This window comes from Anolis sagrei, chromosome 6, assembly GCF_037176765.1.
Source record: "Anolis sagrei isolate rAnoSag1 chromosome 6, rAnoSag1.mat, whole genome shotgun sequence".
In the NCBI taxonomy this organism is placed as follows: domain Eukaryota; kingdom Metazoa; phylum Chordata; class Lepidosauria; order Squamata; family Dactyloidae; genus Anolis; species Anolis sagrei.
The window spans coordinates 41,054,140-41,126,061 of NC_090026.1; the positions used below are offsets into that span (position 1 = coordinate 41,054,140).

At 44.8% G+C, this 71,922-nt stretch overlaps 1 protein-coding gene and 1 long non-coding RNA gene across 2 annotated transcripts; one reads left to right on the forward strand and one right to left on the reverse strand.

The window, feature by feature from the left end:
* Positions 1–5,516: 5,516 nt before the first annotated feature.
* LOC132778270 (gasdermin-A3) lies at positions 5,517–37,689 on the reverse strand. The gene is made up of 12 exons (XM_060781056.2): positions 37,562–37,689; positions 34,409–34,645; positions 30,955–31,138; positions 28,866–29,031; positions 28,664–28,757; positions 27,695–27,772; positions 24,927–24,977; positions 16,129–16,161; positions 13,834–13,988; positions 10,736–10,886; positions 8,362–8,435; positions 5,517–6,305 (listed from the first exon to the last, which is right to left on the reverse strand). Exons 2-12 carry the CDS (start codon positions 34,623–34,625, stop codon positions 6,084–6,086), a joined length of 1,425 nt encoding a protein of 474 aa, XP_060637039.2. The 5' UTR covers positions 34,626–34,645; positions 37,562–37,689; the 3' UTR covers positions 5,517–6,083.
* A 15,595-nt stretch (positions 37,690–53,284) lies between these two features.
* LOC137097255 (uncharacterized) lies at positions 53,285–54,183 on the forward strand. Its single transcript, XR_010910088.1, has 4 exons — positions 53,285–53,340; positions 53,535–53,592; positions 53,881–53,954; positions 54,152–54,183. It is a non-coding gene; the product is annotated as an uncharacterized lncRNA (long non-coding RNA).
* The last annotated feature ends 17,739 nt before the right edge of the window (positions 54,184–71,922 follow it).

Below are 71,922 nucleotides of genomic sequence, written 5' to 3' on the forward strand. Positions count from 1 at the left end.
ACCACACTAAAACAGTAGATGTGGCTCTTAATGAGACATGCCGCATTGTCACAGGGTGTCTGCGCCCTACACCACTGTAGAAATTACACTGCTTAGTTGGTATTGCACCACCTGACATCCACCGGGAAGTAGCAGCCAATAGTGAAAGGACCAAGGCAGAGACATCTTCAGCTCATCCCCTGTTTGGGTATCAGCCAGCACATCAACGACTTAAATCAAGACGTAGTTTTCTTAGATCTATAGAGACACTCGCTGGAACACCTCAGCAAGCGAGAGTCCAGAAGTGGCAGGCCAAAACCCAGCACCTCAATCCGTGGGTGATACCAGATGAGAGACTCCCCCCTGGGCACACAGAAGACTGGGTGACTTGGAAGGCACTGAACAGACTGCGCTCTGGCACCATGAGATGCAGAGCCAATCTTAAGAAATGGGGCTACAGGGTGGAATCCACGGCATGCGAGTGCGGAGAAGAGCAAACCACTGTCCACCTGCTGCAATGCAGCCTGAGCCCTGCCACATGCACAATGGAGGACCTTCTTGCGGCAACACCAGAGGCACTCCAAGTGGCCAGATACTGGTCAAAGGACATTTAATCAACTACCAAGTTTGCAAAATCTGTGGGTTTTTTTTAATCTGTTAGTTTGTTTTGTTCTGTTGGAAATGTAATACAATGGTATGGTTGCTGATGACACGATAAATAAATGGCTGGAATCACTGGATTGCTGAAAGTTTTCCGGGTTCCAGAATCTTTCTCTCCTGACGTTTAACCATATCTATGACAGGCCTCCTCAAAGATTGTGAGGTCTGTTGGAAACAAGGCAAGTGGAGTTCATATATTTGTGCAATGTCCAGGGTGAGAGAAAGAACTCTTGTCTGTTTGAGGCAAGTGTGAATGTTGCCTCAATTAATATACACAAGTAAATAAAGAAAAATTGTCAGAAAACAGGGAACTCCAGACAGGAAACAATCAGGGCCAGCTAACACCTCCCAACAAAGGATTCACCCCAGGCAGAAAGCAGCCTGGCTTTGAAGCTGCAAGGCTATTCAATGCTAATCATTGCAACATTCACACTTGCCTCAAAACAGACAAGAGTTCTTTCTCCCACTCTGGACATTGCACAGATATACGAGGGGTGTTCATTAAAGATTTCCCCTGACTCACTACTTTTTATCACAGGACACTAAAACTGCACATGTGCAATGATATAAGTCTCTATAGGTTACGTGCCAATTTAAAACTTTTTTAAACGGTTCTGTCCGAATGTATCTCCCCTTACGAACCATCGAGGACCTTAAGATCATCTGGGGAGGCCCTGCTCTTGGTTCCGCCATCATCACAAGTATGCTTGGCATGGACGAGAGACAGGGCCTTCTCAGTGGTGACCCCTCGGCTTTGGAACACCCTGCCTAAGGAGATCGGATCTGCACCCTCCCTCTTAACGTTTCGGAGGCAAGTTAAAACATGGCTGTTTGAGCAAGCATTTAGAAATGCAGAGTAGCTAATATAGGAAATCAGATTGACTTGGCAATGGAACTGGACAATGCTTGATAATGAGGAGATGCTAATGATGTTTTTTATTGCTGTTGTGATGTTTTATATTGTTTATTGTTTTAATTGGTATTATGTTTTTATGTACACTGATTTGTTGGAAACCGCCTTGAGTTGCCGATTGGTTGAGAAAGGCAGTATACAAATGCAGTAAATCAATCAATCAATAAATAAACTGATAACAATTTTGATTTTACAGGTGAAGTAGTGTGAGGTTTGATAATGGACCCAGTGGAATATAGAGCAGTCATCAAGTTCCTTGACTTGAAAGGCTGCACACCAAAGGAGATGTTCGACGAGATGAAAGGGGTTTATGGTGATGATTCCCCAGCATATGATGTAGGGTGTGGTTGGACTTCGGTGCAAACAGCTCCAATTCCAGGGCAACTCCACTCTGCTATTGATGAACACACCACCCAGCAAGTGGAGGTCATCATTTTGGAAAATCACCGCATAACCATTTGCCACCTGTCAAGATTAGTGTGAGGTCCATGGAAAAAAATCATCCAATACCATCTTCAAATAAATAAGGTATCTGCTTGCTGAGTTACCCTGGCTGCTCACACCTTTCCAGAAGCAGGAGTGAGTCGAATGCTCTCAGGCTTCCATGGAAACCAGGGGAACCTTTTCAACAGACTGATCACACAGGATGAAAGCTGGGTCCATTAATATGATCCGGAGACAAAAGTCCAGTCGATGCAATGGAAGCATCATGACTCACCGCCTCCAAAGAAGGTGTGTGCCCAGCTCTCGGCAGGCAAGGTCATGCTTACAGTATTTTGGGACCAGCATGGAGTAGCAGTGCACACATACTTTTATTCATACTAAATTCTTCATTTTTTTATCCAGTCCCTGACCTTTGGTCTTTGGTTTATAGTTTTTATTCAATATACAAAACAAATAATCAGCAAATGGGACTCAGTAAGATTTAACCACTGTGTTTCTTTTATTCAAATATGGCATAAATTGTAAGATACATACCAATTTGTGTCACCAACAGAAAAAAAGCTTTATACACACACACACATATAAACATACACACATATATATAAACATGCAGAGAGGTTTAAAAGGGGGAAAGTGTGCCTTAGAAATAAAGGACTAATGTAATTTTAAAGCAATCGGGATATTGAAAAGAGCAGTATGTCATACATGCAGGACTTGTACATGGTAAAACAAGCATGTGACAATTACTATCTACCCATCCATACAGTATTATTGAGACTGAATGGTTCTACTTGAGAACAAAACAAACCGTAATTCCCAGTGGCCATTTAGGATGGATGATCATGATGGCCAGCATCATCAGGAGATATAATTTCTATCAGAGCAAGTAATAATGCAAATGGTAAGGGATGAATGAGGAATGCAATCTGAGGCCCTGTGCAAAGACAACACATTATTTTACTACTACTTATTTTCATTCCTAAAGAGAAATGTGTATAGGCTATCCTTTCTCGGACACTACATGAACTTGAATTGAAAGGGTATGTTTCTGCTTAGCATTTTTGTAAGCCAATAGGTTGCACAGGCTCAGTAAAAGTGCAAGGTAAGCAAAGTGTGATCAGTGAATGCTTAAGACATATTTAGATGCTTCAGGGTGTGTGGCCTCATCAGGAGACTTGGAGATAGCCAATAGACAATATCTTACAAATGACCAGGAGCCTCTGGTGGCGCAGTGGGTTAAACTCTTGTGCCAGCAAGACTGAAGACCGGCAGGAGAGCGTGGATGAGCTCCCTCTGTCAGCTCCAGCTTTCCATGTGGGGACATGAGGGAAGCCTCCCACAAGGATGGTAAAACATCAAAACATCCAGGCATCCCCTGGGCAATGTCCTTGCAGATGTCCAATTTTCTCACACCAGAAGCGACTTGTGGTTTCTCAAGTTGCTCCTGACACACACAGACACAAAAAACCCAAATGACAATGGAATGTTTGTACACATGCCAACTATATAACCCATTGTAACTTAAGATTTGGAGCACCTGAGACTGAAAGAGTTACCCCACTTGGGGAAGCCCAGCCAAATAAATCTGCTTTTTTCTACTCCAGAAGACTGTGTTATCCTTTAATCACTCTAACCATTACATTTCTTTGGGGGCTCATCCAGAATCGAGTAGTCCAGGATCAAGTGGCTCAAGGATTACACAGAGCCTGTGCAACTTACTGGTTTACTGAAAAGCTAGGCAGAAACGTACCCTTTCACTCCCCCCATGGAGGCCCTGACCTTCAGAGGAAGGAAAGCCACATCACCCTTTATTTATTGCAGATTTGCTAACAAAGCTTTCTTTTCTTGTTCCTGGAAAATGAGCTGTGTAATACAATTCTTAAACAAGTACAAAAGTATAGGCACGCAACAGATGAAGAGAACCAAAATCAGCCCTAGAAAGCAAAACATGATAAACAAACCTTTAACCCAATGGATGGCAGGTAGCCAGCTAGTAAGCCAGTAAAAGAAAATCAACCCCTGCAGTGTTGTGTTGTTGTATCATTTATTGTAACTTTGCCAATTCATCTTCAGTGGTTTTGTTCAAATCATGGAAGCTCACCACACATTGTATCCTGATCATTTTATAGAACCCTCTCTGGGCTGCCAATAGATAATCTAGGGCCAGGCGATTTTGCATAACCATTTGACTCAAATCTCCTATCTCTGCCTGCATGGCCCAAATGACCTTTCCCGTAGCACTGATAGTCTTTTCTAGGAGACAGGTGGGCCCTATGATGCTTTTACAGTTGTCTTGGGCTATGATCCCCGGGTTTTCCCTAGGGTGAGAACTTCCATGATCAGGCCCCCTCCTTCTCTGTAAAGTTCTGTTTCAGACAATTGTGAATGTAATATTACCTTCTTTGAACATTCTGGACCAAGGGTATCTGTTGATAGCAGTCGGGCAGATCGTCGTTTGCAGATGGGAGTGTAGGCTTCTTGCACGGGCATACTAAGGTACCCAAGTCCTACACATTGGTAACCTCCTGGATGGTAGTTAGCTGCCATAGGTTGGGGTCTCTAGCCTGTCACCCACTACAAATGCTTCATTCCATTAGGCTGGCATAATTAGGGTGGAACATAGGATAGTTTGGATATAATTGTGCCATATCCGTTTTGTTTAGGAGGATAGGGAAAACATAGAATGAATTATAACTACCATGTCACTAAAAATAATCAGTACATGCAGTATAGCTTTTCAAATGGGAGAAAAAAACCTTTGTTTCTTCAGACGATGCTTCCATTTTGCATTCCAGTTCCCAGAGGAATGACACCAGACTATCTAGTGCCTTTGAAAACATATTAGGAGCTCCTGTCACAGCTGCCTGCAGTCTCCCTAATATCATTTCAGGACCTGAAATGAGGGCAGGCATGAAGGACAAATCTGCCATCTTTTCAGGATGATAAAAGCTATAGTGAGCATTGTCCCAGACTGATAGGTTAAATATCACATACCCTCTAATGTTTTGCAGATTAAACATAGTGCATCTACACTGTAGAATGAATGCAGTTTGGTACTACTTGAACTGCCATGGCTGAAAACTATGGGATACTGGGAGATGCAGTTTGAGAAGGAACTAGCACTCTTTGGCAGGGAAGGCTAAAAACCTTGTAAAATGAAACCTCCAATACTTGCAAAGCAAGTTTTAGATAAATGCTAAACAAATATGACACATGACATTTATGCATTTAAGAAGCAGATAGAAAAATAATAAGACAGGTTCAACAAATGAAAAATGCAAGGTACTGGAATCAAAAAGCTCAGCATAGTTGTTAGATGTGACTATAAGATATAAGTTAATTTATCAGATAACCTCATTAATTGCAGTATTAAAGTTCCTTTATACAGTGTCTTAGTGTCCAATCCCTTGGAAGTGATTGATATGTTTGTAACAGGTGAGATATAGATTCAGGTTGAATATACCTTATTCAAAATGCTGAGATAAATATTTTGGATTCCTCCCCCCCCCCCCCCCCCCCCCCCAGATTCTGGACTATTGGTTGCAGGATATATGTACCATAATAAAATAGATTGGAGATGGTGCCGATGTCTAAACATGCATATAAGATAAACATCTTATACACATAGCCTGAAGAAAAAATTATACAATATTTTAATAATTTTGTGCTTGAAACAAAGTTTGCAACCAAAAGAAAGCAAATATGTAACTATCACAGAGACCCAAACAGACAATTTTGAATTATTTTGGATAATAGTATGCTCAACCTATATATCGATTTGGAAAACCAAATTTTAGAAGGCCAGAAATGTGACTGAAAATAGGCTATAAAGTGCAAATAAGGTTAGAGAGTAAGGCTGCATATACCTGTATGCACTACAATACAACCCTATACATGTTTTGCTCAGAACCAAGCCCCACTGAGGAAAGACTGGAAAAAGTTACTTTTCTGAACTGCAATTTGCTCAACCTGATTGTGGAAGTTGCAGCCCAAAAGATTTTTTTTCCAAGCTTGGAAAAAAATGGGACTTTCCAAGATAAATGTGTACAGCCTTAGTCATCCAGATATGATGAATTCACTTGCCTTCTTACTTAGTTAGAAGATTGAGCACATAAAGAACCACATACAAGGGCATCAAAGCTTCAGGTTCTCCTGTTCCAGAAAGATGAGCTTCAGTTTTCTGAATGGTCACTCCACTCATTTCAATCATTGCTCCCGTTATAATAATCTCATCTTTAGGTAACAGCTGGGCATCTGCAGTAAATTTCAGTTCGTCGTTGCTTAGAATATTGCCTAAAATGATCTTGACCTTTGGAAATATAAAAGAAACAAAATCAAAGCACATAAGTCAAAGTATTCATTGTAAAAAAAACCAAAAAACAAAAACAACCCACCATTGTTATTCTCTGGAAAAACTATGGCGTATTGCCATGTATCACAATCTGATTATAGAACTATTTGCTATAGTTAGCTCTGCCAGTGCCAAGATCTTATTCATGCTGAGAAGCTATCAATTAGGGGTGTGGAATTTGTGTAAATCCTGTGCCATTTTCGATATCCTGATTTCAGTGACCCTGGCCTCTGTTCCATTTTTTGGGAACTTCCTGAATTCGGGAGGGCAAAATGCCATTTTTTGATCTGGCAGCCAAAAAAATCCAATTTTCGCAGTGGGAAGATGCGGGGGGAACTTCTTTTCCATCATTTTTAGGGCTATCGGGATAAAAATGGCCACACACACGGGCGGGGGGGGGGGGGGGGGCTCAGGCTTCTTGTGTTAGAGAAGGAGTGCACACACAAAGTCAGTAGAAAAACATGAGAGAGAATCGAAGGATCTGGGGTTGTTTCCCCTAATATTCTTTGACTTAACCTGGTTTAAGGCATCAGAGTTAAGGAATCACTATTTCTTGGGTACTTTCCTCCAATATCCTTTAACTAGACCTGAGTGAGAAATTAAATTCTCCCTGTGGGGACTCAAGGGAGTCAGCTAGTCCCTCCTTTTAGTAAACAACTCCAATATTTAAACAAACACTCCCAAATGCAAACCTACCCTCTTTTCCCTAGTGAAATAGTAAAAAAAGGAAGGAATGAAAAATATTGAACTAAGAAAATAAATGAAATTGCCAAAGAAAAAGATTGGAATTGAGTCTAAAAGCAAGCAAAGCGGTCCTAAGAGCAGCAAAGGCACTGGGATAGAATCTGAAGCAACATCTCACCACGCTAAAACAGTGGATGTGGCTCTTAAGGAGACATGCCGCATTATCACGGGGTGTCTGTGCCCTACACCACTGGAGAAATTACACTGTTTAGCCGGTATTGCACCACCTGACATCCACCGGGAAGTAGCAGCCAATAGGGTAAGGACCAAGGCAGTGACATCTCTAGCTCATCCCCTGTTTGGGTATCAGCCAGCACGTCAAAGACTTAAATCAAAAAATAGTTTTCTAAGATCTACAGAGACACTCGCTGGAACACCCCAGCAAGCGAGAATCCAAAAGTGGTAGGCTCAAACCCAGAACCTCAATCAATGGCTGATACCAAATGAGAGACTCCCCCCTGGGCACACAGAAAACTGAGCAACTTGGAAGGCGCTGAACAGACTGCGCTCTGGCACCACGAGATGCAGAGCCAACCTTCAGAAATGGGGCTACAAAGTGGAATCCACGACATGCAAGTGTGGAGAAGAGCAAACAACAGACCACCTTCTGCAATGCAACCTGAGCCATGCTACATGCACAATGCAGGACCTTCTTGCGGCAACACCAGAGGCACTCCAAGTGGCCAGATACTGGTCAAAGGACATTTAATCAACTACCAAGCTTGCAAACTTCGTGTGTTGTCTGTCTGTCTGTTTGTTTGGTTTGTTAAAAATGTAATACAACTGTCTGGTTGCTCCTGTCACGATAAATAAAAAAAATGTGAATGGCTTTCTTCTTCTGATTGGCAGCAGGGTTCACAGCCTCACAGGGACACCTGTTGTGACATGTGGCTGCCTCTCAGTGCTCCACATGTAGAAACAGGAAGCAGCCATTTTCAGCAGCTGCATGATCTATTGTGGCTGGGGGGGGGGGGGCAGTGGTGCCCGTGCCAGCTGAATGAGCCGAAACAGCTGGAGACCATTTTGAAAAACAGATCTATGCACAGCCATACTAGCAACCATATGATATTTTACAAAGGCACAGGTATATGGTACTTCTTTATTACAGTCATAGATCATGGCACATATATATACAGAAGACTCATATGATCTGATGCCCTTTCGCACCACACAGATATAGAACCATAATTCCACTTTAATCGGCATGGCTGCATCATGAACATATCTGGCGAAATATATGGGGAATGTTTTGATCAGAGTCCTCACTTACCAGTTCCAGCTGCCCGGACACAATCTTTTTCCCTACAGATTCTTCCAAGAGCATCAATTGTTCTTCTTGCAGTTCTGAGAAAGAGAGCAAAACAATCAATGCAAGGGAAGCATACCATACTAGCGCAGAATGACTGAAGCAGGAAGCTGGCAAGATTATTCTTATTAGCAATAAGAGAAGAAAGAGCCATAGTTTTCTCTGGCATGCTGGGACATGCAAACAAAGAGAAGGCGTTATCCAGTGTTTCACTGAGTTGTTGATCTCTTGAAGTAGTAACTGGGAGAGATTGGGCAAATCTGTGAGAAACTCTAGGAAAATGTGACTTGGGTTACTTACATGCCTTATCATTAAACATATCTAGATTCCCTTCAATAGTACAGTGGTATATCACCCCTAAGAAACTTGGCCTTATGTACAAAAATGTGGGGGGGGGGGGGAACTGCTGGAAATGTCACGACCATGATGGGAGTTTTTTTCGCATGTGGTAGTCTTGTAGAGGGGCCCAAAAATACTGGGAAATTATACATGAAGAATCTCAAAAATACTTAGAATGACATTTCCAAGAAAACCAGAATATTACTTACTAGGCCTCACATACTCAGAGCTAATCTTGGACCAAAATAAGGAGCTTTTATTTACTTATATGTTTTAGGGCAGCGAGAATTCCTATGCGAAACTTGGGAAAATGGATAAGATAGCAGATATAACATATCCCTATATAATATATCACCAAATATCACACCGGTAGACACCACTATAAAGGAATGTATGTGATATCACACCACTGTACACCAGTAAGAAAGAAAATATCACAACCAGTGACGCGAGGCTTGAAGCTTATTGATAATATGTCTGGGTAGGATGGTTCTTTCCCTCAATGTTTCACTTTTTCCCCTGTGCCTCCAATTTCGTAGCGAGATGTAGATAGATATGTGTAATGGTAGAATTAACACTGCTTGTCTTTTAGTCTTCTTTTGGTATAAAGTTGCCACCAACCCAAGTTGCCTTAGGATTTTTAAAATGAGTTTTTGAGGTAAACTTTTCCCACTTCTACCAACACTGTTCTTCCCCTAGCTCCCAGAATGACTATTTGGATAAGAGACCTTTCTGTAGAATCAGGCTGCTAAAGATGCTTGGAAATATCACAAAGGATTAATGATAGATTGAGGAACGATTTTTTTGAAAGTTAAATAGAAAAAGATTTATTCATAAAAACAGACAACTAACTACTTCTGAGAGGCACAAAATGCTTCACTTGTTGCAAAAGGACTACAACTTGATGGTTGCTAGAATAAGTTTCTTTGCTTAGTTACATACAGAGCTAATCAAACAGATCTAGCTGCTAGTAACAAAAATCCCCCACTCTACTTCAGAGAAATAGTAATGAGTTTCTGACTAACCTATCCCAGGTAGTCCCTGAGTTATCAGAGAACTCTTCCCAGAGTTCTTCCTGCTAACTAATTCAGCTTAGAGAGCTAATCTCTTGTGCTGTCTCCCTCAAGAAATCAGGTTGCTGTCTGACCTTTCTCCTGTCAGTTAATCAGCCCCTGTCTGACACAGACAGTCTCTCCCTGAAAACCCAGTTTCAAAAACACTTCTTCACCTACCAGCTCCCAGTTCTCAACTCACACAGAAGCTGAAATCTTTTCCCTCCTAAGACTTGACTCCTCCATCTGCTCAAGCCAATCCCAGGAGTCCTCAAACTCCTCCCATCTTCTAGCTATTCTCACTCAAAATGGCTGCTTCCCTGGCATACACTCTCAAAATGGAGGATTGCCACCCTATTATCCAGCCTTCCTTTCCGGCCTACTAGGTGAGATTCACTACACCAGACATTGATAATTGGATAAGTAAATTAAGAGAAAACAGAGATATGGACAAATTAACTTTAAAAAAAAAAAAGAATAATTCGGGAAGTTTAATAAAAAGGACGGACTGGAATCCCTTTGAGGAATATGAAAGGGGGGAAAAAAACAAAAAGACAGTACCTAACTATGGGATTTTATTTTTCTTTATATATGAATTTATAGAGTAAGGAAAACATAATGGCAGAGCCCCAGAATGGAAGTAAATGGAACTCTTTTTTTTTCTTTTGCCCTTTTTATGTTGTCTCTATCTTTCCTCCTTTCCTACTTTTAATTTAATGTTCCCCCACTTTTTATATAAAAACAATAAAATGTTTCCTTTGTGGACAATAAAAATCTATTTTAAAAAAAGAGTAGTGGAAAATTTCAAGCAATTTGAGATTTGAAATCCAGCACTTATCTGCAAGATCAACACCTGTACAACTGAATGAGAGGGGCTCATGGGCTGAAAGGTCCTTTACTGAAATACATTCAAATGGTCACTGTATTTTGGAAGTTGTGATCCTTACCATCTAAGGCTTCTAGAAAATAGACAACTGCCTTTGCAAGTTCAGGGATGATGACTCCATTGCGATCTTGTAAATTCTCCACCAGATCTTGCAATTCTGGGTCGTCAGCCTTCAGCTTGCATTGGCCAGGGGCTTCAAGCGCCTCCTCCAGCTAATAATATAAAGAAAAAGAAGATGTTAATGCCTACCAGTTACATGGGCTAAATGCAGCGATTTAGTGACACACAAATGAAAGCAAGCGTTGCTATGTGATGATATTAGAATGAAGAGCATGGAGGAGTGGGAGTGATACTGAAGATGAATTTGGTTTGGTTCTGTTCTTTAAATCATTCCTTATGCGAGAAGACTGCTGAAATATGAAATAGACAGCCACTAGCTAGTTTTAACTTTCCTGCCACAAAGGTTATAAATCGGATAATTCCAAAACATTCCTGCCAATAAGATTCCCTTGAAGGATGTGTGAAGGGCTTCCTTGGAATACTATTATTCTGTGAAAGAGCAGCAATGGCTTCTGTGGTGCAGAGAAGGGAATCTGCACATATTTCATCCTCCAATGCAAGAACAAGAGTTACAAATGCTTTCTCTTCACTGCTTTTATTCTTTTGCATGGCATGTTTCCAATGGTTTTTAACACTTGCATTTTAATTATTTTTATTATTTATCGTATCAGAAGTGAACCATGGGTACAGTTGTAGTGTATTTTAAAAACACAAAGTTTAAAAACTTGGCATTATATCAGTCGGGACCCTGGGGGGGGGGGTCGCGATGGGGTGTCGGAGGGGTCGCCAAAGATCATCAGGATACACAGTATTTTCTGCTGATCATGGGAGTTCTATGTGGGAAGTCTGGCCCAATTCTATCGTTGGTGGGGTTCAGAATGCTCTCCGATTGTAGGTGAACTATAAATCCCAGAAACTACAATCCCCAAATGTCAAAGTCTATTTCCCCCAAACTCCAACAGTGTTCACATTAGAGCATATTAGGTATTCATGCCAAGTTTAGTTCAGATCTATCATTGTTCGAGTCCACAGTGCTTTCTGTAGATAGGTGAACTACAACTCCCAAACTCAAGGCCAACACTCACCTAACCCTTTCATTATTTTTTGCTGATCATAGGCATTCTGTATGCCAAGTTTGGGTCAATTTCATCTCTGGTGGAGTTCAGAATGCTCTTTGATTGTAGGTGAACTATAAATCCCAGCAATTACAACTCACAAGATCCAGAGAATGAAAATACATCCTGCCTATCAGATATTTACATGACGATTCATAACAGTAGCAAAATTCCAGTTATGAAGTAGCAACGAAAATAATTTTAGGGTTGGGGTCACCACAACATGAGGAACTGTATTAAGGGGTCACGGCGTTAGGAAGGTTGAGAACCACGTCTTAAGAGACCATTGTTCACAGAAAGGTTGAGAACCACTGCATTATATTAAATGCCCTTTGACCAGTAGTTGGCCACTTGGAGTGTCTCTGGTGTTGCTGCAAGAAGGTCCTCCATTGTGCATGTGGTAGGGCTCAGACTGCATTGTAATAAAATTATAATGTTAACTCAGGTTTGGGGGAAAGGCAGCATTTTAAAAAAGACTGTAATAAAAACAGTAGTACTCATTTTTGGACATTTTGCAACTATTCTTCGTATTTGGAGATTTTATATTTTTACCAAAATTACATTCACTGGACTTTGCATGAAGAAAACACCGTTACCTTAATGAAAGACAACTGTGTTGAGCATTTTGTGTTAAAGTACAATGATTTCTAAATGAAATTGTTCAGTTTTAGGCAAAAATGTTTTTTGGGGGAGTGGGGAGAGGGTTGCAAGTTATTTTTTCCCCTGAAATGCTCATAATTAAGGACAGAGAAGACAACAGGAAGGGAGAGAAATCTACCCCTGGGAAGGGAAATTCACTTTTGGAAGAGTTATCAAGGGGAAAAGGTGTCTCCACTGAAGCTTTATTGCCAATCCTTGTTTCCACAACAAGCCACATTTTTCAAAATCCAATAATCACTGGGACAGAAACTAAAGTGAAATCTTCTGAATAGGAGCAGAGACAGCAAAACAAATTCCACAGGAGTCTGAACCCTTCCCTGTTTTGTCCAAAGCTTTAAAAGATATACCGTATATATTCAAGTATAAGCTGTCCCGAATATAAGCCGAGGGACCTAATTTTAGCATAAAAAACTGGGAAAACGTATTGACTTGAGTATAAGCCGAGGGTGAGAAATGTAGCTGCTACTGGTAATCGTCAGTAGGTTAAATGTTTTTGAGTATTTACACAAAACTGTAATTTAAGATAAGACTGCCCAACTCTGATTCAACCATTATTCTAACCTCCTTCAATGTAAATGTGCTTACCTATTACCTATAATGTAGAATAAAATAATAAATGTAATAGCATGTAATAAAAATAATAATAGAGTAAATAAAGGAAATTTAATAGCAATAGTAATAATAAAGTAATAAATGTAATAATAACAATAAGAGTAAAATAATAAATGCAATAAATATAATACAGTAAAATAATGTAAATGTAATAATAGAGTAAAATAATAAATGTAATAAAAATAATAATCGAGTAAAATAATGTAAATGTAATAAAAATAATAGAGTAAAATAATAAATGTAATAAAAATAATACTAATAGCAGAGTAAAATAATAAATAACCTTGACTTGAGTACAAGCCGAGGGGATTTTTTTCAGCCTAAAAAGGGGACTGGAAAACTAGGCTTATACTCGAGTATATACAGTATTTTTGGTTGGAACTACATTTTAAAAAATGTACCTGTTTCAACTTACACACAAATTCAAACTTACAGAACCTATCTTGTTCCTAACATGGGGACTGCCTGTACTGAACGGAATACAATAGGATGCCCCCATTATAATCTGGGCTGTGTAACAAATAATAATGCTCAAGTTTCATAATGGCAATCGGAGATTAATCTTGAATTTTTCTAATTATGACAATGAGCTGAGAAGACACTAATGGGAGAGATCCACAAAGACAATATGGCAAAGGATATGTGAAGGGAGGGCCAATGTGCTGGAAACAAATGATGAGGAAACACTTGGGCACCACGAGCATATCCTTACCTGGAACACTAGCTTTTGTAGAAGGTCCTTGTTCCTCATTACAGCCACAAAGCCAGATAGAAACAAACCACGCAGATTTGTAGATAAGAATGAGAACGGTGCGCATTCCATTTCAACCTCCATCCACATGTTTTCCTCACTACGTCTAATGCTCACTGTAGACACAGATAAAGAGAATTGAGAGCTCAGAATCAGATGCTATGAAACCATTTCAGGAAAATGTACCCCAGAGCAAAGTATTTGATATTACTGGTATTACTTAATGTCATTGAAAATATTGTATTCATGTCACCTTGCAAACCCAGCATAAAATGTTATCTTATTTGACAATAGTAGCAAGAATTGTGTTTGCGAGAAGTTGGAGAGAAAAAGAAATACCTTCAATCCATCAATGGCTTGTGAAAATTCTAGATATTATGGATAAACTAACACAACTGATAACAAGACATGAGGGGAAAGTGAACAGTAAAATTAAGGATTGGCAATCTTTTAAAGACTACTAGCTGTACCCGCCACGCGTTGCTGTGGCCAACCTTCTCTTTCTCTCCTTCTTTCCCTCCCTCCTTCCTTCCTTCACTCCCTCCTTCCTTCCTTCCTTCCTTCCTTCCTTCCTTTCTTCCTTCTCTTCTTCCTTCTCTATCTCTTTCCTTACTTCCCCCTTTTTCTTTCTCTTCTGCTGTCTCTCTTTTCTTCCTTCTCTCTTTCCTTCTTTCCTTTCCTCCCTCTTTCTCTACATCTTCCCCCTTCCTTTGCTCCCTCTTTCCTTCCTTCTTTCCTTTTTTTCTTTCCTTCTCTCCTTCCTTCCTTCTCTAACTTTCCTTCCCCCTTTTTCTTTCCCTCCCTCTTTCTCTCCTTTCTGTCTTCTCTACCTCTTTCCTTCCTTCCTTGTCTCTTTGCTTCCAGGCTTCCTTCTCCCTTTCCTTCTTTCTTTCCGTCCCTCCCTTTCTTTTTTTTTCCTTTTCTCCCCTTCCCTCCCTCTTTCTTCCCTTTTTTCTGTATTGTCATTTAGCTTTTCATCATTTTGGGGGCTTTTAAAGTCCCTTCTGCTGTGTTTTTCAGTGTTTTTATGAGTGAAGGACATACATTGGGTTTTTAGGTGTGTTGTGTCCAAATTTGGTGTCAATCCCCCCCAGTGGTTTTTGAGTTCTGTTGATCCCACAAACGATTATTTATATAGATGATCCAGGAAAATAAAAGCTTAAGAATTTAAGACAATCCAACCAGGAAAAAAGATTATCCCAAAAAGGTTAGAAGAAAGGAGAAGCAATGTATGAAGAGAAGAAAGAACTGAAATGGAAAAACATAACTACCATGAAGGAGATCAGAAGTCAACAAACTTTACCCCTTTACTTCCCATTCTTTCCTTACACAGCCCTACCTCCCCCACTCTTGCACCTTTATTTTCCCCATTAATGTCTTTATTTTTAGTTAAATATTTAAAATAGTTTAATTAAAATTATTGAAAAAATGTTCTCAGCACAGAGCACAAGCACAAAGAGGTGTCTCACTAGAAAATTACATTCCAGATCTTTTAAAATAGGACAGAGTTTTGAAATCCATAACCTCTTCGGGAGTAAAGGTGTGACTAATTTATTGTATTGAGATAAATTAATATTTGATTTAGAAGACTTTTAAGATAGGGCATCTTCAGAGACTACTGCGCCCAAAGATACCTCCTTCGCTATCCTGTGTCTAACTGACATCATTCCCCTTGACAGACATGGACAAGTCCACTCCTATGGCAGCAATCTGCCATGCTGGTGACACAAATTCCTAATGAATTCATTTTGAAACACATGGGTGCTTCAAAATGTTTTAAATCACATGCCCTGTCTCTTCTTGGCATATGGCTATCAATACAAAGATTTGATGCCATTTGCTAGGGATATTAAATTAGAAGCTTGCCATAGATGCAGGCAAAACGTCAGGAGAGAATGCCTCTAGAACATGGCCATATAGCCCGAAAAAACCTACAACAACCCTGTGATTCTGGCCATGAAAGCCTTCAACAATACAATGACAATATTGATGAAAGGTATCCCAAGTCATCATGTTAGAAGATAATTCACAGAAGTAATAGAAATATGTATGCCTTTACTTTCCCCTGAGGGTTTTTAAAAATCCCACACTACAGAAATATGTATTATTTCAGAATCCCCATATTTATTGAAATATTATTGCATTGTGTCAATATGTTCAATTACAAGGCAGACAACGGACTCTGTTAACAACGGACTCTGATTCACTTCAGAGCTTGCATTAAACTCCAAATTCTGAAACATGAACTCTACTTACATGTGCTAATTTCTTCCTCTGGCATTGAAATTACTATAGAAAAAACAAGCATAATAAGAAAAACAGAATCAGACATATAATTCATATAATCGGAATTAAAACAGAATGTGAATAGATCCTACTGAATTTTAGTGGAGCCCAAAGACCACCTAGTGCAGCTATGTTTTTAGTTGTGTACTTTTGGAGTACAAAAAAAATGTCCAAAGCACAGACCCCCCTACTTTGTTTTAAAAACTATCCCATCTTCATCTTAAATGGCTATGGAGGCTGTACTATACTATTTATTTATTTTATTTACAGTATTTATATTCTGCCCTTCTCACCCCACAGGGGACTCAGGGCGGATTACAATGTATACATACTTGGAAAACATTCAATGCCATAGACTCACAACACATATAGACAGACAGTCAGAGGCTATTTAACATTCCAACTTCTGGCCACCAGAGGAGCTGTCGCTTCACCGTCCATCTGCGACACTGATGAAGTACTTTCCGCATTCCCCGCATGCTTTTGCTGGAGATTCTTTATGGCTTCGTAAATTTTGTTTAATTAGCCTCCCCACACATAGGTGGTACCTACATTTCCTACTTATAGAATCATAGAATCAAAGAGTTGGAAGAGACCTCATGGGCCATCCAGTCCAACCCCCTGCCAAGAAGCAGAAATATTGCATTCAAATCACCCCTGACAGATGGCCATCCAGCCTCTGTTTAAAAATTTACTTGACAGATGCAACTGTCTTTCGGGTTGCAAAGGTCGATGACAAGCTACACAATTGGCCGGAAGCTTACTCCGACCCTGGATGGCTTCGAATTCATGTAGTAATCTTTAATGCAGCTGACACCCAGCCAGCTGCGCCACAGTCCCGGTGCAACATCTACAACATCTAAGCTTTATTTCCTTCCCCAGCAAATAGCTTTCCTCTCCCCAAGAAATGGGGAGAGAGAAAGAACATTTGTCTGCCTCCCACGAGGCAAGGGAGGGGCCTAGAGGGAACCCTCCAGAAGGTTGGGGGCGTGGCCTGCATGCAGGCTGAACCCAGTCGGGCGCATTCAGCGCCTGGAAGCCGGCAGGAGAGGACGTGCGGCGACTCCGGGGGACGAAGAAGAAAGAAGAGGAGGATCGGAGAGAAGAGGAAGAGACTGAAGAGAGTTGAGAGCGGAGAAGACTGAAGAGGAAGACGAGGACTTTAGGGTGTCAGGAAGAATACAGCACCCTCAGGTCGGTTGCGGGGCCCCTGGGGTGGGTACTTCGCCACCCCTTCCCCCTCCCCCATCCAAGCGGGCCCATTCAGACTGCGTTGGGGATGCGGGCGGTGGTCGCGCTTTTCCCCCATTACCTCGGTTTTGCCGGCGGGCGCGTTGGCGTGGTTCCCTGGGTGCTCGTGTTAGTGGGTGTTGCTTTGGGGGGTGCGTTCGTCCATCCGCCCCCCCCCCCCCACCTCCACCTTTACGTTTGTGGCTTGGTTTCCACTGTTGAGAGTTAGGCCATCGGGCCTCGTGATTGGGCGGGTGGCGATGCGGGAGGGGGATGCGCGGTTTGGCGCGCCCGTGCTACCTTCCCTTCTCGCGCCACCCTGGCATGCTCGGGGGTCGGTCGTTCGGGCCTGGAAGGCCCCTGGCTGCGGGCGGCGGTTGTCCGGTTTGGGCGCCTAGGCGGAGCCGGTGCTCGGGCCTGCCATGGAGCTGGCGGCCTGTTTGGCGGGCGGCGGTTTTTCAGCGTTGGTGCCCCAGTGTTGGTCGGCGCACGGGCCTGCCGCATGCGGGCGGCCTGTTTGGGACCACGCCCTGCTAGAGTGGTGATTGGGTTATCAAGGGAGGCCGGGCCTCGTTTGGCGGGCTGGCAGCTGTGGCTGCAAGGCTCGAGTGGCCGCCATCTTGAACTGGCGTGGCGGCCGCCATTTTAAACAGACCCGAGCATGGCCGCCATCTTGAACGAGTGTGGCGGCCGCCAGTTAGGACATTTTAAAGCTATTAATAATGATAGTTATGGGCGTTATGGTTTAGCCACGATGCTGGAGGAACGCCGGGTCGCACCCCCTGCATACCTCAATACCAGCCTCACGATTCAAACGCGAAGAGACCGTCAGGCCTTAAAAAAAAAAAAAAAAAAAAAACAAAAAAAAACATGGGGTCAGTTATGCTGGGGGTGAGCTTCGGCTGTTAGCTCCACCTTTTTTCAACTTTACAGTAAAATAAATAATAATAATAATAATAATAAATAAAACAAAACAGACCAAGGCGGCCCCAGCCATAAAAGGGGCTATATACAGATATGGTCAGCTCCTGCTGTGAGCGTCAGCTTATTTCATTTTACAGTGTGTAGGTCCAAAACATAACGGACCAGGTTGCCAGGCTCTGTGTGCGGGTCACTGCTGCAGGTGATTTCGCAATATTAGCTCCAATAGGTTTTGCTATGGTTGGCACACATATGTATATATACGGAGTACATATTGATAAATATATATATATAAATTAAAAAAAAAAAAAAAGAGAGAGAGAGAGAGAGGATATATATATATATATATATAGTTGTTGCTTAAGATCTATAAGCCCCTGTCCTAGGTTGGCCTGGTTTAGGGGGAGAGAGCTCCGGCTGTTGGCTCCATGTTTATTCAGCTTGGGGGGCCATTAAAGCTAAATGTGATGTGACAAATAGGCATATATTGGAGGTGACGCTTATTAGGGCGCGACATGAGCTCTGGAGGTCAGTGTTAATTTGATTTTACCTCACAGCATATGCTAAATGCAAATGTGAATAGATCAATAGGCCCTAGTCTGTTTGGGTCTTGCTTATAGGCTGTCACCTGACAATATTGCGTCCAGTATAACGGGCACGCATTTATATCATATATGTGACAAAGTTATCATTGAATTTTCTTTCAGGATGGCGCCTAAGAAGAATGTGGGCGGCCCTAAAGGGAAGGGACCTGCAAAGAAGACTGTGGCGAAGCGCCCCCTCCCTCCTCAAGAGTCATCATCGGAGGAGGAGGGCGTTTCGGCTGAAGACCTTGATGCCCTGATAGCTAGGATGGATAAATTTGAGAGAGACAGGGGGCTGGCAACGCGGGAGGCGGGGCCGCGTCCGGCACGGCGGGCTAGTAGAAAGTTAATTTTTAAGAACCTACTTTCCCGTATGTCCATTCTAGAAGCTGGCAGACAAGCGGCAGGCCAAGAAAAGGCGAGTGATGGCCCGGCCGAGCCCAACCAGGAGGGACAGGGTTCCCCAGTTCCTGAGTTACCACCGGCACAGGCAGTTGTGGGTCAACTGACATCGGTCAGTCCGGCCACTACCTCAACCGGCCCGGTCCAGGCGATACCTCAGCCTCAATCAACTGCGGCAGTCCAGCAGCCGCTTTCGGCGGCACCCAAGGCATCTGATGCGGGGGCAACAATTCGGGATACATCATTGGCAATGTCCGGAACAGCGACAGCGGGCCAAGCATCCTTACAATCGGTGGCCGTTGAGGGACCATCGACGTCATCAGGTAATAGCACTACACTGGTCTGGCCTTGGGGTCAGGACCAGACACAAAGCAAATCACTTAATCAGGCAGATCTGGCCCCGGCTGCAGTTGGACCTCCGGCCGCAAAGGTCGGTCTCCAAGAAGCTAGTGTTGTGCCAATATCATTGGAAATGGCTAGGTCAGGGGACGCGAACCAATATTGGGGAACGGACAAATGGGTTTTGCCGGTGATCTCAACGGCAGCCTCCGCTTCCTTGGGTTCGCATTTGTCTCAGAAGACGATAGACAGAATCCTCAGAAACGAATACATAGACATCTTTTCCTTGTATTTTAGGGAGTTAGACAAAAAAGAGAAGGAGGATTTAGACGAGGAAAGAAAAGAAAAGCTAAAAAAAAGAAGGGTGGAGCAAAATTGGAAGAACTGGATTGCGTGCTACACCATATACGCATCCTTGATAGTTGAAGCTCACCCTTACAGGGCCAAGTCACTCTTCAAATATCAGAACATAATTTATGGGGCTTACGTCAACTACACAGGTCAGGCGTGGCTGGTTTACGACAGCCGCTTTCGTGCTGAGGCCGCCACAAAGCCCAACAAGAGATGGGACCTCATCGACAGTCAACTGTGGATGGAGGTGATGAATTCAACCAGATCGGTTTCTGGTGAGAAGGCCGATAGCGGCCACACTATCCAAAATGCTAGAGTAATTCAGCCCTTTCGTCAAGGAGGCCCAGCGCAGCAGACTCAGAAACAAAAAAGTATGTGCTGGGAATATGCGGCCCAGGGAGTCTGCGCTCGAAAAAATTGCAAATTCCAACATGCCTGCACTATCTGTCAGGGCAACCACTCAGCTAAAAGCTGCTTCAAGGGAAAACCCGCAAGACCCGCGCCAAGAGATACCCAGTTCAGCCGAAAGAGCCCAGCCCAACTTAACGTTCCAAAAGGGCCCCAGTCCAATTAAGGTGGGCCCCCTTAGTTGGTGGTTAGAAAGATACCCGGACAGAGCCGCTGCAATTTACTTGCTGCGCGGCTTTAGCGAAGGATTTAGAATTCCGGCCATGGGGCCGCGTTCCCCCTGTTTATCGCCAAATTTAAAGTCGGTCCTGGGTTACGAGGCTGTGGTCAAGGAAAAGATTGATAAAGAGGTTAAAGAGGGCAGGGTTCTGGGGCCATTTGTCTCACCCCCCACGGCTCAATTCAGGGTTTCCCCGTTGGGAATAGTCCCCAAAAAAGCAATCGGAGAATTCCGCCTCATTCACCATTTATCCTACCCCAAAGGGAGGTCGGTGAACGACGCCATTCCCGATGAGCAATGCTCAGTTAGTTACACATCATTTGATGCAGCAGTACAATTGGTACGGCATTACGGGCCGGGAGCTGAATTGGCTAAGTGCGATATCAAATCAGCTTTCAGGCTGCTCCCAGTTCACCCGGCCGATTTTGAGCTTTTAGGTTTTCAGTTTCAAGGTTTGTTCTATTTGGATAGAGCTCTGCCCATGGGGTGTGCAGTGTCCTGCGCCACTTTTGAAACTTTTAGTACTTTTCTCGAATGGGCAGTAAAAACTCAGTCGGGTCTCAGAGGTGTCGTACATTATTTGGACGACTTTCTTTTTGTAGGGGAGGGCCGCTCGGGTGATTGCGGTACCCTCCTACGTGCCTTTCAACAGCTAGCGCACTCCCTGGGAGTGCCTCTAGCTGAGGAAAAAACAGAGGGCCCCCTTACAGTGCTCACATTTCTAGGGATAGAACTCGATACTGTCAATCAGTTCTCCAGGCTGCCGGTGGAAAAAGTGGAGAGTTTGATTGCCAAAATACAACACTTTTTGTCACGGCGCAAGGCCACCCTTCGGGAATTTCAGCAAATAATTGGCCATCTAAATTTTGCATGTAAAGTACTAGCGCCTGGTCGGGCTTTCCTCCGTAGACTGTGCGATGCCGTCTCCGGCATCACACGGCCCCATCATCACATTAGGTTGACATTAGAGATAAGAGCGGACTTGGACACTTGGCTGCAATTCCTGCGCCAGTTTAATGGGATATCCTTTTGGCGCCAAGAGTTACTGGTGCGGAACGCTTTACAAGTCGCTTCCGATGCCTCGGGTTCCATTGGATTTGGTGTTTACTTTGAAGGGCACTGGTGTGCCGAGAAGTGGCCTGAGGAATGGCATACTTGGGGCATTACGTCCGATTTAACGTTTTTGGAATTCTTTCCCATCCTGGTTGCCGTCACCCTTTGGGCTGACAGGTTTGCTAATTCCACGGTCCACTTCTGGTGTGACAACATGGCCACCGTGCAGGTTATTAACACGCTTACATCCAGGTCACGCAGGGTTATGGGCGCTATACGCCTATTTGTTTTACATTGCCTCAAATTTAATGTCTTATTTCGTGCATTCCACGTCGCGGGTCTTAACAACACATTGGCTGACGCTCTGTCTCGTATGCAGATGGAGCGGTTCAGACTGCTGGCACCCGCGGCGGACGTCCATCCGGAGCGCATGCCAGACCATCTCTGGAGGGCTGGAATGACGAAGCCACGTTAGGTATGAGATTTGCATTAGCACCTAGTTCTCGGAAATCATACGCCAGGGCAGTTCAGGAGTTTCTAGAATTTAGACAATACTACAATTTACCGGAAATCATGCCGGCACCGTATGACCACTTGGTCCAGTTTTGTGTTTATCACAAGAGGAGGGGTCTGTCAGCCCAATCGATTAGGTCAAAGTTGTCGGCGCTCGCATACTGGTTTAAGGCCCAGGGTTTTTGCGACCCCACCGACGACTTTCGCCTTCAAAAAATTTTAACAGGCTGGGTTAGACAGCGCGGTCATCTAAGGGATGATCGCCAGCCCTTCACACCTGCAATCCTTAAAGGACTTAAACAATTATGGCCTAGCCTGTGCACGTCACATTATGAGGAACTGTTATTTCATGCGGCGGCGTTGACCGCGTTCTTTGCGGCTCTTCGGGTGAGTGAATTGGTGGCATTATCCAAAAATGATACCTCACACCGCGCGCTTTTGGTTTCGGATGTTAAGGTTTTTCGAGACAGTATGGAAATTGGAATTAGATCTTCCAAAACAGACCAAGGGTCGAGAGGCCATGTGCTTAGGTTGCTAAAATGCGGAGATGACGAGCTATGCCCCGTCCTTGCCATGACACAATTTACAGCACTTAGGGGCATGGAAGGAAGCTATTTGTTTTGTCACCAGGATGGCAGACCGCTGACAAAATTCCAGTTTTGGGCGATCACAGCCAAGGCACTCAATCTCCTGGGGTTGGGTCACCTTAGATTTGGGACCCACTCATTTAGGATTGGAGCGGCCTCTTCGGCAGCGGCTATGGGATACAGGAATGAGGAAATAAAAGCCCTGGGCCGATGGAAGTCTGGTGCATTTCGAGGCTACATACGATCGGCTTCCTCATAAGTTATTGTTATCGTTGCAGGTCGCGCTGGGCTGGTTCATAGATGGAGGGTCCTGGTCTGCGGTCACAGTTATGTGTTCTGGGCAAGAAGAGAGGCCCTCAGGACTGCCTATGGCCAGCATTTGGGCCTCGCGGCTAATGCAACGGTGGAATGGAAGGGCTTGAGAGGCCTTCGCTGGGACGGTTTGCGCCCTTTGCTCTTTGATGCCAGGAGTGGGCCCCCTCCTGATGTTTTGGTTATCCACCTCGGGGGTAACGATTTGGGCCTGCTAACAGGCAAAGCCCTCTTTTTACAGGCACGGGCCGACATTCGTAAGATCTGGTGGACATGGCCCCAGGTTCACGTGGTTTGGTCAGCTATTATACCACGTCGCAAGTGGCTAGGTGGGGGCGACGTGCGTAGGCTAGAAAAAGCCAGGAAGCGGGTGAACCGGGCCATGCGGGTCTTCATGATCCATCAGAGGGGTCATTATATTGAACACCCAAGCATCACACGAGACGACGAGAGTTTATATCGTGGTGATGGGGTGCATCTTTCAGAGTTGGGCAACCAGCAGTTTTTGTTAGATTTACACGAAGGTATTAGAAGGGTGTTAGAGGAATTGGTGGGGGATGGGGACGAAATAGACATTTGACCCCAATCCGTGGCATAAATAGCGAGGGAAATTCCTGTTAGTCGGTGTGCACCTAGTGCACCCCTTTAAGGGGTGACAGGCCATTAAGTTGAGCACTCACCACAGTTAAAGGGTGAAGTGTAGTTAAATGGCCTCGGAAGGGAAGGAGTCTGGATGCAACAGCTTTGAAAGAGACTCCTCATTCATTTCCCTTCATGGTGATCTGGTTTATTACCGGAAAACCCAGGTGCTTCGCCCGGAAATTATTGTTGTCGGGTAGTGGTACTACCTGGGTTAGGATTTCACCAGTTCCTGGCACCCTTGAGTTAAGTTAAGAAGTTAAATAGGTAACATTAAATAAAAGTTGCCCAATTTGAATCCAAAATATTGTTGTTGTGTCGTTTATTCTTGTGTCTTTCTTCGGGGGTTGGTAGACAATAGCTTTCCTCTCCCCAAGAAATGGGGAGAGAGAAAGAACATTTGTCTGCCTCCCACGAGGCAAGGGAGGGGCCTAGAGGGAACCCTCCAGAAGGTTGGGGGCGTGGCCTGCATGCAGGCTGAACCCAGTCGGGCGCATTCAGCGCCTGGAAGCCGGCCCACCACTCCCGCCCATTAACAGTATAATCTGTGGTTGCCTGCGGAGCCGGGTAGGAATTTTTTCCCCTTCTTAATTTTCTAGGGGGGGTTTTTTGCCTACCCTATACTGTTTAGGGGCTAGACAGAGCGGTGAGCAATACATTAAATAGGATAGACATAAATAGCGAGGGAAATTCCTGTTAGTCGGTGTGCACCTAGTGCACCCCTTTAAGGGGTGACAGGCCATTAAGTTGAGCACTCACCACAGTTAAAGGGTGAAGTGTAGTTAAATGGCCTCGGAAGGGAAGGAGTCTGGATGCAACAGCTTTGAAAGAGACTCCTCATTCATTTCCCTTCATGGTGATCTGGTTTATTACCGGAAAACCCAGGTGCTTCGCCCGGAAATTATTGTTGTCGGGTAGTGGTACTACCTGGGTTAGGATTTCACCAGTTCCTGGCACCCTTGAGTTAAGTTAAGAAGTTAAATAGGTAACATTAAATAAAAGTTGCCCAATTTGAATCCAAAATATTGTTGTTGTGTCGTTTATTCTTGTGTCTTTCTTCGGGGGTTGGTAGACAAAGAGCGGCTCTATAAATGCAGTTGCACCATGATTGTTGCGGGTCACCTCCCCAACTGAACACGTAATGTGAGGTGAAAACTTCCCCCTACACATTCATGCACTCACATCCCCCCCCCCCCCCCCATCACTTACCTTGGGGAAAAGGCCTGCCAATTTTGCCATCGCAGACTATAGACTTTGTAGCTAGAGAGAAAAAGAGAACAGTGAGTTGTGTTGATGTGATGATGGGGTTTTGAGGAGAGGGACAGAGAAAAATGGATAGACTCCTGCTTCTGCTTATTACTGTGGCAACTGAATTGTCTCCTATGGGAGCCACTATATTGCCAACCCCTCTCACAGCTTTCACTCTAAGCCCTACCAAATGGGAAGCCCTGCTTCTTTAAGGTAATCTGCAGCAGGGTCTCTTGTCGCCTCTGCCCCCTCCCCACTGGGCATGTGAGCATGCTTAGCTTAGACCTGTCTGGAGGAGTTTCATTCACATGTTCCCATTAGACAAAAGGAAGGGAGAGCCATCTGGTGTATCTTGTAAGCACCTTCCACTGAGAGGTTTCCACAGAAAGGAATTTGACAGTTCTATCGTTATCCATGTTGTGGTGACATCAAAGTTACTCCTTTATCAAACTGCACTGCTCTAGTGCTGTATTCTACTTGCCCTGATAGGATCCTGGATTTCATAGTTTAGAGAGGTCCAAGAACTCCCTGGATAAGACTTCACAGCTCCTCTCTGTAAACTGCACATCCCAGAATAATAATAATAATAATAATAATAATAATAATAATAATAATAATTTATTTATATACTGCTCCATCTCCCCAAGGGGACTCAGAGCGGTTCCCAGGTAACATTACAAAACATACAAAGTAAAAACAACATAACCATAAGATTAACAAAACAAAATATAAACATAAAAATTGTCGCCATAACACACACATATTAAAAGTAATCCTGCTTGTTCAAGGCAATTTAAAAATGTAAAAGGCCGGGCCAAGATTTGTGCAAGGCCAAAAATTCTAGGGGGGCCGGGAATTAAGTGCAATGCCATGGCAAGCAACAATAATATTAGGTACGGGTCTGTGGCTGTTCACTCCGGGGCCGATTAGAGGAAAGAATCTGGGTAATTGGTAGGAAGAATAAGGCTGTATTCAACAATGTGTAGGTCTGAGTTAGAAGTGGTCATTTTCAAAGGCTTGTTGAAAACACCATGTCTTCAAGCTCTTACAAAAGAAGGGGAGGGATGGGGCCTGTCTTCCCTTGGAAGAATTCCCTGGTAATTAAAATTGAATCTTCCTCTTCCTCTTCCTCCTCCTCTTCTTCCTCCTCCTCTTCTTCTTCTTCCTCCTCCTCCTCCTCTTCCTCCTCCTCCTCCTCCTCCTCCTCCTCCTCCTCCTCTTCTTCTTCTTCTTCTTCTTCTTCTTCTTCTTCTTCTTCTTCGTGTTTGTCCCCCAAATGTGCTGTGTCTGTTTGTTTGCTTTGTGTTCTCCATTTGTTTCTATCAGTCATGTCTCTCATTACGAGTCTTGCTTCAGCCATGTCACATTTCAAACAACTAAGCCAGCACATTTTAGGTCTGCCGTGTAGCTTGTGGCACCTGCAACTTCCATATTCAGTGCAGTTTTAGCCATGGAACACTCGTCACTTTGTTGCACATGTCCAAACCATCTCAGATGGAATTCCTTCATCATCTTCGTGACTGGAGCAACTCCAAAGATGGAGCGCACTGTATCGTTTGCAATCCTGTCCTTCAGAGTAATACCCACTGACCACCTGAGCATCCACATTTCCATAGTGTGCAGTTTGCTCGATGGCCTTAGTAGTTGGCTAGCACTCAGTGGCATATAGAGTTACTGGTATCACCACCGTCCTGTATATTTTCAATTTTAGGTGGATTAGGATCTTCTTATCACACATTACACCTATCGTTGCTCTCCACTTCATTCATGTGGCATTTACATGCCTGTGAGCATCTGACGGTACATCGCCAGTGGAGGTGATCTTTGAGATGAGGTATTTAAAGCTGGTCACTTTGTTGATGTCAGTGCCATTGATCTTGATGGAGAAATCCTCTACCATTGGTCCACATTCCATGCACTCAGCTTTAGGTAGTTAACATGGAATATAGAGCTATTAACAGCATAGTGTGATAAAGATATCAGGTAGCTGTGGATCTTGACTAGGAAGAGTGTGCGAGAAGTATCAACAGGTTTAGAATACAGCAGTGACAATATTGGATTGTTGTAGTATTTTTCGGGCTATATGGCCATGTTCTAGAGGCATTCTCTCCTGACGTTTCACCTGCATCTTTGAGGTCCTCACTACCTCTTAGGATGCTTGCCATAGATGCAGGCAAAACGTCAGGAGAGAATGCCTCTAGAACATGGCCATATAGCCCGAAAAAACCTACAACAACCCAGTGATTCTGGCCATGAAAGCCTTCAACAATACAATGACAATATTGATGAAAGGTATCCCAAGTCATCATGTTCTTATGTGTTAAAGACTGAAATTAAATACCAATATGCTTCCAGGTATAATTTTAAATGGTGGCTTCTTTTTTTAATTACCTAGAACCAGACCAAATTAGCTTTAAGATACCACATATGATCTCCTGAGGAGATTGAATTCAGTACTTTCAATTCAGACTAAAATGACAAATGGGTCTACTATGTATATGGCCTTCCCACCTTCTCATTTTATTAAATTGTTGAAAAATTTGAAATGCCTTTTGGCTCGGGCAAATGTTTATAATACTGGTTAAAAGAATCAGATGAAAGCATGATATTTGTCTCTCTGAGATGCTTTTGGAAGAATGCTTGCACTATGAAACCACTTCTATTAATGTGTGAATGATTTTGAGAAATAAAATACTGAATATTAAACAAATTTGCTAAACTTTGCTTACGTTTTTTGCCACCTGCATGGTACGACACATCTGAGGAAAACCAAGTTTCTGATTTATCATCTGAATAGTAGGAAATACCTGAGAAAAACCAAAACAATTTTTGTAACTGTAATTAATATGAGTTTTGAAAATTAACATTTGAGTACATACATTTCTTAATTTGGAAATGACACCAGGGCAGAAGTATCATCCAAAATACTTTTTAATCTATTAAGCTGTTATGTGGGACCAGAAGCAAATACAACTGAACTCAAATTGATTAACTTCTGCATAGACAGCATGGTTAGATATTTTAATATGATGAAGCATTTTATTAATCATTTTATTGTTTTATTGGTACAGGGCAATGGATGTCAATTGCTCTACCTGCCTATTTTGTAACAAATTCCAAGGACTTGAGTGAAAAATCAGCAATATTGTTAGATATTGTTAGATGTAAGGGATTCCTCCAGATCAGAAAGTAAAAACAGATGGCTTGAGAAAGGGTATGTGTATTGGTCCTCCACATTCTCATTTCTACCAAGACATTGCACCTAAAGGCACCTGACCCCACCATTATAATCTCTCTCTTTCATTTTGAGAAATCATTTCCTATTCTAAACTACCCTTCCATTCCAAGGACCTGTCGACTTTTTTATACCTCCCCTTGATTTCCTAATTAGGTGACATCTAACAACGTTCCTGACTTTGTCCTGGGACTCCCATGAGAGTCTTGGTTTTGAGAAATACCTACAGCAATGCTTTACTAGCTCTCTCATATATGTAAGTAAAGTAAACAGCAATGTTTGCCATCCCCAATGGGCACTGCAATGAACCAAATGTTTCTTATCACATATAAAGGATAAGCATTTGCCAAAAGAAACATGTCCCTCAAAAGTTATTTGCAATGAATTTATTCCAAGTTCTGGCCATTCTAAGGATTAACATAAAAAGAAAAGAGAGGACGGAAAAATCAACATATCTTATTACCTAATGATTCCTTTCCTACTTGTAGTTTCTTGGCTCTGAATGCCAGGATGCAAGATTTTGGGATATGAATTGTCTTGTTACTATTGCTGGTACCCTAGAAGAGAGAAAAACCCACCCTGCATCAACTGCAAGTAATGTGAAAGGAGACACTTGGTTGCTTTCCTTGCAAATTGTGAACGATAGCAAGCGATTCAGTTCTGACCTTCAGCCCCATTTTGAGATAGGCTTCATAAAAGATGCTGCCTTCCATTTGGCTGGACACCTTGAACTGTGCATCTTCCACAGCCTCTATTGCCTCAGTCACAATGTACAGGTTGTAGTTATGCTTCTTTGATTGTTTAATGAACTCATGATCCATGTCAATTTTTCTGAAGCAGAAAACACAGACATCCATCATCCAAAATATAAGTAACAGCACAGATTGCACAGAACAATGGTTATATAAAAGCTAAAGGTAAGAGACCCACCATTTGCCAGGTGTTACTGAATGGAGTTCTTGACCATCAACGATTTGGATTCTAGTATATATCAGAAATATATTGTGATACCTTGTTTTAAGAGTTTAATTTGTTCCGTGACTGAGCTCTCAACTCAAAATCCTCTTATCTCAAAGCAAAATTTCCCATTGAAATGCAATTAATTTGTTCCGGCACCCTGAAAATTCCTCCACATTTTTTTGTTACGTGTTTTTAAATACACATAATGAATCCCATCAATAAAAGGATTCACTTACGTAAAGCAGACTTTTATTTCAGATGTTAAAAACACTAAGCTTCATTTAAATTGTCAGATAACATTCAAAACATTAAACCAGGGGTCCTCAAACTTTTTAAAAAGAGGGCCAGGTCACAGTACTTCAAACTGTTGGAGGGCTAGACTATAATTTGAATATACCTTAATTTTAATGCAAAAAAAGAAAAACATTTACAAATACAATAATTAAAACAAAGAACAATTTTAACAAATATAAACTTATTAGTATTTCAATGGGAAGTGCTTTTGGCTGGTTGTTCTTGTTGTGTGCTTTCAAGTGGTTTCAAACTTAGATTGACTCTGAGCGAGGGCCGGGTAAATGGCCTTGGAGGGCTGTATCCGTTCCCCGAGCCTTAATTTGAGGACCCTGGCATTAAACTATCTATTATGAAAATTGGTAAGGGAAAAATGTTCAAAAATAGTCAGTGCTTGGTTCCATCCAGCCGCTGTTGCAAGGAGGCACATTTGAGGCAACAGAATATATATTGACCAGTGTAAGAGCAAGCCAAAACCAAAACATTGATATGCAAGAGTAAACAGAAAAATCTACTTTAAAATGTGTGTTGGCCAGTGTGAGATAAAGGCAAAACCAGAACATTCACATGCAACAGGAAACAAAGAAAGATCAACTTTGGAATGGTTAAATCCTCCCTTCTCTTGCTTTTCCATCTCTCTCTCCATGAAGCCGGAATAAAAACCACACAAAATCAAGTGCAGTACCTGTAATCCAAGTTCTTCTAAGCCAGTGGTTCCCAACCTTTTTTTTTGACCAGGGACTACTTTGACCAGAGATCGCTCTCCAATATTTGTACTATAAGGGTTACGAATCAGTTTTTGGTCAACTTTAGATTCAGTTTGGTTATTTGGGGTGTTGATTCAGATAATTGTATTGAGTAGTCAACATCTGCTCTAGTTTCTGATACAGAACATATGCCATCCAGTAGTCATTATCTGCTCGCCCACCGAAAACCAAATTTAATAATCTAGAGCTGATGTGGTCTATCCAAGGGGGCGGGGCTGGTCTGCGATAGGGAAGGAGTGGCAGGCAACACAAAAGGAACGGAAATAAAATAAATAAATAAATAAATAAAGAGAAAGGAGGCTCGTGGACCAGATTTTTGTCCTCATGGCCCACTGGTAGTCCGTTGCCCACTCTTGTGCGAGTGCTCCCTCTGCCTAGCACATACATCAAAACCTTACTTGTATGTAAAAACAAAACTCAGGATGAATGAAGGCTCATAGATTGAAAAGCCTGTTCGTTGGGATGCTCATAAGTAAAGGTTCCACTGTATTTCTGTTTGTTTTATTTTCTTAATAAAACTGTGATTTGTTCTACATTATTGCGTAGGGCTTTTAAGTTACTTTCTCAGATACATTTATACTAAGATTAGAAAGAATTAGAAGAAAACCTTTGGTACTGGAAATCAGTTCTACTGGACTTCGGAATTAAATCATAGCTGAGTAGAAACATTACACATCAGCACAAGGTATCATGTGCTTCTGAGTTTGAACCAAGTGCACAAGATCAATATACTTACACCTTTTTCACAGAATTGAGGATAGTGGGACATAACTGTATCTTTTTCATCTTCACAGACATCACATGGGATGTACTATAATTGGACTTTGCTTCTATGGGAACTATATCGCGTCCAGAAAGTTCTCCTTGTAGTTTTCCATCTACCTGATCCTCAACGTCAAACTGGCCTCCATCTTTGACATCTGGAAATTAAAAATGGATAAATTATGTGATTGAAAGAATCAGTAGAATAAATGAAGACAGCTGTGGGATCAGGATGTCTTTTTCTAATAAAGTGTAGGAAAATGACTGGCTCTACCAAATTAGATGAATAGCCTCACACCAGGGATTTGTGAAGATACTGAGGACAGAAGTTTACTGAACATGGCTGGGAGGGACATGGGGTAGGACCCTTTTGGGCCTTTGGATTCTATGAGTTTTATGAGTTTTGGAGAGGCCTTTCACCAACTTCTCAGGCTCACTTGGTGAAAGCATGTGAGAAGGCCTTCTTGGTCGCTGCTCCCAGACTTTGGGACTCCCTCCTTAGAGAGATCAGGATGGCCTCATCCTTCCTCTCCTTCAATCAGTATATCAAAACATTTGTATGCTTTAAGGCAGGGGTCCTCAAACCTTTTAAACAGAGGGCCAGGTCACAGTCCCTCAAACTGTTGGAGGGCCGGATTATAATTTGAAAAATATATATGAATGAATTCCTATGCACACTGCACATATCTTATTTGTAGTGCAAAAAAACACTTAAAACAATACAATAATTAAAATGAAGAACAATTTTAACAAATATAAACTTATTCATATTTCAATGGGAAGTGGGGGCCTGCTTTTGGCTGATGAGATAGGATGGTTATTGTTGTTGTGTGCTTTCAAGTCGTTTCAGACTTAGGTGAACCCTGATGGAGGGCCGGGTAAATGACCTTGGAGGGCCATATCCGGCCCCTGGGCCTTAGTTTGAGGACCCCTGCTTTAAGGCTTTAAAACATTTTAATGCTGTGCGGTACTGTTGTTGGACTCATATAATTTTATAAGCCATCTTGAGGATAACAGAGAATGACTTCCTTATTTACCTAAGACTCAATAAAACAGAAAATATTATCTTTATGCATGGTAACAACATAAACGTTTGTGGGTTTTCCTACAGTCGTTGAGGTTGTCATGTTGAGTGTAAGAAAATCTTCAATGCAAAGTAGATCTGAATGCCAGGTTTCTCTCTTATTCCTTTTAATGCATTCTTGGGCAAATATTATTGTATTGTAAGGACAATTCTGACATCCCTGAGTAAATAAATAAATCTGACTGTACTGTAGAGTCTCGCTTATCCAACATAAATGGGTTTGCGGAACGTTGAATAAGAAAAATGTTGGCTAATAAAGTGGATTAAGGAAGCCTATTCAATGTCAAACAGAAAAAGTATTTCAATACACAGTAACGTTATGTAGTATTTACTGTATTTACAAATTTAGCACCAAAACATCACATGTATTGAAACAGCTGTGGATCTGGGCAAGAGGCAGACTCCCAGAGAAACTTTTCTCTTTCCGTGAGCATGCGCCATAAAGCCATTATGTCATCTTTATTGCTGGAGCATGCGTGTTGAAACCCATTATGTCAATGCTAGTTTCTCATTGCCTATGAGAAGATTTATCACTTTGCTGTGTCAACCACTCCCTCACCCTGTGCTACACAGACTTATCAAAACAACTCTTTAAATCTGTTCTTTTGCAGTTCTATGCTGGATCAAGCAACCCCTTCTTGGAGGTTGTTACAGCTATTTAAAACTAACTTTTTGATGAGGCGCAGAGCAGTGTTCAATATCAATTTGTATTGATACAACAACCCAGTGATTCCAGCCATGAAAGCCTTCGACAATACCATTGCCTAATAGTTTATCAATTTGTATTATTGATAAACTATTAGGCAATGGTATTGTCAAAGGCTTTCATGGCTGGAATCACTGGGTTGTTGTAGGTTTTTCGGGCTATATGGCCATGTTCTAGAAGCACTCTCTCCTGACGTTTCACCTGCATCTATGGCAAGCATCCTCAGAGGTTGTGAGGTCAATTATTATTGGGCAATTATCAATATACAGTGTTGTTTGCAAATCAAAGCAGTGATTAATGCACATTATGTAATTATTGTTAAGTACACTTGTTAAGCAATTATCATTAGCAAATATTTATTATTATATATTTAAAGCATTTATATTCCGCCCTTCTCACAACATACAAATGGCAAACATTCAATGCCGGGACAAATAAATTATGTGCATACATAAACATTAAAATCATTGATCTCAACATTAAAACCGCTGTCTAAAACCGTCTCGGTCATTCACACCAAATCTACCACTTCATCACACTAGAGCAGTGGTTCTCAACCTTCCTCATGCTGCGACCCCTTAAGACAATTCCGCATTTTGTGGTGACCCCCAACCATAAAATTATTTCCCTTCCTACTTAATAACTGTTATTTTGCTACTGCTATCAATCGTAAATATCTGATATGCAGGATGTATTTTCATTCACTGGACCAAATTTGCCACAAATACCCTATACGCCCAGATTTGAATACTGGTGGGGTTAGGGGGAGTTGATTTTGTTATTTGGGAGTTGTGGTTGCTGGGATTTATAGTTCACCTGCAATCAAGGAGCATTCTGAACCCCACCAATGATGGAATTGAACCAGTCTTGGCACACAGAACTCCCATGACCAAGAGAAAATACTGGTTTTGGTGGGCATTGACCTTGAGTTTTGGAGTTGTAATTCGCCTACATCCAGAGAGCGCTGAGGACTCAAACAATGATGGATCTTGACCAAACTTGGCACAAATACTCAATATGCCCAAATGTGAACACTGGTGGAGTTTGGGGAAAATAGACCTTGATATTTTGGGAATTGTAGTTGATGGGATTTATAGTTCGCCTACAATCAAAGAGCATTCTGAACCCCACAAATGACAAAATTGGGCCAAACTTCCCACATAGAACCCCCATGATCAACAGAAACTGCTGTGTTTTCTGATGGTCTTTAGTGACCCCTCTGACACTCCTTCGCAACCCCTCCAGGGGTCCCGACCCCCAGGTTGAGGACCACTGCACTAGAGAATGAATCCACTTTAAATCTGGTTCCTGCCTCCTGTAGAATTCTGGGGTTTGTAGTTTAGTGAGGCTGTTAAAGGCTCCTCCCTAAACTACAAATCTCAAAATTCTGCAGGAGGCAGCAGCCAGATTTAAAGTGGATTCATTATCTAGTGTGATGAGGTAGCTACTAGTTGGCAAGGTGAGATTTCCAATTGCTGTCTTATTTCCCTGTCCCAAAAGCTTGGTCCCACAGCCAAGTTTTTACCATCCTTCTGAAGGACCGGAGGGAGGGGGCTGATCTAATCTCACCAGGAAAGGAGTTCAATATCAGAGAATTCAACTATTCCAATCTATGTCTTACTTCATCTTAGATGTTACCTAATTTTATAGCATGGCCGCCAGAACAAAGTACATCTGTTAGTTTGTATTCAGTTTTACGAAAAGAGTTTGTCTTCCACCACGAAGACTTTGCCTTTCTGTAAAGCAGGCAAAGAGGCCGATAGTGGTCGTTGTCTACAATGCTGCATACGGGGATCAAATCTCCTTCCGAGTTCAGTTCTTTTGCCAAAGATTTGGTTGTCTTGTAGAACGACATTTCAAGGAGATAATTTTGACCTAAAAGAGAGAAACAATGAGAAAAGGAACAAAGCTATGAACCAAACTGCATTGTGTAATTGGCAGAAAAATGACTTCCTCTTTGGAAATGGTAATTCCTTCATCACTTCAAATGAATTTAAAGAAAATATGTTTTATTTACTGCTTCCCATGGTGTAATTATGCAGTTAATACAATTAACCTCCAAATGTGGACAACAGCTCTACCCAAAATGTTTACGAAGTTTGATAACTTATGATTGTAAAAGACAAGTTTACTGAATAGTGGTTTGCTGATCTCTATTATAACTTATACTAATACTGGCTCTATTGCTACCATGTAATAATAAAAAAATAAAACTTTATTTATATACTGCCCTATCTTCCTCGAGAGGAGTCAGGGTGGTTTCCAACAGAGAGCAAAACATTCAATTGCCGAACGACACAAAAAACATACAGAAATGAAACATTATAAAACATAAACATAATCCAATGAAAATAATAACAAACATTTAAAAGCCAGTGCCTTCAAGTCAACCGTCACTTGTGTCAAAACATAAGTTCTGAAATATAATTAGGGGAACTATATAAATAAAAATGTAATGTTCGTTTGTGGGATTAACATAACTCAAAAACCACTGGACGAATTGACACCAAATTTGGACACAATACACCTATCAAGTCAATGAGTGACCACCACTCATAAAAATACTAAAAAACACAGCGGGAGGGACTTAAAAAGCAAAAAAAAAAAATTCCAACGCATGTGCAAAACCACATATGCACATAAACACATATATACACATATACACAAATATATGCAGAAATATATACACACATATATGCACACACAAAACATACACAGAAAGGCAGAAGGAAGGAAGAAGGCTGGAGAGAAAGAGGGAAAGAAGGAGAGAAGGAAAGAAAGAAAGGTAAAGAAGGAAGCAAGGAAAGAAGGAAATAAAAAAGTGAAAGAGGGAAGGAGGAGAGAAGAACGAAAGACAGAAAGAGGGAGGGAAGGAAGGAACCAAAGAGCAAAGGAATCGAGAAAAGAAACAGAGAAGGCCCATCGAATCATTGAGTCCTTTATGACTTCCCTTTCTGTCGCCCACTCTAATAATTTGCAATAAATTTTTGTAATTATCTTTTTCCCCCCACTTTGTAAAAGAGTGGGAAGAAATATGGACAAAGAGATTGAAATATACTTACGCATCTGACATGCAAGAAAATTGGTTAAAAATGCTACATGGGTGGTATATGACACCACAAAAATTAAGTATTATGTACAAACAGGTTGATAATAAGTGTTGGAAATGTAAGAGCCAAGAGGGTACGTTCTACCATCTTTGGTGGTCATGCGAAAAAATAAACAAATACTGGAGAATGATCCATATAGAAACTTTTGCAAGAATATATTGAAAGGAAAGACTGGATAAGTTAAACCAAATAAGAGAGTGAGAAGTCACATATATAGTCCCCTTCCTAATATATAAGTAAACATTGTGGGAAGAAATGGGAAAAAGGAAAGGGGAAGATAGAATACGAACTAAGGAAAGTAATAAGAAGGGAAGTCACACTAGGGTGTTGGTTGTGGTTTGATTTTTGTTGTTGTTGTTGTATTATGTTTTTAAGGAACTTTTTGTGGTGATGGTGGAACTATTTTTTTCTTTTCTTTTTCTTTCTTTTATGAATGATTGTTTTATTGTAACTTTGGTGAAAAATCAATAAAAATAATTTTAAAAAGAGAGAAAAGAAACAGAGAAGGAAGAAAGAAGAAGGGAAAAAAAGAGGGAAGGAAGGAAAGAGGGAGGGAGGGAAGGAAGGAGAGAAATAAAGAAGGAGAGAAAGAGGGAGGGAAGTCTGGCGGGTACAGGTAGTCTATGATATCACAGAACAGCAACAAATCACACCCTAAAACTTTGCCTTTTCCTAACTACCCTCCCTCCACTGGCTGAGTCACTGATATTTACAAGCTACTTCCGTCAACGTTCTTACCAATAAATTATCCTCTAGTGTCTAATTTTATTAATAACTAGTATGATCTGATGATCATACGAATTTGCTATTACTTTGGCTGATGAGGCTGATAAATGGTTTCCACTGAGAACATGTGCAGGTAGATAAAGGTAAAGGTTTTCCCCAGAAATGAAGTCCAGTCGTGTCCGCCTCTTGGGTGTGGTGCTCATCCCCATTTCTAAGCCGAAGAGCTGGTGTTGTCTGTAGACACCTCCAAGGTCATGTGGCTGGCATGACTGCATGGAGCGCTGTTACCTTCCCGCCGGAGCGGTACCTATTGATCTACTCACATTTACATGTTTTTGAACTGCTAGGTTGGCAGAAGCTGGGGCCAACAGCGGAAGCTCATGCCGCTCCCCGGATTCGAACCTGCAACCTTTCAGTCAACAAGCTCAGCAGCTCAGTGCTTTAACCCACTGCACCCTAACTCTGCAGTGCACTATAGAATTAATCCTGTTTGACACCATTTTCACCGCTGTAGCTCAATGCCATGAACTCCTGGGAATTGTAGTTTCACAAGGACTCTAGCTTTCTTTGCCATGGAGTGCTGTGTCTCCCCAAATTACAAATCCAAGGGTCCCAGAGCAGTGAAAGTGGTATCAAACTGCATCCATTGCAACACATGCCAGAAATACTTTTAAGTCTTTATTTGAGAGATTTTAATAAGGAGATCATGTCTTTGAATAAGATCATGTCCCACTATACTGGACTTTTTCTCCTATTATTTGGCTCTTAGCAAAACCTTATAATCTTTTTCTTCTTTTTAGAGTCTCTAGTATTGCCTCCTCCCACCCTAAACGAATCCCCCTTATTTGCTTTCTCATCTCCATTTAAGCACTGAGATTTACACAGAGGCAGGAACCAGCCAAGCAATTGCTCTGCACGCCTTAAAGTGCAATTGCGACTTTTTCATCAGTCTTACCTCTGGCTCTTAAGGATCTGTCAAACTCGGGTCCTTGATTGTAACTGCTGGAATCTGAAGCCTCCTTCCTAATGTCAACACCTCTGTTTCAAATAACGAGCAAGAAGGAAGCCAGCCCTCCCTGCTTCCTGTTGCAACAGAATGGGATTCTTTAGCTGCCTCTGAATGTAGTTTCGTTTTCAGCTGAAGGCTCAATTCATCCCCTTTCCAGGAAAACAACTGACTTCTTAGGAAAGCCTGGATCAACTCAGAATAATGCACCTTAGCTGCCATGCCTTAATACAAGCAGTTCCCAAGTTAGACCAACATAGGTTCTATAGTTTTGTTCTTAAACTGAATTTGTATGTAAGTTGGAACAGATATATGTTTAAGTGTAGCTCCAGCCACATATATGTAACACCCTTGTGTTGTTTGTTTTCTGGTCTGCCCGGATATACTGTTATCCTTGAATAGTAACTTCTTCTTTGGAGCACTGATTTCTCAAACAATCAGCATTTTCTGTAAACATAGGCCTAAATCGTGACATATAGGCATTGGGAACATCTCTGAAACTTCCTTTTTTTAAAAAAAAAACCATGTACCCTCCACTGTAAACTCAGTCTCAGAGAGCGGTCGACATCCCAAGAGACTTTCCTCCCAGTTCGAAAGGCGTCCTTTGACTCTCAAGCACCATTTCGCTCTTCTCCATCTCCCTTTGGGAATGGGCTGCCTCCTGACTTCGGCCAAGAAGGTCCCATTGAGGCTGATCCTCAAAGAATCTCAGGCCTGAAGTTTCCGTCAGGAAAATCACAAAGGGATCGGTTGACAGCAAAGTGGATACTGTATACTGTGAAGTGTCAAAAACCTGCTTAGCTTTAAATGATTTTACTATTATTAAAATCAAGCACTGAGGGTTGCGGCTGCATTTAGAAATGAACCAAGTCATTATTTCATCGTTTGCAATGGGATCTCTCCCCCCCCCCCCCCCCCCGGCCAGGAGTCACACTTTTGCCTCTTTAAACCTCCTTGGGGTGTTTTGTGTTTTCTCTTTTGGGATCGCAATTCAGTTTGATCAGGAACTCGGCTCTCTTCAAAAGGAAGTCCTAAATCACCCTTCTTTAATAAGGTCACTTCCAGATTTGTTGGATTGTGACTCCCATCATCCAGGAAGGCATGGTGGGTGAAGACAATGGGAGTTGTGATCGACCCCTCAGAAGTTATGGTATTGTGTATGAGGCCTAAGTTCATGGTGTATCACAACGATATCAACACCTGAAGACAAACCCCCTTGGCAGCCTCTGGCCTTGGGAACAACCAGGGAGTCCCAGAGCCGGAGGGAGAGACCTTTCCTCCCAGAAGAGGAGCCAAGGGGGTCTCTGCCTGGGGCTCCTGGGGGCCCTGAATCCACCCTGCAAGGGGAAGGGGCAGGAAAAGGGCAGGCGCACAGGGCCACTCTCCCTCCCTCTCCTCCTTCTGCCCCCTCCCTCCCTCCCTCCCTCCCAAGAGCATTTCCTGGCTGTGGGTTGTTTTCCTTTGAAAAGGTTCCATTCCTGCCCAGGTTCCAAGCCCGGAGGTGTTTACCTGGTTGCCATGGAGACCGAGGGTTCCAAAGGGCCAGGAGTCGGTTGGCCCTGCCATTGCCTTCCTGGGCGCCATCATGGGCAGAGGGCTCTCCAGGCAGGTCCGGCCGGAGCCGCCCCCCACAGATGCCCCTCCGACCCAGGCCCCTTCGCGCGCTCCCCTTGGGACGGCCCTGGTGACATGGCTCAGGGTAAGGGCCACGCTCCCTCGGGGAACCCTCCCCTCCCGCTCCCTTTGGGGCCCCGGGGCCAGCCCTGCTCTGCCAGGGAGGGCCCCCTTCATTGCCTCCCTCCACTTCTGCAGAATGCCTGGACAAGGCGCCCACATTTCCGCCACGTGGGCCCCGAAAACACAGAGGAGGTTCCTGTGGCTCTTCCAAGGTAAGCCCCTGGGGCCCCTTCCCCTCCCTCCCTCCCCCCCAAAGGGAAGCCCTGGCCCAAGAAAGGAGGGTCCCCAGAGGAGGAGGGGGGCTGCTTGCTCCCTTTGGGTCCCAATTCAACTGTCAGGGAGTGCCTTTGGGGGTCCAAGCCCCAAGGGAGGGTGGGAGGAGGGGATTGTGAGGGACACTTGCATGTGAGAGTTGATTGGCCAGTAAGGGGTAGGAGGGAGGGGCTACTGGGAGGGGTATATGCAAAGTGTGACATGTGGGGATTGTGAGTTAATGCAATTTGCATGTGGGAGGAGATTGGCTGGGGAGGGAGAGAGACAGGAGAGAGGGACCCCTGGGAGGAGGGTATATGCAAATTGTGGCAAGAGGGGATTGTGAGTTTAAGGGAATTTGCATGTGGGAGGTGATTGGCCAAGGGAGGGGGAGGGAGAGGAGGGAGGGGCCCCTGTATGAGAAGGGTTATATGCAAATTGTGATAAGTGGATTTTCTTGATTTTAAGTGAATTTGCATGTAGGAGGTGATTGGCTGGTGGAGGGCAGAGGGAAGGGCCTTTGGGAGACGTATTTCAGCACATAATAGTTTCATCATGCAATAGTCGCACCTCCCTTTTTGGCTCCCAAACTTAGCATTTTGGCTTTTTTTTCATAAGTTTGTGTTGAGCACTAGCCGTCCCCTGTCACGCGTTGCTGTGGCCCTGTCTGTGTATATGTGTTGTGTGTGTATATATATTTGTGATGATCTGGATGAGGGTGAACAAATTGAAATTGAAATCCAGACCAGACAGAGGTCCTCCTGGCCAGTGGAAAGGCCAAACAGGGTATAGAGTTCCAGCCTGTGTTGGATGGGGTTACACTCCCCCCGAAAGCACAGGTTCGCAGCTTGTGTGTGATCCTGGACTTATCGCTGAGCTTGGAACCCCAAGTTTCAGCGGTGACCAAGGGAGCATTTGTACAGTTAAAACTTGTGCGCCAGCTGCGCCCGTACCTTGTGAAGTCTGACTTGGCCACGGTGGTCCACGCTCTTGTTACATCCCGAATAGATTACTGCAACGCGCTCTATGTGGGATTGTCTTTGAAGACCTTTCGGGAGGCCGCCAGGTTACTAACAGGAGCAGCATCAGGGAGCACACTACTCCTCTGTTGCGTCAGCTCCACTGGCTGCCAATTTGCTACCGAGCACCATTCAAAGTGCTGGCTTTCGCCTATAAAGCCCTAAACGATTCCGGCCCAGCTTACCTATCCAAACGTACCTTCTCCTATGGACCATCTAGGAGCTTAAGATTGTCTGGGGAAGCCCTGCTCTCGACCCTGTCTGCCTCACAAGCGCGATAGGTGGAAACTAGGACAGGGCCTTCTCAGTAGTGACCCCCCGACTATGGAACCCCCTCCCCAGGGGTATTAGATAGGCCCCTTCCCTCCTGACTTTCCGGAAAAAAGACCTGGCTCTTTAAGCAAGCTTTTGAGAATGCAGCGTAATAGATAACACGGAATTATGAGTGATGAACATGGAATGGCCAGACAATGTTACTGGATAACGTTTGTAACAGGATGACACTGATGATTATATGTTTTAATTGTTTTCATATATGTTTTATATTGTCATGTTGATTGTTTTTAATTGCACTTTTATGAAGAGCTGGCATCAAATTATGCCAATCTGTAACCCGCCTGGAGTCGCCGTTTAGCTGAGAAAGGCAGGCTATAAATATTGCAAATAAATAAATAAATAAATATGTGTATATATGTGTGTTTGTGTATATATATGGGGTCTTGTGCATGCATTGTAATTCTTTTTGTTGTTGTTGTTTTTTGGCTTTTAAAGTCTCTTCCACTGTGTTTTTCAGTGTTTTTATGAGTGATAGTTACTTGTTGGCCTGATAGGTGTATTGTGTCCAAATTTGGCAGCAATTCGTCCAGTCGTTTTTGAGTTATGTTAATCACACGAATGAACATTACATTTTTATTTATATAGATTTTCAAGTTCCATTTTTTTCAAACAATAAGTAAAGAAGGTTCTGGGTTGTTGTAGGTTTTTTTCTGGGCTAATGGAAGGTTCTGTTCCATTATCTGGGCGGAGGCCAAAAGGGGACACTAGACAGAGAAGGATAGTCTATGGGGAGGGGGGTATTTGAAGAAATAAAAGCATTTCCCCCTGTTTTTCTGATATATCCCCCCCCCCCCATGTCGCCATCATGGAAATAGCCCTCGTTGATGAAATGGGAAGTGGGGAGGGGTGATAACCAGTGAAAACTGGGAAAATGGTTTTCCTCCTTCAACTCCACCTAAGTCCTAAAATGGACTATCTGTCTAGGCCCCTCTGTCTAGGCCCTCTTTTGGCCTCCGTCTTGGAAATGGAGGTAAAAGGTAAAGGTTTTCCCCTGACATTAAATCCAGTCGTGTCTGACTCTGGGGGTTGGTGCTCATCTCCATTTCTAAGACGAAGAGTTGTCCATAGACATCTCCAAGGTCGCTTCTGGTTGCTTCTGGAGTGAGAGAATCAGCCATCTACAAAGACGTTGCCCAGGGGACGCCCGGATGTCTTGCAATCCTGCGAGGAGGCTTCTCTCATGTCCCCAATTTATTAAAATGTAATACAATTGTCTGGTTGACTGACACAATAAAAACCTCCAAGGTCATGTGGCTGGCATGATTGCTTGGAGCGCCATTACCTTCCCGCCGGAGTGGTACCCTATTGATTTACTCACATTTGCATGTTTTCAAACTGCTAGGTTGGCAGAAGCTGGGGCTAACAGCGGGAGCTCACACTGCTCCCTGGATTCAAACCTGTGATCTTTTGGTCAGCAAGTTCAGCAGCTCAGCGCTTTAACTCACTGCGCCACCGGGGGCTCCACCTGGGTAATGGGACAGTACCGAAAAGAGAAACAAAACAAAAAAAGAGGATTTGTGGAGTTCTTGTTTCTAAATTAGGTCTTTACAAAGGTTGTCTAATATTACCATATGTCACCGAGGGAGAGCGACGGGTTTGGGGGATAAGAGAAGCCTTGTATTTGTTACAATTATTACATCTCTTTCTTCATCTCAGTTACTATTACACACACTGTCTAAAGCAGTGGTTCTCAACCTTCCTCATGCTGCGACCACTTAATACAGTTCCTCATGTGATGGTGACCCCCAACCATAAAATTATTTTCCTTCCTACTTCATAACTGTCATTTTGCTACTGTTATGAATCTTCATGTAAATATCTGATACACAAGGTGTATTTTCATTCACTGGACCAAATTTGACACAAATACCCGATACGCCCACATTTGAATACTGGTGGGGTTGGGCGGTTGATTTTGTCATTTGGGAGTTGTAGTTGCTGGGATTTATAGTTCACTTGCAATCAAAGAGCATTCTGAACTCCACCAGCGATGGAATTGGGCCAAACTTGGCACACAGAATTCCCATGACCAACAGAAAATACTGGAAGGGTTTGGTGGGCATTGACCTTGAGTTTTGGAGTTGTAGTTTGCCTACATTCAGAGAGCACTGTGGACTCAAACAATGATGGATCTGGACTAAACTAGTTGGCAAGAATACTCAGTATGCCTAAATGTGAACACTTGTGGACTTCGGGGAAAATAGACCTTGACATTTGGGAGTTGTAGGTGCTGGGATTTATAGTTCACTTACAATCAAAGAGCATTCTGAACTCCACCAATGATGGAATTGAACCAAACTTGGCACACAGTTCTCCCATGACCAACAGAAAACACTGTGTTTTCTGGTGGTCTTTAGTGACCCCTCTGACACTCCTGGGTGATCCCTCCAGGGGTCCCGATCCCCAGGTTGAGAACCACTGGTCTAAAGTATTCAAAATTCCATATAACGTCAATAACAAAATGGAGCGTAATCTTGAAATCTGACATTAAAGCTGGTAGTCATTTTTTCTTATGTTGTCCCATGTTCTTCCTGCCTTCTCTTCCAGATCTTTACAGTAAGGGTTCCTCTTAATTATTCTTATTAGTTTATGTATTTAATATGTTATCGAAGGCTTTCATGGCCAAAATCACTGGGTTGCTGTAAGTTTTCCGGGCTGTATGGCCATGTCCCAGAAACATTCTCTCCTGACGTTTTGCCCACATTTATGGCAGGCACCCTCAGAGGTTGTGAGGTCTGCTGGAAACAAGGCAAGTGAGGTTTATATATCTCTGGAATGTCCAGGGTGGGAGAAAGAACTCTTCTCTGCTTATGGCAAGTGTGAATGTTGCAATTGGCTACCTTGTTTAGCATTGAATGGCCTTGCAGCTTCAAAATCTGGCTGCTTCTTGCCGGGGAAATCCTTTGTTGGAAGGTGTTAGTTGGCCCTTATTTACTGTCCTGATTTTAGAGTTTTTCAACACTGGTAGCCAGATTCTGTTCATTTTCATGGTTTCCCCCTTTCTGTTGAAATTGTCCACATTCTCGTGGATTTCAGTTACTCCTCTGTGTAGTCTGACGTGGTGGTCCAGTATTTCTGTGTTCTCAAATAATATGCCGTGTCCAGGGACATCACAATAGAAAATGAATCCACTTTGAATCCGGTTGCTGACTCTTGCAGAATTCTGGGGTTTGTAGTTTAGGGAGGGGCCGGATTTAAAGTGGATTCATTCTCGAGTGCCGTGGTTCTCACCCTTCCTTAGGTGTTTATTAATTAAATGATTAATGGGCCGTTGTGGCGCAATGGGTTAAACCAGTGGTTCTCAACTTTCCTAATGCAGTGACCCCTTATTACAGTTCTTCACGTTGTGGTGACCCCCAACCATAAAGTTATTTTTGTTGTTACTTCATAATTGTAATTTTTCTACTGTTATGAATTGTAATGTAAATATCTGATGTGCGGGATGTATTTTCATTCACTGGACCAAAATTGGCACAAATACACAATACGCACAAATTTGAATACTGGTGGGGTTGTGGGGAATTGGTTTTGTAATTTGGGAGTTGTAGTTCCTGGGATTTATAGTTAACTACAATGAAAGAGCATTTTGAACTCCACCAATGATGGAATTGAATCAAACGTGGAACACAGAACTCTCATGACCAACAGAAAATACTGGAAGAGTTTGTTGGGCACTTTCTAGTGAAGAAAGTGGGATGATGGTCACATTGGGAGTCAAGGCTCTTCTGGACTCTTGGACCAGTTCGTAGACACGCTTCTGGAATAAGCTTCGTGTGTTCCAAGTAGACTGGAACGTACTTAGTCCTAATCTCTTTTTATACTGGTTTTAAACCACTTCATTGGATGTGTTGCAATAGCAGATTCCCAGATTAGTTTAGTGTTTACACCTTATTTTATTTTTCTGGTTATTTAATATTTAATGTTTATTTTACTTAAGTGATATTAGTCTACTGTTCTAATGTAGCACAAATCCTATGTAAAATCATACTACGTATTTTTGTTATTAATTTTGAAATCTTAAATATATACAGAAAGCCTTGAGTTTTGGAGTTGTAGTTCACCTACATCCAGAGAGTACTGTGAATTCAAACAATGATGGATCTGGACCAAACTTGGCACGGATAATCAATATAACCAAAAGTGAACACTGGTGCAGTTTGGGGGAAAAAGACCTTGACATTTGGGAGTTGTAGTTGCTGGGATGTACAGCAAGTTGTTGCTGGGACCTACAGTCAAGGGGCATTCTGAACCCCACCAACGATAGAATTGGGCCAAACTTCCCACACGGAACCCCCATAACCAACAGAAATCCTCCCTCAGGGATTCCAACCCCCAGGTTGAGAAACAGTGCTCTAGTGTGATGAAGTAGCCAGTTGGTTCATCAAGTGCTTTGCTATGGCTGACTTCTCTAGTTGAATAAGTCTGTAGTCCCTTTCATGTTCCTCGATTCATGCCTGGGCAATGCTGCGTTTGGTGGTCCCACAGCTGCATGGTATACGGTAGACTCTTGCAGAGGTGAGAGGATCCCTCTTGTCCTTTGCTGAACATAGCATTTGTTGGATTTTCTTTGTGGGTCTGTCGATAGTTTGTAGGTTGTGTTTGTTCATCAGCTTTTCCTTTGTGGTCAGTGGTTCCCTTGATGTATGGCAAGAACACTTTTCCTCTGGGTGCATCTTGGTCTTTACTCGCGTGGCTTGTTGTTGGTCTTGTAGCTTTTCTGATCTCTGTGGTGGAGTAGAGATTGGCCTGTAGAGCCCAGTTTAGGTGGTTCAGTTCACGTTGGAGGTGGTGAGATTTGCAGATTTAATAATGCTATCAGTTCAATATATGAGATTTAAAAGGCCAAAATTTCAATGGCAGTTTTCCTTCATTTTCTTTTTCTATGGTGAATTGGATGTTTGTGTGGATGCTGTTTTGTGGCTGTTTCAAGGGCTTGTTTTTCGAAGTGTTCCATGTAGAATTTTTCTACGACCAGGATGAGAGTTCTCCCCATGGCTAATCCATCTTTCGGTTCATAGAATTCATTGTCCCACCGGAAGTAGCCATGTTTCTATGAACAGAAAAACCGGTCTGTGATTTTTAAGGCCCAGGGGATCGAGGGAGGGCTTTTCCAGCAGAGTTTAAGTTGTATATGTACCGAATTTCCCCAGAAAGATGACTGGGTCTGATATTAATTTTTGCTCCAAAAGACACATTAGACTTATTTGCAGGGGGTGTCTTGTTTTCTCATGCACAAAAATCTACACTTATTCAAATCTAGCCATTTCATCTTCTGTTACGTTGTCATAATATAATGTCAATATAATTATTTATAAATATTTAATTATATATTAAATTTAATATTTTAGCATGCATCATGTCTGTCTTGCATTGTAGTTCATGTATTACCAGTAAATGCCTCAATCTGGCTGACGATCTTAACTGGGACTTATTATGGGGATAGTTCTTATTTACAAGGATCATGAAATATCATATTAGGGCTTCTTTTTTTAATATATGTTTTATTTATTTTCAATAAATACAATAATAAAAACAAAACTTGTGGGGGATATGTCCTGGGGTAATGGGGAGGGGATCATCGGGTAAGTCTCGGGGATCTAATAGGAGGGGGCAGAGTATAGAAAGGGGGGGGGGGGTTATACTAGGGCTTATTTTATGGTTATGCTTTATTATATATAGCTTTTGGGTGATGCTGAAATTTGTGTGAGTCTTAAAACTGATGGCATCTTAGAATATTTTATGTGAGAGAGGCCTATAGTTTGGGCCAGTGATTCCCAAGCCTTTTCGGTCATGGACCCCCCTCCCCCCCCCCTTTTTTTTTATGTCAGGAGCAACTTGAGAAACTGCAAGTCACTTCTGGTTTGAGAGAATTGGCCATCTGCAAGGATGTTGCCCAGGGGACACCCGGATGTTTTGATGTTTTACGATCCTTGTGGGAGGCTTATCTCATGTCCCCACATGAGGAGCTGGAGCTGACAGAGGGAGCTCATCCGTGCACTCCCCAGATTCGAACCTCTGACCTGTCCGTCTTCAGTCCTGCTGGCGCAAGGGTTTAACCCATTTGCGCCACCGGGGGCTCCTATGGAACCCTTTAGAAGACATTTATTTCCTGCAAAACCCTTAACTTTTGCTGTATTTTTTAAACCAAGCATTGGGATTCCACAAAGTTCTTCCTTTTTTCTATTCCTATTGCCTGAGTTTTCTGTATAATTCAATAGGTATGGACATGAAGAGAAAATATTTAGAATGTAACCACAAACCATCGTTTTAGTTTTGAATGAAGGCTTGATGTCTGACAGCTGAGGACATAAATCAAGGGTGGTATTCAACTGCCAAACCGTGTTTGGTGGAAGCATAAGCAAAAAAAGGATTTGGAGATCACCTGCGTTCCCCCTTCCTTCTCATTAGAGACAATCCAATATTTAGTTGGGTGTAGATTGATTTTAAAATCCCTTTCAAATATGATTTTAAGATTTATTTATTTTTGTAGAACCCCTATGGTTCCATGCAACAGTTTGGGAGCCAGTGTGAGTCTAGGCATTAATTAAGAGCTTGTGGGAGGGGCTTAGCAGTGGGAGGGGCATGAGGGAGGGGCCTCAGGGAAGGAGGGGCATGTATGCAGATTAGGTTGCAGAAGTGGATTGTGAGGGGAGAGGGAATTTGCAAATGGTTGCTGATTGGGTGATCTGAATGTGAGTGTGGAAAGGGCCAGCCAGTTCCCAGCCACATGCAAATCCCTCTCCTCCTCCCAATCCCAAACTGCCACTCAGTCTGCATGCAGACCCCAGTTGCTAGTGCTCTTCCTCTCCCTTCCTCCCTCCCAGTGGCAGCCAGTTCCAAGGGTCAATCCCTTGCTAGAGTCCCTCGGAATGGAAAAGAGGGATGCCCTCATGGTGCCCTGTGGACTTCCTGGACCATCAGCCTGGTCCCTGTTGGAGGGAGGGAGGGAGTGGATGGGGGGTTTGCAGGACCCCTGGATGGGGTGGGCTGCCCCAGTCTCTCACACTTTGTGGCCTTCTCTTGCCCCTTTCAGCTCTTCGGAGCCACAAGGAACCCGTGCGGAGGAGCCCTCTCTCCGGACATGCTTCATCCAAGTACTGCCAGCATTTGAGGTAAGGAAGGCGGCCTCTTAGAAATACAGGTAGTTCCCAAGTTACAAACAAAATAGGTTCCGTAGATGTGGGAACATTTTTTTTTTAAAAAAAATATTTTTTATTATATGCACACAAAGAAAACAATCATTTTATTAGATTTACATTGAAAGTGGGAGAACATTAAGATTATAGAAAAGTAGGAAAACATTTAAGAGGAGATAGAAATGGACTTGGAAAAAAAAACGTAAAAAACACTAAAAAATAAAAAAATAGAAAAAAAATTGGAAAAAAGAAAAAAGTCTTTGACTTCCATTCTGTGTCTTTGCCAATATTATGTAATTACTGTATATACTCGAGTATAAGCCTAGTTTTTCAGTCCTTTTTTTAGGCTAAAAAAGTCTCCTCCGGCTTATACTCGAGTCAATGTTATTTATTATCTTACTTTGTTATTGTTATTATTATTACATTTATTATTTTATTGTTGTTATAATTACATTTATTATTTTACTCATATTACTGTTATTACATTCCATTATTTTACTCTATTATTATTATTATTATTCTCTATTTATTATTATTGGAGGACATGTAAGCATATTTACATTGAAGAAGGTTAGAATAATGGTTTAATTCTTATTTCTTCTTGTCTTGCAAGCCATCTGCCCAGTTTGTTAGCATTTTCAAAATGAGATTGTTTAAGGAACTTCAATTGCTTTGCTTGGGATTCTAATTCTAAATGATGTTTTTTCTGGTTCAGTTCTCGTAGCACCTTTACTAATAAGCGGTTTGTTAGATCCCTCTTAAGGTCCTTTCCCTTTAATTGTATTTGTCTTTCAATCTACTTTATTTTCTTATTTTTCTGTTTATTATTTCTTGCATTATGTTGTATGAAATGCCCACGTAGGACTGCTTTGAACGTGTCCCATACTATTTGGAGCTTCACTTCATTTGTATCATTCAGTTTTATATATCCCTGGGTTATTTCCTTATATTTCTTAATATCCTCCCCCTTTTTTAAAATAAATTCTCATTCAATCTGGTTAAGATATTTATTTCATCAATCCTAGTGGATAAACTTTTTGTGGACCAAACCATGTCGATCCTTGACCTATGTTTTGTACCTATGAGAACAGAAAGTAAAGTCTTGTTTTTCCCCATTCCTAGACCTCCATACATCTTCCAAGTCCATTTCTTCTTTTAGTGATATCAATTTTATTTATTTATTTATTTTATTTACTTTGCTTGTATACCGCAGTTTCTCAGCCCGTAGGCGACTCAACGCGGTTCACAACAAGAGCAAAAAGACAATCATAACAATATACACTTTAAAAACCATTAAGAGCCTAATATACAAAGTAATGACACATCAATAACAACACATTAACGTCTCGTAACTAGAATCATGATCCAATTCGTCGTCCATAATTCCGTTCGTATATATATCGTATTCATTGCACTGTTTATCCGAATGCCTGTTCAAACAGCCAGGTTTTTAGTTTTCTTCGAAATACCATTAACGAAGGAGCTGATCTAATGTCCATGGGAAGGGCGTTCCACAGCCGAGGGGCCACCACAGAGAAGGCCCTGTCCCTCGTCCCCGCCAGCCGTGCTTGTGATGCAGGCGGGATCGAGAGCAGGGGCTCCTCAGAAGATCTTAGAGTCCTGGTGGGTTCATAGGCAGAGATACGTTCGGATAGGTAGCTTGGGCCCGAACCATTTAGGGCTTTATAGGCCAACGCCAGCACTTTGAATTGAGCCCGGTAGCAAATCGGCAGCCAGTGGAGCTGGTGCAGCAGAGGAGTTGTATGCTCCCTGCGCTCCGCTCCTGTTAGTATCATGGCTGCCGAGCGTTGGACTAGTTGGAGCTTCCGAGCCGTCTTCAAATGCAACCCCACGTAGAGAGCGTTGCAGTAGTCTAGACGGGATGTAACCAGAGCGTGGACTACCGTGGCCAAGTCAGACTTCCCAAGGTACAGGCGCAGCTGGCGCACAATTTTGGGGGCAAAGTGCTGCTACCTTCTTTGGATTTTTTTCTTGATTTATTACTTTTATCCCATGAGCTGTTCAAGACTCCATTAAAGTCTCCCAATAACAATAATTCATCATATTTAATGTGGGAACATTTTTAAAGTTTTACTCCTATCTGTCTGTCTGTCTGTCTGTCTATCTATCTATTTATCTATCTATCTATCTATCTATCTATCTATCTAAGTACCTATCTATCTAAACAAAACGATTTGTATTGATCAGCCGATTCATCAAAACACACGATGTAAACACAGCATACAGTATACATCTAGTCTGAGTAAAAATAGAAATATACAAGTACAGAGGGAAAAAGTGGGGGTGGCCGACTTGCAACCTAATATACCTTAATCTTAAGTATATACATCAAATGATTGATTGAATGAAATGAAATGGAAAGATACAGAATGTGGGACACCTGGCTTGAGAGCAGTGAATGTGAAAAAGATATTTGGGTCCTCGTGGACAAAAAGTTAAACATAAGCCAACAATATGATGTGGCAGCAAAAAAAACCCAATGGGATTTTGGCCTGCATCAATAGGAATCTAGTGTCTAGATCTAGGGAAGTCATGCTACCCATGCTCTATTCCGCCTTGATTAGACCACACCTGGAATAGTGTGTCCAATTCTGGCCACCACAATTGAAGAGAGACATTGACAAGCTGGAATATGTCCAGAGGAGGGCGACTAAAATGATCAAGGGTCTGGAGAACAAGCCCTATGAGGAGCGGCTTAAAGAGCTGGACATGTTTAGTCTGAAGAAGAGAAGGCTGAGAGGAGACATGATAGCCATGTATAAATATGTGAGAGGAAGACATAGGAGGAGGGAGCAAGCTTGTTTTCTACTGTCCTGGAGACTAAGATGCTGAACAATGGCTTCAAAATACAAGAAAGGAGATTCCACCTGAACATTAGGAAGAACTTCCTGACTGTGAGAGCCGTTCAGCAGTGGAACTCTCTGCCCCAGAGTGTGGTGGAGGCTTATAAACAGAGGCTGGATGGCCATCTGTTGAGGGTGCTTTGAACGTCATTGTCCTGCTTCTTGGAAGGAGGTTGGACTGGATGGCCCACGAGGTCTCTTCCAACTCTCTGATTCTATTTGATTTTAACTATATTTGAACTTCTGAATTGTATTTTTGTATGCTGTAAACTGCCTTGGGTCCGCTTGCGGAAAAAGGCCGGGTAGAAATATATTAAATAAATAGATAAATAAATAATTACATGGCTGATTCATGAAATTAAAAGAAAAATCTCATGAAAGAGGGACCAAAAGGAACATAAGAGAGTTAAAAGGTGGGCCAATATTAAGCAAATGGATTTCAAGCGGGAGAACTATAGGGTACTAGACTTGGGCAATAAAGCTGAAATGCCTAGCTATGGGATGGGTGACCTCTGACTTGACAACAGTACATATGAAACGGAATTAGTTGTCTTAATAGGCCACAAAGTGAACATGAGTCAAGAGTATATTGCAGCAGCTTTCCAAGTCCAGGTTGTTCTAGGCTGCATCAATGGAAGCCCAGTGTTGAGATGGAGGGACGTCCTAGTCCCACTCCCTTCTGCTTTGGTCAGACCTCTTCACCTGGAATAACCCTGTGTCTAGTTATGGGCAAAGCCATTGAAGAAGTGGATTGCTTGGAGTTTTCCGGACTGTATGGCCATGTTCCAGAAGCATTCTCTCATGACGTTTTGCCCACATCTGTGGCAAGCATCCTCAGAGATTGTGAGGTCTGTTAGAAACAAGGCAAGTGGTTTATATGTCCGTGAAATGTCTCGTGTGGGAGAAAGAACTCTTGTCTGTTTGAGGCAAGCGTGAATGTTGAAAATGATCACCTCGATTAGCATTGAATAACCTTGCAGCTCAAGGCTTGGCTGTTTCCTGCCTGGGGGGAATCCTTTGTTGGGAGGTGCTTAGCTGGCCCTCATTGTTTCCTGTCTGGAATTCCCCTGTTTTTTTAGCGTTATTCTTTACTTACTGTCCTGATTTTACAGTTTTTAAAATACTGGTAGCCAGATATTGTTCGTTTTCATGGTTCCTTCCTTTCTGTTGAAATTGTCCTCATGCTTGTGGATTTCAACTGCTTCCCTGTGTAGTCTGACATGGTGGTTGTTAGAGTGGTCCAGCATTTCTGTGTTCTCAAATAATATGCTGTGCACAGGTTGGTTCTGCGGGTGCTCTGCTGATGTCTTGGGTTGAATGAGTCTGCAGTGCCTTTCATGTTCCTTGATTTGTGTCTGGGCAAGGCTGCGTTTGGTGGTCTCTATGTAGACTTGTCCACAGCTGCATGGTATACAGCAGCTCCTGCAGAGGTGAGAGGAAGCCAACCCCCTTCTGCCACTCAGACCACTTTCTATGAGGCCTGTAAACCATGAATTCCTATGAAGAGCAGCTCAGGAAATAGGGTATGTTTATCTTGGAGAAAAGAAAGCCGAGAGGGATATGAGAGCCATGTTTACCTATCAGAAGGGGGCTGGACTAGATGGCCTTTGGGGGTATCTGTTAACTCTATGATTCTATGAATGTGTGAATCTATGCTCCAGCAGCAGCTGTAGCCACAGAAATCAAATTTGCCTCCTACCCAATGGGACACCCTTCCAAATATTTAAACATGGCCCTCATGTCCCCTCTCTGCCTTTGCCTTTCCAAGACAAATTTTCCTGGCTTTCTCAGCCACTCCTTAGAGGGAGTCATAATTGCCAGACCTTTCACATTTTGGGTCATCCTTCTCTGGACAGAATCCAGTTCGTCCATATCTTTCCTGACCTTTGGTGCCAAGAACTGGACATAGTCTTATTCCAGGCAAGGTCTGACTAGAGCAGAACAGATGCCCTCCTCTGGAGGGAGACAAAGCGTTATGAAGAGGAGATGTGTTGTGGGTCAAGTGTCCCATGGGGACTGTGACTCTCAGCAGAAGATGGCCACCATTTCCCCTTGGGTTCCTCTTTATCGTTTGCTCCCTGTCTCTCACAGAAGGTGGGCCAAGGCAGTGGTCGGCATTCAAGAAATTAGGGCTATTCTGTTTTGGTCCCCAGATGGGCCTTCTCTGAAGAGGGGAGGGAATTCTGGAGTCCTCAGGAGCAAATCCCAGCAGCCTCTGGCAGCATGGTCAATGGGGAGGAATGTTGGGGGTGGGAGTCGAGCACCGTCTGGGGATTCCAGCCCTGAGAGAAAGAATGGGATGGAAGGAGAGAGATTGTGGCAGAAGGAAAAGCCCTTCTTCGGTAAAGTCTTGAGACCCCCTTCCTTTCTCTGCAGTTTCTGGGGAGAGAGGACCCCCCCTTGGAGTCTAGCAGCCTGGTGGCCATCTGCGAGACTTCAGAGAGGTACCTCCTGTCCATGTTTTTGGGGAGAGGACATGCAGGGGTCTGGGGGGTTGGGGCCCGGAGATCTGGAGGGGGCCGTCTCAGGACGTTGCCTTCTTCCCATGGGCTGGCAAGATCCTTGGGATGGGGCTTGCCTCTCTTGGGGGGAATAGAAGGGAGAAGCTGAGTTCCTCTTCTGCCCCTTGCCTTTCTAGCAGCTTCATATCGGAGAGAATCCCAACTCCTCCACAGAAAGAACTATCCAGGGAGTTGGTGAGTGAAAGAAAGAGGCCGGAAAATGGGGAGATTGCCTCTCTTCGTCCTTTGGGAAATGGATTCGGGCTCAAGGCCATCCCAAGACCCCTTGAGTTCTAGGTGGCCCTTTGCTGAAGAGGCCTCCTACAGTGCTCAACTGTTGTTGGAGTGCAAGTCCCAACAGCCCCAGGCAGTGTGTCACTGGGGAGGAAGGCTGGGGGTTTCAGTCCAATTCTCTCTGGGAGAAAGGGGAGGGGGCTTGGCAAATAGCACAGCCCTCAATTCCCCCTTCTTCCCACTCAACAGGGCTCCAAAGAAGTTGGTGTTCCTTCGGAGCTGTTCGTGCAGGAGGGGGCGGCCCAGGACCTCGAGAATGAGAGGTACATCCCTTCCCAGGTTCAGGGCCACAAGGCAGGCAGTCATCCCCTCCCTCCCTCCCTCCCTCCCTCAATTGAGGCCATGGGGGCCTCAGCCTGCAGCCTTATTCTAGGGGGCTTGGTGCGGGGGGGGGGGTTCCAGCTGAGAGAGGGGAGAATGTCTTCTGATCTTGCCTTGTTGTCTCTCTCTCTCCTTGCAGTGTCGATGAGCCCCCTGAGAAGACATCAAGGGTAAGGAAGGGAAGGGAGCAGAAAAAAAGGGGGGGGTTCCTTCCTCTGCATCCCCCTCCTTTTTTCCTCTCCCTGCCCCTCCTTTAAGCTTCTTCCTCCTACTCTAGTCTTCCTCCCCTGAGCTGTCTTCCCATTCCTTCCCCTTTGCCCCTATTTCACTTCTCTATCTATTGTCTTTGACAGGACCCCGAAGAGGCAACACTTCTGGATGTCCCCAGCCTGGAGGATGAGGTGTGGGACCCTCTCCCCAGTTCAAGCAGGTGCGTTCCTCTATGCCGGGAGGGATGACCATTGCACCCCTCCTTGTCCTCAGTCCCTGGCCTACCAGGCCTCACCTCCTTATGCCTCCTTATGCCTCTCTTCCAGCTCCCTGGGCCACGAGGAAGGGGAAGATCTGGCCCTGAAGCCTCGGAGATGGTCCTCCATGGACCTAGAGCAGGTAAGGCCCAGAGTTCCCCCCACAAGGCCTGGGACCACCACCGAGGAGGCATCGCCCACCGCCTTCCTCAGGACGCAGAGAGGGACCTCCTGCATAGACCCTCCAGGTGGCAGGTGTGGCCTAGAGATGTCCGGCTTTCAGGTAGACTTCTCTTTAGCCACAGGAAAGGTATGTTGGGACCCCAATGCCCCATGCCTCCCAACAGGTATCCTACACAATCAGCATCCCTCTCCTTCCACTTTTGGTCCCAGGAGACTTTCCATGTCTCCTGAGTGCCACTGTTTCCCTTCTTTCTTTCCTTACAGGCGCAAGAACACCTGCACCGTCTGTGCCAGCTCCTCTGCAGTCCCTCCTCTGCAGAGGCCATGCCGGCTGTGGATTACGTGGCCCGCAAACATCTCAAGATGGCCACGGACCACTATCTGGAGTCCAACGGGAGGTAAGAGAGCTGGGCCTGGGGGTGCCACTCCCCTGTCCCCATGGGGTTAGAGACAAGCCTGACCCTGACCCTGGCTCCCTCTTCCCTATTTTCATTCGCAGGGAATGTGGTGAATTGATGTGCGCCGTTCTCAATTCACCTTACTGTTCCGCGGAGGCGGCGCTCGACCTGTTCCTGGCCAAGGTGAAGGAGGGCCCTTGGCTGGCCAAGGAGGGCAAGGAACAGCGGAGCCCCACTTTGGATGCGGCCACAGTAAGGACATCCCCTCCCACACCCTGTCTTTGGGGGGCTGGGGAAGGAGAGGGGGCCCTCTTTCCTGGCCTTCAGCAGGAGCCCTCCTGGCATTTCACCCTCCTTCTTTCTCTCCGCAGGCAAGAGCGACGCGGGCCATCGGGAAGATCGTGACATACATCAAGGACAGCAGTCGCCTGCAGGGATGGTTCCTGGAGCTTCTCCTCGCCTTGGTGACCAACTACATCGAGGTCACAAGGCCTGGGTTGGAGGCGCCCAGCAGGGACCAGAGCAGCATCTACGTTCCTCAAGAGTAAGGAGGGGGGGGGGAGGCTCAGTGGGGCTCCCAGGCCTTTTGGGGGGCCAGATGGGGGACTCAAACCCTCCACTGGGAAGTAAACTTTGTTCTTTCATTTTCCTGCAGAGAACTGGCGAGGATCATCATCGTGCTGCTGAAGAGGGTGGCCCGGGTGTCTTTCAAGGAGACCTCCAAGGAGATGCTAGAAGACCTCAGCATCTGCCCTGAGGGAATGGCCCTCCTGTTGCGGTAAGGAGCCAAGGGCCGGAGGAGGTTCGGGGAGAAGGCACAGCCTGGTCTCTCTGGCTGGCTTCCCTCACGGGGTCCCTTTTGTCTTCCAGGAGCTTCCTCAAGTCCTCCTCCTCCCTGCTCCAGCACCTGTATTCCACTTGGGAAACAGAAGCGCCGCTGGAGCATTCGGCCGGAGTGGTGGCCTTCTATATTCAGGTGAGGAGGGTTGGTCAGAATGGGTTTTGGGCTGGAAGGGGGCCTTAGGATAGGGCGGGGGAGTCGAGGAGGGGAGAGGCAGTGCTTCCCTTCCTGGCTCCAGCTCTTCACACTTCTCCTCTTCTCTTTCAGCTGCTGCACACTGGCCAGCGCCCACACTCCCCGGAGAAGACCTGGGCACTGCTGACGGTCTGGCTCCAACATCACAGCCTGGCCGTACAACATCAGAGCAGGCAGGGCCTTCTCCTTCTGTTGAAGACCTACAGGGAGGTAAGTCAGGCACAGCCCCGGCTCCACACACCACACAGAGGGCCAGCTGAGCCTAGATCCAGCAGGCCTTGCTCTTGCAGTCGTTGGAAGAATGTACGATGCAGAAGGTCCTGGGGGTCCCTTCCCCAACCAAGGGGGAGGCCTGTGTCTAGACGTTCTCTGCAGGGGACCTCTTAGGCATGGCCCTCCTTTCTCTCTCTTTGCAGACCATGAGGCTCCAGGAGCTCCTGGACGGGGTCCTTGGGGGGCTGCAATCCCCCCACATCGACGTCGTGCTGGAGTTCCTGGGCCTGGCTGGCCAGCTGGGGGCCCTGCTGCACAAGGAAGACCAGGGCCCCGCGAAGGCTCACCTGGCTGCCGGATGCCGCCCTCTCTTCCACCACGTGAGTCTTGGCCCCTGGTCCATTTTGGGGGGGGGTAGACTTCCCCCTCTCCCCAAGCCCCGAGAAGGGGCTTCACACAAAGAAAGGGGGAGAAAGAAAGTCTCCTCTTCCTTTGTTTTTTCAGGAGGCGGCCAAGATCAGGAAGGCAGCCCTGGAATGCTTTCAGCGTTTTCTCTGGCGCCCGGAACATCAACATGAGGAGCACAACACCATCCACGACCTCCTTACGGTGCTGGTTCACGTGGAGGATGAGGACGAGGAGGTGGCCAAGGTGGGAGGGAGGCCCAGCGCTGGCCCCTCAAGGCCTTGGGGCTCAGAACAGGGGTCAAGGGGGGGGGGGGGGGGAGGAAGGGGTCACTTGCCCTCCAAGTGAGCCTGACTCCTTCCCTCTTCCTCCTTCTCCTCTTTGAAGACTGCGAGAGAGACCCTCAGGGAGGCAGCGGAGGTCCTCCGATGGCACCTGGAGGACAGCGTTCTGGCGGGAGACACCTTCAGCCTGCAGGAGCTGCTTTACAAGATCTCCAAGCGCCTGGTCAGTGCCGGTCCTGAAGCCTGGGAGTCAGGGGGGCCTTATGCCCAGCAGGCATAGGGAACCCCTTTTTTGACCTAATCTCTCATCTCTCTCTCTCCTCCAGATCCATCACTGCAGCTCCAGGAGTGAGTTGGAGGAGCAGGTGTATGGCTGCCTGCCTTTTTTCAAGAGCAAGCTTCCCTCGGCCAAAAAGGCAGCGGCCATGTTGCTCGGTAAGGGACCGGGAGGGAGCTTGGCCCCCTTTGTGCCCATTCTTGGCTTCTAGCTCACTCTCTGGGGCAGCAGGAGTGCCCTCTTCCCCAGAGGACCCCTCTCCCTCCACCCTGGGCCAATGTAGAATGGCCCTTCGAGCTCATTCTGGGAACCCAGAGCCTTATTGGGGGGAGAGCAAAGACCAGGGTCCTCTTCCTCCCCTTCTCTCCCTTCCTTCCGCCTGCAAAGCCCCCTCCCCAGCCTCCTCTGGGGCATCCCCCTCCCTTGAGTGTAGTGTTGGGTTCAGGGAGCTCCAGAATGGTCTTTGCTCAGGGAGATGGTCCCTCTCTTCTCTGCTGCCTTCCTTCTCTCCAGGTCACGTGCTTCACAAGAACAGCAACATCTGCACTGAGAGGAACACCTGCACCTACGAGGCCTGTAAGTGGGTCTGAGAGGGACTGGGCCTTGGAAGAGAGGGTCCTAGGGAGTCCGTGTGCCGTCCCTCACCTGCTGACCTCCCTCCCTTCCTTCCAGGGCTGACCGATCTCCTCGCCGACCATGACCCTGAAGTCAGGAGAGTTGGCTGGCAGACCAAGGCCATCCTTGCCAGGGCCTCCGCCCTCCACTCCCGACACGGGCTGCGAGCTGCTTTTCGGCGCTTGGTGGCAGGCTGCGGGCGAGAAAGGTACCCCCCAGAGTACGCCAAGGGCCCACCCACCTGATGGACAGGTAAGCAAGTAAGGGAGGAAGGAGAGAAGGAGGGAGGAATTGAGGAAAGAAGAAAGGAGTCTCCTTCACCCAGTCCTCCTTTCTCTGTCCTTTGCAGGAACACCACGATCTCCCCGCGTGTTACAGGAAGACCTCTGCTTTGCTCCAGCTGTGCCGCAGCCCCAAAGGGAAGTAGCGTTAAGGAGGCGGGAGTCTGCCCAACCCTAGCCCAGGGAATCCCCGCCCCTTTCCAGAAGACCCACCCCCACTCTGGGCCCCATTGCCACCAGAGGCCCTTGGAGCAGAGCAGAAAAGGAAGACTGCTTGGGCCCCCTCAGGCCCCTCTGTTTAGCTCTGTTCTGTTCTGTGGGGGATTGGGGGACCTGGAGGGGAGGGGCCACCACCTGCTCCCTGGGCCTTCATTCCAACCCTTGGGCTGGGCTCCGCCTCCTTTGACCTCCGGACTCCCCCACCCTGACCCCTCCCTCTCGGCCTGGGATGCCACCACCGCTTCCTTCCTCCCTCCAAGGTGGCATCCCCACAAGGGCGCCTCCCTCCCCTTGCCCAACCCATGGGTGCCGCCCCTCCTCCCCCTTCCCTCCAGGCACAGCCAGGCCTCCCTCCTCCTGAGCCCCTCCCCCCAAACACCCCCATTGCCCCCTCTCCCCATCCAATCAGAAGGGTCAAGAGGGCAGAGGTGAAGTTGTGGGTCACAGGGTCACAGCCCCCTCCTTTCCTGGGGAATATCTAGAAGTTCAGACTGCATTATTTAGCAACACAAATCCAGCCACAGGTAACATATGGGGTGACTGCATCAGGTCTTCAGAGGCAACCTTGGCTCCAGACAGACCCTTTATTGCGGAAACTTCTACAAAAAAAGGGGGGGGGCTGTCCAGATGACATTCTGGTCAACCCGCATTCTGGTCAACCCTGGTTTGTGGAAAATTAATTAGATAGTGGATTTATTTTGTGCCTTCTTGGAAGGTGTGGGATAAACCCACTACTTCAGGTGTCCAAACACCATTCCAACATTTTTCTGGACTAAATTAGTCTGGAAAACTTTGGGAATCCCACCCCCCTCCCCCACAGCCCCCAACCCCCTTGTAAAAGTAAACCAAATTTAAATAAGTTTTTTTCCCTTGTGAAAGGGGGGACGGGGGTAGGGTCTGCAGATGTTCTGCTGGGCCAGTCCCGGAAGAACACCTGGACACCCACCCCAGAAAGCATGCGCTTTCAGGGATGGGTGTGGATGGGCCCCCAGGAACATCCGCGTTTTTAAATCGCAGATGTTCTGGGATAAAGGGCTGTCTGGAAGCGCTCTTGGACTTCGACTCGTAGCATCCTAATAGCTAGTAAGCTGATTGGGATTTCAGCAAACTGAATTCCAGAACACTTTGAGAAGCACAATTTGAAGGTCTATCCAGACAGGACACAAAACGTGTGCCCTCCTGCATTTTTCTGAGAGGTGTCCAGAGGACGGCTCACATAAATGCGAATGCATTTTGGCACAAAGCAGAAAAGCTTTGCTTTGTGCTGAGGTGCTGGAAAGACATGGGCCTTTCAGAAGACCTGTGTCTTTCCAGGTGAGGGAGCTGTGTAGATGGGACCGGAAATTGCGCCGTGCGACATCCAGTTCCCCTCTATACAATGTACGTAGGGTTTCTTGGGCTCCTGGAGCCCCAGAAATGTAAGACACACCCTTCCCAAAACCCTTAAAACTGACTTTCTAAAAGGAAAGCAACCTGCCCCTATTTTCCTTTCTCTGGAGTTCTCCTGGGTCATACCAATGATGCACGAAGGGGGTGGGGAATTGCTCCTGTCCTGTCCCCCCCCCCCTTTTGTGCATCATTGGCATGACCCAGGAGAACTCCAGAGAAGGGCAAATGGTGGCAGGGTGAGTTATTTTTCTTTTAAAGGGATATTTAAAGGGGTTTCTCTTTGTCCCGGTTTCCTGTGGGAAATCCTGGCAGGGCATGTGGACCCTCCCCTCCAGGAAAACACACACTTTTGGGGGGGGGGGGGTGGACTAGAACAGGGGCATTTGTATTTTTTTAAAAATGTCATTGTTCCTGGGTTAAACTGCTGTGTGGAACCGCCCTGAGAAACACTGCTTTAGACTGTGAGGGACTACTTTGAGGTTGTCCTTGTTCACAGGTTAGTCCAGGCAAGTGACAGCCACTGATGGGCCAGCTTTCCCCAAGGGCTGCATTGGAATGGCATTTGTATTTTCCATTGTAGCCTCTGAGGAAGGCCGGTCCATTAGTGGCTGCGAGTTTTCTGGACAAACCTGTCAAGCAGGAGGCCATCCCCCCTCTTCTGGAGCTGTGTCTCCCAATGGGGCTTGATGCCCCTTGGGTTCACCTTGGGCCCCCTACCCACCCCACCTCACCTGGACTCACGTGGAAGGAGGCCTGGCTGCTGGGGGTCATGGAGGAGGAGGGGCAGTGCTCCCCACTGACACGGCTTGTGGTTCTTACAGGGCCTTTCCAGACAGAGGACGCCAAGGGACAGTGACCCATCGAGGGACATGAACATCGAGGGACCCTGATCAGCGAGGGACTCTAACCATCGTGGGACACTTGACATTGAGGGACCCTGATCAGCGAAGGACCCTGGCCATCGAGGGACCCCAACCATCGAGGGATGCTTGACATTGAGGGACCCTGACTGGCGCCTGTAAGAAGAAGAAGAGAGAAGACAGGACTTCTATAAATGTATTTGGATATCTCATTCTCTTGTAAATGTTTAAAGTGTATGTTTGTTGTTATTTACCATGTAATATGATTGTATTTCTTGTGTAGGAGAGGATCCCCCTGCCCTGTGGAAGCGCTGCTCTTCCCCTTTGGCTGCTGTGGCTGCCTCCTGTGGATCCGGGACTTGCAGGGGAGGGAGGCCCAGGCCTCTCTGGCAGAGGAGGGTCTCCAAGGCCCCCCTCCCTCCTCTGCAAATCCCAGGACTCACAGCCCAGCCGCTGGAGGGGAAGAGACGCCCTTGGACAGCGCAGTGAGAGAGGCCCCCTAGTCTGTGTGTTGTAGTTTTATCTTATATTTGTTTAGTCTAATATTGTATTCTTTAATGTCTGATTAGAATAAATGTACCCCTTTCTTTTTAATGTGGCGCTTTCCTTAGATTCCTTTCGGGAGGGAGACCCAAACTGCCCAGGACCTGCAACTCAGCCCCATCCACACTGACCCTTCCATGCAGGTTGAACGGCATATGAGCTGGATCTTTATTTCCCTCTCTCCCAGGATATGATCCCAGATTATCTGCTTTGAACTGGATTATATGAGTCTGTACTGCCAGATAATCTTTGTTAAACAGATAATCTGGGGTCACATCCTGCTACATAGGGCAGGGTAGATCCAGCCTGAGTCTGCACTCATCAGATTATACAGTTCTCCCTGCATGAAATGACAGTGTAGATAAGGCTATAGGCCCCATCTACATTGCCATATAATCCATTTTCAGAATGCATGTTAATTGTGGTTCAACCTGGATTATATGGCAATGTAGGGCCCCTTCTACACAGCTTTATAAAATCCAGATTCTTTGCTTTCAACTGGATTCAGATAATCTGAACTGTACATTCAGATAATTATTCAGATAATCAAATAATCCAATTCAAAGCAGATAATGTGGACCATCTGCCTTGATATTCCGGATTATAGGGCAGCGTAGAAGGGTCCTAAATGGGTCCTAAGAGGAAGAAGTTAGAGAAAGTGACAATGTTGTTGGATCTTCACTGCCTTATATCCCAGGATCTGATCCCAGATTATCTGCTTTAAACTGGATTATATGAGTCTACACTGCCAGAAGCAGATAATCTGGGATCAGATCCTGGGATAAACATGGAATAACAGTGTAGATAAGGTTATAGGTCCCATCTACACTGCCATATAATCCATTTTCGGAATGCACATTAACTGTGGTTCAACCTGGATTATATGGCAGTGCAGAGCCCCTTCTACACAGCTTTATAAAATCCAGATGATCTGCTTTGAACTGGATTATTTTGTAGTGCAGATTGATATAGATAATCCAGTTCAAAGCAAATAATGTGGAATATCTGCCTTGATATTCAGGATTATAGGGAAGTGTAGAAGGGCCGTAGATGGGGCCTAAAAGGAGGAAGTTAGAGAAGGTGACAGTGTTGCCATGTAGACTGAATCTACGCTGCCCTATATTCCATGATCTGATCCCAGTTTGAAATTGGATTATAAGAGTCTACACTGCCAGATAATCTGGGAGAAGCAGATAATCTGGGATCAGATCCTGGGATATGGGACAGTGTAAATCAAGCCTGAGTCTGCAATGACCATATAATACAGATCAAACAGCATGAAATGTTAATGTAGATAAGTTTCTAGGCCCCATTGACACTGGCATAGAATCCAGTTTCTGAATACATATTAACTGTGGTTCAAACTGGATTCTATGACAGTGTAGATGGGACCATAGTGTATAATCTCTGTTGCATAGGCTTTGTAACTAGGGTTGTCATGTTGGGCAACCCTAACATCAGTTGTGACTTAACATTATATTATTATATAGTGTGTTTTGTCTAGTTTCCTGTAACCATTTATATAATGTCTGCTGTCTAGTGTTAAAAGATCTTTGCTTAGAATAAATGTAACCATTTCTTTTGAATGTGGCGCTTTCCTTGGATTCCTTTGGGGAGGGAGACCTCAACTGCCAGAACTTACAACTCAGGCCCATCCACACTGACCCTTTCATGCAGGTTGATCTGCACTATATAGTGAATGTAGATTCATCCATATATGTGTGTACTGAATATATAATCCAGTTCAAACTGCATGCAATGTACAGTTTAGATGGAGCCAAAGGCCTCATTTGCACTGCCGTATAATCCAGTTTTAGAATTCAGGTTAACTGCAGTTCAAAATGGATGATGTGGCAGTGTAGATGGGGCCTACGAGGAAGAAGTGAGAGAAGACAACAATGCTTCTATGTAAGATGGATCCACACTGCCCTATTCCCCAGGATCCAAACTCAGATTATCTGCTTTAACCTGGATTATATGAGCCCGCACTTCCAGATAATCTGGTTTAAACAGATTATTTGGTATAGGATCCTGGGATATGGAACATTGTGGAAGGGATCGTAGTCTGTGCAAATGTGTGTATCATTAAACTGTGTTGTGTTGAGATCATGTTGTGACCAGGATTACATGGCTGTGCCAATAAAGTTTGTAAAATTTCATTAAGAAGAACTGTTTGTGTGTGTTTTTTTTTTAAAAAAAGAACTGTTTGTGCATATTTCGCTGGGGATCTGCTCCTTGTAGAAATGCAAAAGTGTGGATAGTAGCGAACCCTGTTCTTAGTAGTCTGCAAAATGGAGAATGCGTCCAAGGTGTGAAGCTGTGACTAAAAAGGCCAATGTGATTCTAGACGGCATCAGCAGGAATCGCTTATCTCAATGGAGGGGAGTGATAGACCCATTCTGTGCCCGTTTCTGGAAACCACAATCCAAGAAGGAGAGGGAAGGCGGAAGGGTCCAGGGAAGGAAGGGCCACCCAAAGGGTCAAAGATTGTTTGCAGATTGTTCTTTTCAGAGCCAAACTAGACATCCCAGGGAAGAATGCACAGGATGCTTGGAACCGGCCAATGACAGTGTTTTTGAACAAATGCCCAAAAAGGGCAGAGCAATGAAGACTTGCCTTCCCTAGTCATAGGGTGACTCCACACTGTAGAACGAATGCCTTTTGAGCCCATGTGAACGGCTTTGGCTCAAGGCTATGGAATCCTGGGAGTTATAGTTTGGCCGAGAAGGACAGTGCCTATGTGGCCTACAGTGCATTTGTGCTATAGAATTAACTCGTTGTTGAAGTAAATAGTCATTTTACTTATAGAAATATATATTTTGAAGATTCTGGGTAGTCATTTATTGTATTGTACTGCCAAATAATACAGAAGAAAGATGGCACTGTTCAAGCGCCCGCGCATAATACAGTTCAAGTCTCTATGTTAACAAACATACGTTACTTTCAATAGCGCTAATGTAAAAAGTAACACTTAAATGCAACTATTTCATTAATTGTTTACTTTCTAGGGCGTAAGTCTTGTGATTGTTACTAAAGACTCTTCCAAAGTAACTTCCTACAGCAAAATATGCCAGCAGGATGACATTAGCCAACATTGTCAATAATCATGCAAGGATTTGACAAATGCATCTACACTGTAAAATGTATGCAGTTTGATGCATCTGCACTGTGGAACAGATGCAGTTCTACCCCAGTTTAGCTACCATGGCTCCATTCTACAGGATGCTGGGATATGTGGTTTGACGAGGCATCAACACATTTTGGTGCAGGAGGCTCAGGGCTTTGTCAAACCAAAGTCCACATGATTCCACAACACTGAGCCGCCACAGTTCGAGTGGTGCTAAACCAATGTAGACGGGCCCTGAGATCGTCTTCACTCATTACGATGTGAGATTAATGGGAAGTGGAAGAGATTGAACAAACTCAATGGCCTTAAGGAAGAGAGGTGTTTGCCCCTCGGTCTCAGGCGGCGAAGCCTCTGGGGTGGCCTCAATCAGGAAAGAGGTGCCAGGAATAAAATCTGGGTGTGAATGACTCCCCCAAATCCCCTTCCGCCCATGGCAGGTCCTGAAATGCCTCTTAAGCATTTCCAATCAAATAAGCCTTTATTGGCATATACATAGCAAAAAGGGATAATTTACAGTGCAAACCATAGAAAAGGGAACTTCACATTTGCTGCACATTTAGTTTAAATACTTCGTTCAGGAATCTGAAAGGCAGCAGTTAAAATCGTGACAATTTAGAAGCATCATTACTTTGGGTCAGGATGGTTTTTCAAGGAATCTATAACTTGTGGTAGTAAGCTAGATCTTGGTTCCTGGTCAAGTGGGCAGTGCAGAAGATGCGGGATGGAATCCAGCTGTCTTGTGCTACAGGGACAATGGCTCTTATTGCTTGGTAGACTGTGAAGTCTTCCTCTATGGAGCGGAGATGGCATAATATGAAATCTAGCCAGCATGTAGGCTCTCCTGTAAGAGGGGTTGGTGAGTGCTGCAATAGAAAAGGCTGGGTTTCCCTGTGTGGAATTGCCATGTTCATAGGTGAACAGGATTTATTGCCCAAGCACAACAATCTATATATATATAAATGCTCTGTGCATAATGAGTACCTTAAAAACAAAAGAACCAAGGAACGAAATCACACCAAATTTGGCAACAAGACATCTCACAACACAAGGAGTGACCATCACTCAAAAACTTGCGATTTTGTCATTTGGGAGTTGTAGTTGCTGGGATTTATAGTTCACCTATAATCAAAGAGCATTCTGAACTCCATCAACGACACACAGGACTCCCATGGCCAACAGAAAACACTAGAAGGGTTTGGTGGGCATTGACCTTGAGTTTGGGAGTTGTAGTTCACCTACATCCACAGAGCATTGTGGACTCACACAATGATGGATCTGGACCAAACATGGCACAAGCACTCAATACGTCCAAATATGAACACAGATGGAGTTTGGGGGAAATAGACCTTGACATTTGGGAGTTTTAATTACTTGGATTTATAGTTCACCTACAATCAAAGAACATTCTGAAGTCCACGAACGACAGTATTGGGGCAAACTTCCCACACAGAACCTTCATGACCAACAGAAAATACTGTGTTTTCTGGTGGTTTTTGGTGACCCTTCTGAAACCCCCTGGTGACTCCCCCCCCCCCCGCCCCCCCCGGGGGTCTTGACTTCCTAGGTTGAGAAATGCTGCCTTAAGGCCATCCAGTCCAACTCCCTTCACCAGGGCAAGAAAACATAATCAAAGCCCTCCTGACAAAGGGCCATCCAGCCATTCACACATGCACACACATATATATAAATGACAGCTGCAGTATCAAAGATTTGAGAGGGACTTCTATAAAGAAGGACAATTCTATGTTGCATGTTCCAGAGTAGGCAAACCAGACAATCTCCACATCAACACTGACAAAGAAACCATTTACCCACAAGCATAAAGAAATTACATATATTAGAAACCAACACTTTCTCATTACTTTATTTTCCAGATCACCAGACTGGACCACAGCAACGCATGGCAGGGGACTGCTAGTAGGTTATAATCCCTTTCTAGCAGCCTCTTTTTAAGAAGGGTAAAGATCTAGGTGAAAGTTAGCAAGTTCAAGAAGTCGCTATTATTGCCCAGTTCCCTGATCTTTGCTAGAACTGTTGAGCACCATTTGGAGTGATGGGAGTTTGCTCAAGGTGAGTTGGGTCAGAAAGTTGCTGGGGCTTTGATAGTGGATAGATAACACAAATTCGATGAAGTTTAGCCAGATAGTGGCCTCTATAGAGCAGTGGCCAGATTCTAGGCCTAGAACTGCATACGGGACACAGTTTGGGACACCAAATAATTCGTAAAGGAATTTTGAGTGGAAGGATCTGATGGCACTGTTCTTAGGGATGAACCAAATGGGCACCCCATAGAGTAATTGTGACATCGCCTTTGCTTGAAAAACTTGCAGTGCTGGGGGGATATATTGGTTGCCCCTGGAATGGAAAACCCTCCTGATAGCACTGTCGCTTGATTGGGCCCAGACCAGTGTATATTTTAAGCGAGTGGACCATGACAGGTTGTTACTGAACCAAAGTCCTAGGTATTTGAAATGTTTTACTTGCTCGATATAATGGCCCTCTATCTTCCAGAATTGTTTTTTATTGCTCTTCCCAAAAACCAGGATCTTAGTTTTATCATAATTCACCTGCAGATCATTCGTCTCACAGAAGTCAATAAATTTGTGCAGTAGTCTTTGGAAACCCACATGGGAGAGGGATAGTAGGGCTGCATCATCCGCAGATAGCAAGAGGGAAACATGCTTTGGGCCAATCTTGGGGCTGTGCTTGGGCCAGGGCTATAGGGAGATCATGCAAGAAGATGTTGAAGAGAAGTGGGGCTAGGACGCACCCTTGTTTGACTCCCTTTTGAACCTGCATCAGGTTTGGCAGGAATCTCCTGTGGTCTTTTACCTGGCATAGGTTTTGGTTGTGCAGTTTCTTAATCCAAAAGAGAAGTTTGGGTTGCTAGTTTCTCCCAAAGCTTTTCTCTGTTTACAGAGTCAAATGCCTTCTTGAGGTCCAAGAGGGCCACATTTAGTTTGTTAGGACCATTTTTAGAGTATTTGTGGACCTGATCTAATGTTGGAAAATCCTACTTGCTCGGGGCCAATTATGTTGTTTTGGTTGACCCATGACTCTAGCCTAGTCAGGAGAAGCTTGGCATACATCTTCTCTATTATAGAAAGCAGGCTTTCTTTGCATTCTTTAGCACAGAATGCAGCAGGCCTTGTAAATCCGGGTTTTAGCCTGCCACTTTTGGACTTTCGCTTGCTGAGATGTTCCTGCAGAATATCAAGGCAGGAAATCCCACATTATCTTAAGTCTGGACTTAGTTAACCCAGTTCAAAGTAGATATTGTGGGATTTTCCGCCTTAATATTCTGGGATATAGGGCTGGGTGGAAGGGCCCTAAAAAGGGGACTGCTGTGTTTGCCAGCATGATTCCCCAACCATTCAAAACTGTGATCAATGGTTTAACATAGCTGGTAAATCATCAGCAATTATAAGATCTACCAACCAAAAGATTGCAAGTTCGAAGCCCCTGGTTGGCGTGAGCGGCCAACTGTCAGCCCTAGCTCATTGTTTACCTAAGCAATTCAAAAACAGCTTTAGCTGTGATTACAGAAATTAGGTACTGCTAAAAAAAAGTGTTTTACAACACCATAAAGAAGGAAGATCAGAAAATGCTGGGCAACCAAAAGGAAGGAGGAAGTCCTGACGGCTCTTCGTCATAGAGGATGGAGCAACAGCATCCCCTGGACTCAAGCCCAACCTTCCATGGCACCTCCTTCTGTTCTGTTCTGTCTTTCTGTGTATTGTCTATACAAAACGGCATTGAATGTTTGCCGTGTATGTGTAATGTGATCCGCCCTGAGTCCCCTTCGGGGTGAGAAAGGCGGAATATAAAGTGTTGTTGTTATTATTATTATTATTATTATTATTATTATTATTATTATTATGTGTGGAAGGGCCCCCAGATACTCTTTCCCCTCTGAAACATGGAGACCCTCCTCCTGCCCCACTTCTTCCCCTGAAAGGAAGGCCAGAGGCAGCTCTTTCTCGTGGCTTGCTTGCTTCCTTCCTTCCTGCAGGACAAAATGGCCGCTGCTTTCAGGGGAAGATGGGGAACAATTCCAGTATCTTCCAGGCCTGAGGAGAGGCTGACAGGAACCCCAGGGCCCTGAATAGGGAGGAATGGAGGCCTTTCCTGCCCACATTGTCCTCCATGGCCTTGAAGGCGTTCTCACATCCCAGTCCTCCTTGTCTGCAGCAACCTTTGAGCCATCCTGAGGAGATGTTGATGCTATTTGGGAGTTTTCACGCTTCTCCAGTGTGGAGGCCTTTAAGAGAAGAGTCTATCCCTGTTCTGAGGAAGGGCCCGGGGCCACTCTTGGGCCCCATCTGGGGGCTCTTAGTTCTGCCTCGGTCCCTTCAGGAGGGACAAAATGGTGGCCGACTGGAGACGGGATTCCCAGCCAAGGCTCTTTCCTTGAGGGAGCACAAAGAATAACATCTACATTTATATTTCAAAGGCATCTACGTTGTTTTAAGTTGCATTGTGATGTTTTATTTGTTATCTGTCTTGAGCAAAAATCAAGGAAATAAATACATAAGCAAACAAATCCCTCAAATGAGTGTTTTTTCAGACTTTGGTCAGGAATGTGTGGAAACTGTGACCCAAAACTCTCTTTTTCGAGTGTGAAGCAGACTCCTCCTGTTTTCAGTCCCGAGAATAAAACCTGGATTTGGGGCAGAAAGGAGCGTGAAGGGAACATTCATGGTGGTTCTTGAAGAAGGATCTTAAATGGGTGGATGCAGACTTCTCTGGTATGAATGATATAACTAAGAACATAGTGACTAAGGGGGCATCTACACTGGGCAGTTGGTGCCATTTGGCACCACTTCAACTGCCGTGGCTCAATGCTTTGGAACCCTGGGAGTTGTAGTTTCGTCAGAGCCCCGCAAAGAGTGCTGGTGCCTTGACAAATTACATCTCCCAAGATCCCATTGCATTGAGCCGTGGGAAGTAAAGGGGAATCAAGCAGGCTCCATTCTGTGCTTTAAAGTCGGCCTCAGACAGCAGTCGGCATCCGAAGGGACTTTCCTCCCAGTTCGAAAGGCGTCCTTTGCCTCTCAAGCGCCATTTCGCTCTTCTCCGTCTCCCTTTGGAAATGAGCCGCCTCCTGACTTCGGCCAAGAAGGTCCCGTTGAGGCTGACCCTCAAAGAATCTCAGGCCTGAAGTTTCTGTCAGGAAAAATCGCAAAGGGATCGGGTTGACAGCAAAGTGGATGCTGTGTACTGTGAAGTGTCAAAAACCGCTTATCTCAAAATTATTATTATTAAAATCAAGCATTGAGGGTTGTGGCGGCATTTAGAAATGAACCCAGTCATTATTTCATCGTTAGCAATGGGATCTCTCTCCCCCCCCCCCCCCCCCCGCCAGGAGTCACACTTTTGCCTCTTTGAACCTCTTTGGGGTGTCTTGTGTTTTCTCTTTTGGGATCTCAGTTCAGTTTGCTCAGGAAACCAGCTCTCTTCAAAAGCAAGGCCTAAATCACCCTTCTTTAGTAAGGTCACTTCCAGATTTGTTGGACTGTGACTCCCATCATCCAGGATGCCATGGTGGTTGAGGAGTTGTGATCGACCCATCAGAAGTTATGGTCTTGTGTATGGGGCCTATGTTCATGGTGTATGACAACATGAACACCTGAAGACAAACCCCCTTGGCAGCCTCTGGCCTTGGGAACAACCAGGGAGCCTCCAGAGCCGGAGGGAGAGACCTTTCCTCCCAGAAGAGGAGCCAAGGGGGTCTCCGCGTGGGGCTCCTGGGGGCCCTGTGGCCCCTGAATCCACCCTGCAAGGCGAAGGGGCAGGAAAAGGGCAGGCGCACAGGGCCACTCTCCCTCCCTCCCAAGAGCATTTCCTGGCTGTGGGTTGTTTTCCTTTGAAAAGGTTCCATTCCTGCCCAGGTTCCAAGCCCGGAGGTGTTTACCTGGTTGCCATGGAGACCCAGGGTTCCAAAGGGCCAGGAGTCGGTTGGCCCTGCCATTGCCTTCCTGGGCGCCATCATGGGCAGAGGGCTCTCCAGGCAGGTCCGGCCGGAGCCGCCCCCCACAGATGCCCCTCCGACCCAGGCCCCTCCGCGTGCTCCCCTTGGGACGGCCCTGATGACATGGCTCAGGGTAAGGGCCACGCTCCCTCGGGGAACCCTCCCCTCCCGCTCCCTTTGGGGCCCCGGGGCCAGCCCTGCTCTGGCAAGGAGGGCCCCCTTCATTGCCTCCCTCCACTTCTGCAGAATGCCTGGACAAGGCGCCCACATTTCCGCCACGTGGGCCCCGAAAACACAGAGGAGGTTCCTGTGGCTCTACCAAGGTAAGCCCCTGGGGCCCCTTCCCCTCCCCCCCCCCCAAGGGAAGCCCTGGCCCAAGAAAGGAGGGGTCCCCAGAGGAGGAGGGGGGGTGCTTGCTCCCTTTGGGTCCCAATTCAAGTGTCAGGGAGTGCCTTTGGGGGTCCAAGCCCCAAGGGAGGGGTGGGAGGAGGGGATTGTGAGGGACACTTGCATGTGGGAGGTGATTGGCCAGGAAGGGAGAGGAGGGAGGGGCTACTGGGAGGGGTATATGCAAAGTGTGACATGTGGGGATTGTGAGTTAATACAGTTTGCATGTGGGAGGAGATTGGCTGGGGAGGGAGAGAGACAGGAGGGAGGGGCTACTGGGAGGGGGGTATATGCAAATTGTGGAAAGAGGGGATTGTGAGTTTAAGGGAATTTGCATGTGGAAGGTGATTGGCTGGGGGAGGGAGAGGAGGGAGGGGTCCTTGAAAGGGAGGGGTTATATGCTAATTGTGGTAAGTGGGTTCCCTGACTTTAAGCGAATTTGCATGTGGGAGGTGATTGGCTGGTGGAGGGCAGAGGGCGGAGCCCTTGGGAGATGCATTTCAGCACATAATAGTTGTCACCATGCAATAGCCACACCCCCATTTTTGCTTCCCAAACTTAGCATTTTGGCTTTTTTTCATAAGTTTGTATTGAGCACTAGCCGTCCCCTGCCACGCGTTGCCATGTGTTGCTGTGGCCCAGTCTGTGTATATGTGTTTTGTACATGTATATATTTTTGATGATCTGGATGAGGGCGAACAAATTGAAATTGAAATTCAGAGAAGACAGAGGTCCTCCTGGTCAGTTGGAAGGCCAAAGTTAAGCCTGTGTTGGACGGGGTTACACTCCCCCTATTTATTTATCGTGTCATCAGCAACCATTGTATTACAATTCTAACAGAGCAAAACAAACACACAGATTAAAAAGAAAAAGAAAAAAACACACAGATTTTGCAAATTTGGTATTTGGTTAAATGTCCTTTAACCAGTATCTGGCCACTTGGAGTGCCTCTGGTGTTGCCGCAAGAAGGTCCTCCATTGTGCATGTGGCAGGGCTCAGGTTGCATTGCAGCAGGTGGTCAGTGGTTTGTTCTTCTCCACACTCGCATGCCGAGGATTCCACCCTGTAGCCCATTTCTTAAGATTGGCTCTGCATCTCGTGGTGCCAGAGCGCAGTCTGTTCAGCGCCTTCCAAGTCGCCCAGTCTTCTGAGTGCCCAGGGGGGGAGTCTCTCATCTGGTATCACCCATGAATTTAGGTGCTGGGTTTGAGCCTGCCACTTTTGGACTCTCGCTTGCTGAGGTGTTCCAGTGAGT

Bases quoted from the DNA above. Each gene is read 5' to 3' on its own strand.
- LOC132778270 (XM_060781056.2), bottom strand. From the start codon at position 34,625: ATGTCGTTCTACAAGACAACCAAATCTTTGGCAAAAGAACTGAACTCG. The intron at 16,162-24,926 runs GTAAGTGATGGG...TTTTTTCTATAG, and splicing joins TGGCAGGCCTTTTCCCCAAG to TAATTTCAATGCCAGAGGAA. The intron at 6,306-8,361 runs GTAAGTGAGGAC...ATATTTCCAAAG, and splicing joins TGTCCGGGCAGCTGGAACTG to GTCAAGATCATTTTAGGCAA.